The sequence below is a fragment of the Pseudophryne corroboree genome, unplaced genomic scaffold (assembly GCF_028390025.1).
Source record: "Pseudophryne corroboree isolate aPseCor3 unplaced genomic scaffold, aPseCor3.hap2 scaffold_1305, whole genome shotgun sequence".
Classification (NCBI taxonomy): Eukaryota; Metazoa; Chordata; class Amphibia; order Anura; family Myobatrachidae; genus Pseudophryne; species Pseudophryne corroboree.
The window spans coordinates 89021-153522 of record NW_026967931.1 but is presented as its reverse complement, the minus strand read 5'-3'; the positions used below and the strand labels follow the sequence as shown (position 1 = coordinate 153522).

General features: G+C 49.5%; 2 protein-coding genes across 2 annotated transcripts; both read left to right on the top strand.

Annotated features, from left to right (window-relative positions):
• The first annotated feature begins 3849 nt into the window (after positions 1-3849).
• On the top strand, positions 3850-22912 carry LOC134994379 (oocyte zinc finger protein XlCOF29-like). The gene is made up of 4 exons (XM_063950976.1): positions 3850-4107; positions 5815-5893; positions 6013-6110; positions 22811-22912. The coding sequence occupies exons 1-4, from the start codon at positions 3850-3852 to the stop codon at positions 22910-22912; spliced, it is 537 nt and encodes a 178-aa protein (XP_063807046.1).
• A 136-nt stretch (positions 22913-23048) lies between these two features.
• LOC134994381 (zinc finger protein 268-like) lies at positions 23049-27065 on the top strand (the record flags this gene model as incomplete). Its single annotated transcript, XM_063950977.1, has 2 exons — positions 23049-24084; positions 24169-27065. Coding segments are annotated over 2 exons (2061 nt in total), but the record flags the coding sequence as incomplete, so codon positions are not given.
• Positions 27066-64502: the final 37437 nt, after the last annotated feature.

The following is a 64502-nucleotide window of genomic DNA, read 5'->3' as shown; positions in this document are numbered from 1 at the left end:
TGCAACCCATATGCCCAGACCTGTGGGTCTCCTTGTAGCAAGGAAATCACTATGCCCACCCGCTGAATCTCCGACCCAGAAGACTGAGGCCTAAGCCGGAAGTATAGCTTGCAGCTCTCCTTGAAACAAAAGAACTGCGAGCGATCTCCAGAAAAACGATCCGGGAGATTTACTTTCGGCTCCTTAACCCCTGCAGGTGCTGCTGCTGCGGGAGCTCCGCCAGCAGCCTGGGAGGTGTGCATTTTAATGGACAAATCATTAAATTGTCGAGTCAGGACCTGCACCTGATCGACCACCTGTTGCAACGTATTTTGAGGGGTATGCTCCATATTCCCACAAAATTTCAACAGGAGTATTAGGCTGCTGAATATGTTATGCACACCAGTGCCTGCAGGAAAGTACTGGTGTCAGGACTGTTATGCACTCCAGTGCCTGCAGGAATGTACTGGTGTTTGAACTGTTATGCAAAACAAATGGACTCACAGACAGACTGGGGATTATGACATAACGTACACAGAAGGTGATAGGGTAACAAAATACACACAAAGTGAACAGAGAAGCCCAGAGGCTAAGGAACTGGGTATCTCCCTTGTATTAGAACTGCTCAGATGGGAAAAGCAAGATGTTGTGTTTTAATACGTAGAGAACCCGAAATGCTGTTGCTAAGGGCAACAGCAAAACCCTAAAGGGTTACCAACGGGTGTGGCAGTAAACTCCTTGGTCAGAGATGGAATGATAGACACAAGGAGAGTCTCCACAATCCTAATTCTCACTTGCAGTGCACAGGTTCAGCTTACTGCCACTAAACTGACCCCTGACACCTAGCACAGTGAGACAGGATTAGACAGGCAAGTCTTAGAATACAGCTGCAAACTTGCTAAGTTCACAGAGTAGTAACAGAACCCCAGCAAGCTAAACGACTGACTCCAGTCTTACTGCTAGGTCTGGATTGGCAGAGTGTAATACCAAATCCCCAGGCCTATTTGCAGTAAGCAACAAACAAATACAAAGCTACACAGTACTGGCTAACTTTCATGAACTGACTAACCAACAAAGATTCAGCAGCATCTGCTTACCCCGAAAAGAGGCCCCACAAAGCAGGTGCTGTCCACGCCCCACTCAGACCCCACAGACTGTGAGCACAAAAACCAGCACCGGATCCCCTGCCATGCACAGAGCCCACAACCACTGCACAGCAAAAGACCCGAACCGGAGTATCAGCTGCGCTCAGGTTACTCCGCTAGCACTTGTCTCCCGGTTGCCATGACGACGTGGCAGCACAGGGCAGGAGACGCTAACACAGTGTCCTGCCCCCGCGTGTGTATGTAACCGTGTCCTGCCCCTGCGTGTGTATGTAACCGTGTCCTGCCCCCGCGTGTGTATGTAACAGTGTCCTGCCCCCGCGTGTGTATATAACAGTGTCCTGCCCCCGCTTGTGTATATAACAGTGTCCTGCCCCCGCGTGTGTATGTAACAGTGTCCTGCCCCTGCGTGTGTATGTAACAGTGTCCTGCCCCCGCGTGTGTTGCCCCCGTGTGTGTATGTAACAGTGTCCTGCCCCCGCGTGTGTATGTAACAGTGTCCTGCCCCCGCGTGTGTATGTAACAGTGTCCTGCCCCCGCATGTGTATGTAACAGTGTCCTGCCCCTGCGTGTGTATGTAACAGTGTCCTGCCCCCGCGTGTGTATGTATCAGTGTCCTGCCCCCGCGTGTGTATGTAACAGTGTCCTGCCCCCGCGTGTGTATGTAACAGTGTCCTGCCCCCGCGTGTGTATGTAAGTGTCCTGCCCCCGCGTGTGTATATAACAGTGTCCTGCCCTCGCGTGTGTATATAACAATGTCCTGCCCCCGTGTGTGTATATAACAGTGTCCTGCCCCCGCGTGTGTATATAACAGTGTCCTGCCCCCGCGTGTGTATATAACATTGTCCTGCCCCCGTGTGTGTATATATCAGTGTCCTGCCCCCGCGTGTCCTGCCCCCGCGTGTGTATATATCAGTGTCCTGCCCCCGCGTGTTTATATATCCGTGTCCTGCCCCCGTGTGTTTATATAACTGTGTCCTGCCCCCGCGTGTGTATATAACTGTGTCCTGCCCCCGCGTGTGTATATAACTGTGTCCTGCCCCCGCGTGCGTGTGTATATAACTGTGTCCTGCCCCCGCGTGCGTGTGTATATAACTGTGTCCTGCCCCCGCTTGCGTGTGTATATAACTGTGTCCTGCCCCCGCGTGCGTGTGTATATAACTGTGTCCTGCCCCCGCGTGCGTGTGTATATAACTGTGTCCTGCCCCCGCGTGCGTGTGTATATAACTGTGTCCTGCCCCCGCGTGCGTGTGTATATAACTGTGTCCTGCCCCCGCGTGCGTGTGTATATAACTGTGTCCTGCCCCCGCGTGCGTGTGTATATAACTGTGTCCTGCCCCCGCGTGCGTGTGTATATAACTGTGTCCTGCCCCCGCGCGCGTGTGTATATAACTGTGTCCTGCCCCCGCGCGCGTGTGCACAACTGTGTCCTGCCCCCACGCACGTGTGCACATATGTGTCCTGCCCCCACGCGCGTGTGCACAACTGTGTCCTGCCCCCGCGCGCACAAGTGGGTCCTTAGATGGTGCCGGCCTATCTGTATATGAATAGCAGTCTCACTACGGGTTCCGCAGATACCGTAGATGGTGCTGGCCTATCTGTATATGAATAGCAGTCTCACTACGGGTTCCGCAGCAGCGGGACTAAGGGGTGTGTGCACAGCGTTCGTCCCTATATTACACCTAGGGCTGCTCCAAATCCCATTAACATTCCTTGGGCATGTACGGAGTGCTGGGGTGGAATTTCACTTACGACTCATGCGAATTGGATGTCCAGCCGTTACTCCCCCCATATCTTCTGCCTCCTCCGCCTCCTCCTTACTGAGCAACGCTGGCCGCCTCCTGTATCACATCCCCCGTTTCGTTGTACTGCGTAGGACCACCCACCTGATGGGCACGTCTTTCACTGTCCACCACCGCTGCTTATGTATAATGGGACACCCAGTGACCCTAGAGGAGCCGTCACTTTCTGTCGCTAACTAGCGGTACGCTGGTACGCTCGGTCGGTGCAGCACGACTAAATCTCCTGTCTCCATGGTCAGGTCACTCCCCGTTTCTTCTGCTGAGCTGCCCCTGCTCGTAGTCAGGCCGCCGTCACACCACCAGTTCAGGCTCAGGGACTCAGGACCTCACCCGCTACCACCCGTTCTCCGCTCTCTGCACCACACAGCCTCTAAACTCCGTTTACCGGTCAGTCCTTTTTCCAGTTAATGGTCTCTCTCCTCGGACGCTGTATCTTCCTCCACCAGCACGCGAACACCACTTTGTCCTGGCACGGGGGCTTCTAGAAGAATTTTCTCCAGTCCCCTCGTGCCCATCTAGTCCCACTGTCCCGCTGATCCCATAGTACAGGGTGCATTGAAATAGGATCACCCTCAAGGGCATATAACTACCATATAAATTTCATTTATTACACTCATACAAATCATAGCATCATACTAGGGAGCTACACTTATAGCTATAGTAATAATACAGGGACATGACTGGGGAGGTGAGGGGATCTGGGAGTGTCACAGTGACATCACTTATATCTATAGTAATAATACGGGGACATGACTGGGGCGGTGAGGGGATCTGGGAGCGTCACAGTGACATCACTTATATCTATAGTAATACAGGGACATGCCTGGGGAGGTGAGGGGATGCGGGAGCATCACAGTGACATCACTTATATCTATAGTGATAATACAGGTACATGACTGGGGAGGTGAGGGGATCTGGGAGTGTCACTGTGACATCACTTATATCTATAGTGATAATACAGGGACATGACTGGGGAGGTGAGGGGATCTGGCAGTATTTATAGTGATATTGATGCCTTCCCCATTTTGCAGGATTGCACAGTAGTGAAGAAGACATTCAATGAGTGTGAGACACCCAGCAGCCGTCCCTGTTTGTCAGAAGGACTAAGCAGAACCCAGAGCCCCATTACGGTGCCTCCACCTCACTCACTGATACATGAGAGACACAGTGACCAGAAGATCCTGGAACTCACCAACAAGATCATTCAGCTGCTGACTGGAGAGGTGAATGCTGGGAATGGGACATTATACAGTAACACCAGGGCATGTGTCTGGGTGATGACTAGAGAGGTGACTGCCGGGAATGGGGCATTACACAGTAACGCCAGGGCACGTGTCTGGGTGATGACTGGAGAGGTGACTGCTGGGTATGGAACATTATACAGTAACACCAGGGGGTGTGTCTGGGTGATGACTGGAAAGGTAACTGCTGGTAATGGGGCATTATACAGTAACACCAGGGGACGTGTCTGGGCGTTGACTGGAGAGGTGACTGCTGGGAATGGAACATTATACAGTAACACCAAGGGACATGTCTGGTTGATGACTGGAGAGGTGACTTCTTGGAATTGGATATTATACAGTAACACCAGGGGACATGTCTGGGCGTTGACTGGAGACGTGACTGCTGGGAATGGGACATTATACAGTAACATCGGGGAATGTGTCTGGGTGATAACTGGAGAGGTGCCTGTTGGGAATTGCACATTATACAGAAACACCAAGGGATGTGTCTGGGTGATGACTGGAGAGGTGACTGCTGGGAATGGGGCATTATACAGTAACACCAGGGGATGTGTCTGGGTTATGACTGGAGAGGTGACTGCTGGGAATGGGGCATTATACAGTAACACCAGGGGATATGTCTGGGTGATGACTGGAGAGGTGACTGCTGGGAATGGGGCATTATACAGTAACACCAGGGGATGTGTCCGGGTGATGACTGGAGAGGTGACTGCTGGGAATGGGGCATTATACAGTAACACCAGGGGATGTGTCCGGGTGATGACTGGAGAGGTGGCTGCTGGGAATGGGGCATTATACAGTAACACAGGGGATGTGTCTGGGTGATAACTGGAGAGGTGACTGCTGGGAATGGGACATTATACAGTAACACCGGGGGACGTGTCTGGTTGATGATTGGAGAGGTGACTGCTGGGAATGGGACATTATACAGTAACACCGGGGGACGTGTCTGGTTGATGATTGGAGAGGTGACTGCTGGGAATGGGACATTATACAGTAACACCAGGGGATGTGTCTGGGTGATGACTGGAGAGGGGACTGCTGGGAATAGGACATTATACAGTAACACCAGGGGATGTGTCTGGGTGATGACTGGAGAGGTGACTGCCGGGAATGGGACATTATACAGTAACACCAGGGGATGTGTATGGGTGATGGCTGGAGAGGTGACTGCTGGGAATGGGGCATTATACAGTAACACCAGGGGATGTGTCTGGGTGATGACTGGAGAGGTGACTGCTGGGAATGGGGCATTATACAGTATCACCAGGGGATGTGTCTGGGTGATGACTGGAGAGGTCACTGCTGGGAATGGGACATTATACAGTAACACCAGGGGATGTGTCTGGGTGATGGCTGGAGAGGTGACTGCTGGGAATGGGGCATTATACAGTAACACCAGGGGATGTGTCTGGGTGATGGCTGGAGAGGTGACTGCTGGGAATGGGGCATTATACAGTAACACCAGGGGATGTGTCCGGGTGATGACTGGAGAGGTGACTGCTGGGAATGGGACATTATACAGTAACACCAGGGGACGTGTCTGGGTGATGACTGGAGAGGTGACTGCTGGGAATGAGACATTATACAGTAACACCGGGGGACGTGTGTGGGTGATGACTGTATCACTGTGTGTGTCAGGTGTCTATAAGGTGTCAGGTTGTCACTGTCTATGTCTCCATGCAGGAGGGGGAGTATATAGAGGAACGCAGAGGTCAGTACAAGGACGTGATGATGGAGAATCACTGGCCCCTCACATCACTGGGTAAGAGGAGACTGTCATGTATTGTACAGGGGAGAGCAGGTATGGGGGCCCCCTATATACACACATCATCTGATAATCACTTATATACACTGTACTCAGTCACTGTGTGTCTCCTACAGATGGGCCCAGTAACAGAGATACCCCAGAGAGATGTCCCCGTCCTCTGTATTCCCAGGATTGTACAGAGGAGAATCACAGGATCCCACAGGAGGATCAGGTAGGTGGGATTTAGGGTCTCACCCATACACCAAAGTGACTGTAACTACATGATCTGTAGAGGAGCTGTGTCTTATACACTGATATTATATTGTTTCACCTCAGTTTAATCTGACTGTATGCAAATGTCATTAGAGTGTTTGTTTGTTTGTTTGTTTGTTTTTTAGGCACAACGTCTGTCTGATATTAAAACAGAAGGTACAGAGGTAGAAGAAGAGACGTATGTGACTGATATAAAGGCAGAAGATATAGAGGGAGAAGAAGAGACGTATGTGACTGATATAAAGGCAGAAGATATAGAGGGAGAAGAAGAGACGTATGTGACTGATATAAAGGCAGAAGATATAGAGGAAGAAGAAGAGACGTATGTGACTGATATAAAGGCAGAAGATATAGAGGAAGAAGAAGAGACGTATGTGTCTGATATAAAGGCAGAAGATATAGAGGGAGAAGAAGAGACGTATGTGACTGATATAAAGGCAGAAGATATAGAGAGAGAAGAAGAGACGTATGTGACTGATATAAAGGCAGAAGATATAGAGGGAGAAGAAGAGACGTATGTGACTGATATAAAGGCAGAAGATATAGAGGGAGAAGAAGAGACGTATGTGACTGATATAAAGGCAGAAGATATAGCGGGAGAAGAAGAGACGTATGTGACTGATATAAAGGCAGAAGATATAGAGGGAGAAGAAGAGGCGTATGTGACTGATATAAAGGCAGAAGATACAGAGGGAGAAGAAGAGACGTATGTGACTGATATAAAGGTAGAAGATACAGAGGGAGAAGAAGAGACATATGAGACTGATATAAAGGCAGAAGATATAGAGGGAGAAGAAGAGACGTATGTGACTGATATGAAGGCAGAAGATATAGAGGGAGAAGAAGAGACGTATGTGACTGATATAAAGGCAGAAGATATAGAGGGAGAAGAAGAGACATATGTGAATGATATAAAGGCAGAAGATATAGAGGGAGAAGAAGAGACGTATGTGACTGATATACAGGCAGAAGATATAGAGGGAGAAGAAGAGACGTATGTGACTGATATAAAGACAGAAGATACAGAGGTAGAAGAAGAGACGTATGTGACTGTTATAAAGGCAGAAGATATAGAGGGAAAAGAAGAGACGTATGTGACTGATATAAAGGCAGAAGATATAGAGGGAGAAGAAGAGATGTATGTGACTGATATTAAGGCAGAAGATCTAGAGGAAGAAGAAGAGACGTATGTGACTGATACAAAGGCAGAAGATACAGAGGGAGAAGAAGAGACGTATGTGACTGATATAAAGACAGAAGATATAGAGGGAGAAGAAGAGACGTATGTGACTGATATAAAGACAGAAGATATAGAGGGAGAAGAAGAGACGTATGTGAGGGGTGATCAGCAGTGTAAGGAGGAGGAGATCCCTACAGATATCAGCACAGGTGAGTAATAAACACTTTTCTCTGACGTCCTAAGTGGATGCTGGGACTCCGTAAGGACCAAGGGAATAGCGGCTCCGCAGGAGACACGGCACAAAAAGTAAAAGCTTTAAGACTAGCTGGTGTGCACTTGCTCCTCCCCCTATGACCCTCCTCCAAGCCTCAGTTAGAATTTTGTGCCCGGCCGAGAAGGGTGCAATCTTGGTGGCTCTCCTGAGCTGCTTAGAGTAAAAGTTTAGACTTAGGTTTTTTTATTTTCAGTGAGTCCTGCTGGCAACAGGCTCACTGCATCGAGGGACTAAGGGGAGAAGAAGCGAACTCACCTGCGTGCAGAGTGGATTGGGCTTCTTAGGCTACTGGACATTAGCTCCAGAGGGATCGATCACAGGCCCAGCCATGGATGGGTCCCGGAGCCGCGCCGCCGGCCCCCTTACAGAGCCAGAAGACAGAAGAGGTCCAGAAATCAGCGGCAGAAGAAGTCCTATCTTCAGTAAAGGTAGCGCACAGCACTGCAGCTGTGCGTCATTGCTCTCAGCACACTTCACACTCCGGTCACTGAGGGTGCTGGGGGGGGGGGGCGCCCTGAGACGCAATATAAACACTTTTTTTGGCAAAATATACATCACATATAGCTCCTGGGCTATATGGATGTATTTAACTCCTGCCAGTTTTTCTGTAAAAAGCGGGAGAAAAGGCCGCCGAGAAGGGGGCGGAGCCTATCTCCTCAGCACACAAGCGCCATTTTCCCTCACAGCTCCGCTGGAAGGACGTCTCCCTGACTCTCCCCTGCAGTCCTGCACTACAGAAACAGGGTAAAAAAGAGAGGGGGGGGCACTAATTTGGCATATATAAACTACATAGCAGCTATAAGGGAGAAACACTTATATAAGGTTGTCCCTATACATATTATAGCGCTCTGGTGAGTGCTGGCAAACTCTCCCTCTGTCTCCCCAAAGGGCTAGTGGGGTCCTGTCCTCTATCAGAGCATTCCCTGTGTGTGTGCTGTGTGTCGGTACGTGTGTGTCGACATGTATGAGGAGGAAAATGGTGTGGAGGCGGAGCAATTGCCGGTAATAGTGATGTCACCCCTTAGGGAGTCGACACCTGACTGGATGGTCTTATTTAAGGAATTACGTGATAGCGTCAGCACTTTGCAAAAGACTGTTGACGACATGAGACAGCCGGCAAATCAATTAGTGCCTGTTCAGGCGTCTCAAACACCGTCAGGGTCTCTAAAGCGCCCGTTACCTCAGTCGGTCAACACAGACACGGACACTGACTTCAGTGTCGACGGTGAAGAAACAAACGTATTTTCCAGTAGGGCCACACGTTACATGATCACGGCAATGAAGGAGGTTTTGAGTATTTCTGATACTACAAGTACCACAAAAAGGGGTATTATGTAGGGTGTGAAAAAACTACCTGTAGTTTTTCCTGAATCAGATGAATTAAATGAGGTGTGTGATGAAGCGTGGGTTTCCCCCGATAAAAAACTGCTAATTTCTAAAAAATTATTGGCATTATACCCTTTCCCGCCAGAGGTTAGGGCGCGCTGGGAAACGCCCCCTAGGGTAGATAAAGCGCTCACACGCTTATCAAAACAAGTGGCGTTACCGTCTCCTGATACGGCCGCCCTCAAGGAACCAGCTGATAGAAAGCTGGAAAATATCCTGAAAAGTATATACACACATACTGGTGTTATACTGCGACCAGCAATCGCCTCAGCCTGGATGTGCAGTGCTGGGGTGGCTTGGTCGGAGTCCCTGACTGAAAATATTGATACCCTGGACAGGGACAATATATTATTGACTATAGAGCATTTAAAAGATGCATTTCTATATATGCGAGATGCACAGAGGGATATTTGCACTCTGGCATCAAGAGTAAGTGCGCTGTCCATTTCTGCCAGAAGAAGTTTATGGACACGACAATGGTCAGGTGATGCGGATTCCAAACGGCACATGGAAGTATTGCCGTATAAAGGAGAGGAGTTATTTGGGGTCGGTCTATCGGACCTGGTGGCCACGGCAACAGCTGGGAAATCCACCTTTTTACCCCAGGTCACCTCTCAGCAGAAAAAGACACCGTCTTTTCAACCTCAGTCCTTTCGTCCCCATAAGGGCAAGCGGGCAAAAGGCCACTCATATCTGCCCCGGGGTAGAGGAAGGGGGAAAAGACTGCAGCAGGCAGCCTCTTACCAGGAACAGAAGCCCTCCCCCGCTTCTGCCAAATCCTCAGCATGACGCTGGGGCCTTACAAGCGGACTCAGGTACGGTGGGGGGTCGTCTCAAGAGTTTCAGCGCGCAGTGGGCTCACTCGCAAGTGGACCCCTGGATCCTGCAGGTAGTATCTCAGGGGTACAGATTGGAATTCGAGACATCTCCCCCTCGCCGGTTCCTGAAGTCTGCTTTACCAACGTCTCCCTCCGACAGGGAGGCGGTATTGGAAGCCATTCACAAGCTGTATTCCCAGCAGGTGATAATCAAAGTACCCCTCCTACAACAGGGAAAGGGGTATTATTCCACACTGTTTGTGGTACCGAAGCCGGACGGCTCGGTGAGACCTATTCTAAATCTAAAGTTCTTGAAAACTTACATACAAAGGTTCAAATTCAAAATGGAGTCACTCAGAGCAGTGATAGCGAACCTGGAATAAGGGGACTATATGGTGTCTCTGGACATCAAGGATGCTTACCTCCATGTCCCAATTTGCCCTTCTCACCAAGGGTACATCAGGTTCGTGGTACAGAACTGTCACTATCAGTGTCAAACGCTGCCGTTTGGATTGTCCACGGCACCCCGGGTCTTTACCAAGGTAATGGCCGAAATTATGATTCTTCTTCAAAGAAAAGGCGTCTTAATTATCCCTTACTTGGACGATCTCCTGATAAGGGCAAGGTCCAGAGAACAGTTAGAGGTCGGAGTAGCACTATCTCAAGTAGTACTACGACAGCACGGGTGGATTCTAAATATTCCAAAATCGCAGCTGAGTCCGACGACACGTCTGCTGTTCCTAGGGATGATTCTGGACACAGTCCAGAAAAAAGTGTTTCTCCCGGAGGAGAAAGCCAGGGAGTTATCCGAGCTAGTCAGGAACCTCCTAAAACCAGGCCAAGTGTCAGTGCATCAATGCACAAGGGTACTGGGAAAAATGGTGGCTTCTTACGAAGCGATTCCATTCGGCAGATTCCACTCAAGAACTTTTCAGTGGGATCTGCTGGACAAATGATCCGGATCGCATTTTCAGATGCATCAGCGTATAACCCTGTCTCCAAGGACAAGGGTGTCTCTTCTGTGGTGGTTGCAGAGTGTTCATCTTCTAGAGGGCCGCAGATTTGGCATTCAGGACTGGGTCCTGGTGACCACGGATGCCAGCCTTCGAGGCTGGGGAGCAGTCACACAGGGAAGAAATTTCCAGGGAGTGTGGTCAAGCCTAGAGACTTCATTTCACATAAATATACTGGAGCTAAGGGCAATTTACAATGCTCTAAGCCTAGCAAGTCCTCTGCTTCAAGGTCAGCCGGTGTTGATCCAGTCGGACAACATCACGGCAGTCGCCCACATAAACAGACAGGGCGGCACAAGAAGCAGGAGGACAATGGCGGAAGCTGCAAGGATTCTTCGCTGGGCGGAAAATCATGTGATAGCACTGTCAGCAGTAGTCATTCCGGGAGTGGACAACTGGGAAGCAGACTTCCTCAGCAGGCACGACCTCCACCCGGGAGAGTGGGGACTTCATCCGGAAGTCTTCCACATGTTTGTGAACCGTTGGGAAAAACCAAAGGTGGACATGATGGCGTCCCGCCTCAACAAAAAACTAGACAGGTATTGCGCCAGGTCAAGGGACCCTCAGGCAATAGCTGTGGACGCTCTGGTAACACCTTGGGTGTTCCAGTCAGTGTATGTGTTCCCTCCTCTGCCTCTCATACCCAAGGTACTGAGAATTATAAGACGGAGAGGAGTAAGAACTATACTCGTGGCTCTGGATTGACCAAGAAGGACTTGGTACCCGGAACTTCAAGAGATGCTCACAGAGGACCCATGGCCTCTGCCACTAAGAAGGGACCTGCTTCAGCAAGGACCCTGTCTGTTCCAAGACTTACCGCGGCTGCGTTTGACGGCATGGCGATTGAACGCCGGATCCTGAAGGAAAAAGGCATTCCGGAGGAAGTCATCCCTACCCTGATCAAAGCCAGGAAGGAGGTTACCGCACAACATTATCACCGTATTTGGCGAAAATATGTTGCGTGGTGTGAGGCCAGGAGGGCCCCGACGGAGGAATTTCAACTGGGTCGATTCCTGCATTTCCTGCAAACAGGAGTATCTATGGGCCTCAAATTGGGGTCCATTAAGGTTCAAATTTCGTCCCTGTCAATTTTCTTCCAGAAAGAATTGGCTTCAGTTCCTGAAGTCCAGACGTTTGTCAAGGGAGTACTGCATATACAGCCCCCCTTTGTGCCTCCAGTGGCACCGTGGGATCTCAATGTAGTTCTGGGATTCCTCAAATCACATTGGTTTGAACCGCTCAAATCGGTGGATTTAAAATATCTCACATGGAAAGTGACCATGCTGTTGGCCCTGGCCTCGGCCAGGCGAGTGTCAGAATTGGCGGCTTTATCTTACAAAAGCCCATATCTGATTTTCCATTCGGACAGGGCAGAACTGCGGACCCGTCCCCAGTTTCTCCCTAAGGTGGTGTCAGCGTTTCACCTGAACCAACTTATTGTGGTGCCTGCGGCTACTAGGGACTTGGAGGACTCCAAGTTACTGGACGTTGTCAGGGCCCTGAAAATATATGTTTCCAGGATGGCTGGAGTCAGGAAAACTGACTCGCTGTTTATCCTGTATGCACCCAACAAGCTGGGTGCTCCTGCTTCTAAGCAGACGATTGCGCGTTGGATTTGTAGTACAATTCAGCTTGCACATTCTGTGGCAGGCCTGCCACAGCCAAAATCTGTGAATGCCCATTCCACAAGGAAGGTGGGCTCATCTTGGGCGGCTGCCCGAGGGGTCTCGGCTTTACAACTTTGCCGAGCTGCTACTTGGTCAGGGGTAAACACGTTTGCAAAATTCTACAAATTTGATACCCTGGCTGAGGAGGACCTGGAGTTCTCTCATTCGGTGCTGCAGAGTCATCCGCACTCTCCCGCCCGTTTGGGAGCTTTGGTATAATCCCCATGGTCCTGACGGAGTCCCCAGCATCCACTTAGGACGTCAGAGAAAATAAGAATTTACTTACCGATAATTCTATTTCTCGTAGTCCGTAGTGGATGCTGGGCGCCCATCCCAAGTGCGGATTGTCTGCAATACTTGTACATAGTTATTGTTACAAAATTCGGGTTGTTATTGTTGTGAGCCATCTTTTCAGAGGCTCCTCTGTTATCATGCTGTTAACTGGGTTCAGATCACAGGTTGTACAGTGTGATTGGTGTGGCTGGTATGAGTCTTACCCGGGATTCAAAATCCTTCCTTATTGTGTACGCTCGTCCGGGCACAGTATCCTAACTGAGGCTTGGAGGAGGGTCATATGGGGAGGAGCCAGTGCACACCACCTAGTCCTAAAGCTTTTATTTTTGTGCCCTGTCTCCTGCGGAGCCGCTAATCCCCATGGTCCTGACGGAGTCCCCAGCATCCACTACGGACTACGAGAAATAGAATTATCGGTAAGTAAATTCTTATTTTTTCCCTCATCTGAGGAATTAAATGAAGTGTGTGAAGAAGCGTGGGCTTCGCCTTATAAAAAATTGGTAATTTCTAAAAGGTTACTAATGACGTACCCTTTCCCGCCAGAGCATAGGTCACGTTGGAAAACACCCCCTAGGGTGGATAAAGCGCTCACACGCTTGTCAAAAAAGGTGGCACTACCGTCTCCGGATACGGCCGCCCTAAAGGAGCCTGCTGATAGGAAGCAGGAGGCGATCCTGAAGTCTGTATATACACACTCAGGTATTATATTGCGACCAGTGATTGCGTCAGCATGGATGTGCAGTGCTGCAGCTGCATGGTCAGATTCCCTGTCGGAAAATATTGATACCTTAGACAGGGACACTATATTGCTAACCGTAGAGCATATAAAAGACGCAGTCTTATACATGAGAGATGCACAGGGGGATATTTGCCGGCTGGCATCTAAAATAAGTGCAATGTCCATTTCTGCCAGGATGGGTTTATGGACCCAGCAGTGGACAGGTGCAGGGGTGTATCTTCCTATTGGCCAGGATGGCACTCGCCAGGGGCGCCAGACGAGGAGGGGCGCAGTCCAGAGGTGCCACCCGCGGGCAGTAGATAGATTCACTTTTAGAGGCAGCAGCTATCCCCCCACCCGTGTAGTTCCTCACCACCAGGGATGCCCAGTAATGATCACGGCATGCAGCAGCGGCTGCTGGGGGGTGTGGTGCTGGACCCCGGCGCCAATTACAGTGGCTGCTGCTGCTGCATTCTTTGATCATTAATGGGCATCTCTGCTGTTGAGGAACTACACGGGCTTGGGGAGATAGCTGTTGCCTTTAAAAGTGAATCTACCTAAAAGTGCTGCCTTTATTAGTAAAATCACCATGGGGGCATATGTGTGTCTGGCACTGTGGGGGCATATGTGTTTCTGGCACTGTGGGGGCATACGTGTGTCTGACACTGTGGGGGCATACGTGTATCTGGCACTGTGGGGGCATACGTGTATCTGGCACTGTGGGGGCATTTGAGTGTCCAGCCCTGTGGGGGCATTTGAGTGTCCGGCACTGTGGGGGCACACGAGTGTCTGGCATTATAGGTGCATACGAGTGTCTGGCTTGGTGGGGGCATGTGTATCTGGCACTGTGGGGGCATATGTGTATCTGGCACTATACTCAGAGGCATTATGTGTATCTGGCACTGCACTACTGGGGTCATTATGTGTAACTGACACTATACTGGGGGCACATTATGTGCATCTGACAGGTGATGCAGATTCAAAAAGGCACATGGAAGTTTTGCCTTACAAGGGTGAGGAGTTGTTCGGGGATGGTCTCTCTGACCTAGTTTCCACAGCGACAGCTGGGAAATCAGCATTTTTACCCCAGGTTCCCTCACAGCCAAAGAAAGCACCGTATTATCAGGTACAGTCCTTTTGGCCCCATAAGGGCAAGCGGGTTAAGGGCGCGTCCTTTCTGCCCAAAGGCAGAGGTAGGGGGAAAAAGCTGCAACATACAGTTCCCAAGAGCAAAAGTCCTCCCCCGCTTCCGCCATGTCCGCCGCATGACGCTGGGGCTCCACAGGCGGAGCCAGGTGCGGTGGGGGCCCGTCTCAGAAACTTCAGCGATCAGTGGGCTCGCTCACAGGTGGATCCCTGGATCTTTCAAGTAGTATCTCTGGGGTACAAGCTGGAATTCGAGACGTCTCCCCCCCGACGTTTCTTAAAATCTGCCTTACCAACAACTCCCTCAGACAGGGAGGCTGTGTTAGAGGCAATACACAAGCTGTATTCCCAGCAGGTGATAGTCAAGGTGCCCCTCCTTCAACAAGGACGGGGTTACTATTCCACAATGTTTGTGGTACCAAAACCGGACGGTTTGGTGAGACCCATTTTAAATTTGAAATCCTTGAACACATATATAAAAAAATTCAAGTTCAAGATGGAATCGCTCAGGGCGGTTATTGCAAGCCTGGAAGAGGGGGATTACATGGTATCACTGGACATCAAGGATGCTTACCTGCATGTCCCCATTTACCATCCTCACCAGGAGTACCTCAGATTTGTGGTACAGGATTGTCATTACCAATTCCAGACGTTGCCGTTCGGTCGGTCCACGGCACCGAGGGTATTTACCAAGGTAATGGCCGAAATGATGATACTCCTTCGAAAAAAGGGAGTTTTAATTATCCCGTACTTGGACGATCTCCTGATAAGGGCGAGGTCCAGGGAGCAGTTGTTGATCGGGGTAGCACTATCTCAGGAAGTGCTACAACAGCACGGTTGGATTCTCAATATTCCAAAGTCACAGCTGGTACCTACGACACGTCTACTGTTCCTGGGGATGGTTCTGGACACGGACCAGAAAAAAGTGTTTCTCCCGGAGGAGAAAGCCAAGAAGCTGTCATCTCTAGTCAGAGGCCTCCTGAAACCAAGACAGGTGTCGGTGCATCACTGCACGCGAGTCCTGGGAAAGATGGTAGCTTCCTACGAAGCAATTCCATTCGGCAGGTTCCATGCAAGAACTTTTCAGTGGGACCTGTTGGACAAGTGGTCCGGATCGCATCTTCAGATGCATCAGTTGATAACCCTGTCTCCAAGGACCAGGGTGTCTCTGCTGTGGTGGCTGCAGAGTGCTCATCTTCTAGAGGGCCGCAGATTCGGCATACAGGACTGGATCCTGGTGACCACGGATGCCACCCTTCGAGGCTGGGGGGCAGTCACACAGGGAAAAAACTTCCAAGGGCTGTGGTCAAGTCAGGAGACTTCCCTACACATAAATATCCTGGAACTAAGGGCCATCTACAATGCCCTAAGTCAAGCAAGACCCCTGCTTCAGGACCAGCCGGTACTGATTCAGTCAGACAACATCACGGCGGTCGCCCATGTAAACCGACAGGGCGGCACGAGAAGCAGGATGGCGATGGCAGAAGCCACAAGGATTCTCCGTTGGGCGGAAAATCACGTGTTAGCACTGTCAGCAGTGTTCATTCCGGGAGTGGACAACTGGGAAGCAGACTTCCTCAGCAGGCACGACCTCCACCCGGGAGAGTGGGGACTTCATCCAGAAGTCTTCCAAATGATTGTAAATCGTTGGTAAAGGCCACAGGTGGACATGATGGCTTTACCGCCTCAACAAAAAGCTAAAAAGATATTGCGCCAGGTCAAGGGACCCTCAGGCGATAGCTGTGGATGCTCTAGTGACACCGTGGGTGTACCAGTCGGTTTATGTGTTCCCTCCTCTTCCTCTCATACCAAAGGTACTGAGAATAATATGAAGGAGAGGAGTAAGAACTATACTCGTGGTTCCGGATTGGCCAAGAAGAGCTTGGTACCCAGAACTGCAAGAGATGATATCAGAGGACCCTTGGCCTCTGCCGCTCAGACAGGACCTGCTGCAGCAGGGCCCTGTCTGTTCCAAGACTTACCGCGGCTGCATTTGACGGCATGGCGTTTGAACACCGGATCCTAAAGGAAAAAGGGCATTCCGGAGGAAGTCATTCCTACGCTGATTAAAGCTAGGAAGGATGTTACAGTAAAACATTATCACCGCATATGGCGAAAATATGTGGCTTGGTGTGAGGCCAGGAAGGCCCCAACGGAGGAATTTCACCTGGGTCGATTCCTGCACTTCTTACAGTCAGGGGTGACTATGGGCCTAAAATTGGGTTCCATTAAGGTCCAAATTTCGGCTCTGTCGATTTTCTTCCAGAAAGAACTGGCTTCACTGCCTGAAGTTCAGACTTTTGCTAAGGGAGTACTACATATTCAGCCCCCTTTTGTGCCCCCTGTGGCACCTTGGGATCTCAACGTGGTGTTGAGTTTTCTGAAGTCACATAGGTTCGAGCCACTTAAGACCGTGGATTTGAAATATCTCACGTGGAAAGTGGTCATGCTGTTGGCCTTGCCTCGGCCAGGCGTGTGTCAGAATTGGCGGCTTTGTCGTGTAAAAGCCCTTATCTGATTTTCCATATGGATAGGGCAGAATTGAGGACTCGTCCCCAGTTTCTCCCTAAGGTGGTATCTGCGTTTCACATGAACCAACTTATTGTGGTGCCTGCGGCTACTAGGGACTTGGAGGACTCCAAGTTACTGGACGTAGTCAGGGCCTTGAAAATATATGTTTCCAGGACGGCTGGAGTCAGGAAAACTGACTCGCTATTTATCCTGTATGCACCCAACAAGCTGGGTGCTCCTGCTTCGAAGCAGACTATTGCTCGCTGGATATGTAACACAATTCAGCTTGCGCATTCTGCGGCTGGACTGCCGCATCCTAAATCTGTAAAAGCCCATTCCACGAGGAAGGTGGGCTCTTCTTGGGCGGCTGCCCGAGGGGTCTCGGCTTTGCAACTTTGCCGAGCAGCTACTTGGTTGGGGTCAAATACGTTTGCAAGATTCTACAAGTTTGACACCCTGGCTGAGGAGGACCTAGAGTTCGCTCATTCGGTGCTGCAGAGTCATCCGCACTCTCCCGCCCGTTTGGGAGCTTTGGTATAATCCCCATGGTCCTTACGGAGTCCCAGCATCCACTTAGGACGTCAGAGAAAATAAGATTTTACTCACCGGTAAATCTATTTCTCGTAGTCCGTAGTGGATGCTGGGCGCCCATCCCAAGTGCGGATTGTCTGCAATACTTGTATATAGTTATTGTTAAACTAACGGGTTATTGTTGAGAAGCCATCTGTTGAGAGGCTTCGATGTTATCATACTGTTAACTGGGTATAGTATCACGAGTTGTACGGTGTGATTGGTGTGGCTGGTATGAGTCTTACCCGGAATTCAAAATCCTTCCTAAATTGTGTCAGCTCTTCCGGGCACAGTATCCTAACTGGGGTCTGGAGGAGGGTCATAGTGGGAGGAGCCAGTGCACACCAGTTAGTCCTAAAGCTTTCTTTAGTTTGTGCCCAGTCTCCTGCGGAGCCGCTAATCCCCATGGTCCTTACGGAGTCCCAGCATCCACTACGGACTACGAGAAATAGATTTACCGGTGAGTAAAATCTTATTTTTAATACCTACCGGTTACAGACCCAGTCTCTACAGCTACTGCTGGAAAATCGTAATTTTTACCTTATGTTCCCCCAAAACATAAGAAAACGCATCATCAAATGCAGTCCTTTCGGCCCAATAGATACCGAAGAGGAAGATGCTCTGCCTTCCTTGCTGCTAGATGCAGGGAAAGAGGTAAAAGAAACCCAGGCTTCTCTGCCTCCCAAGAACAGAAGTCCTCCCCGGCTTCTGCCAAGTCCACTGCATGATGCTGGGGTTTCCCTGCGGGAGTCCTGGCCGGTTGGGGCACGTCTCAAGCTCTTCAGCCAGGTCTGGGTTTGCTCGGGCCTAGAACCTTGGATTTTAAAAATTGTGTCAGAAGGGTACAAACTAGAATTTTAAGACGTTCCCCCTTGCCGATTTTTAAAATCAGCCTTGCCAGCTTCTCTGACCGGCAGAGAGGTAGTGTGCGACGCAATACAAAAATTGTGTCAGAACCAGGTCATTATCACGGTTCCCCTGCGCAACAGGGACAAGGCTTTTATTCCAGCTTATTCGTGGTTCCGAAGCCGGACGGCTCGGTCAGACCGATCCTCAACCTTAAAGACCTAAATTTCTTTCTGCAGAAATTCAAATTCAAGATGGAGTCTCTCAGAGCAGTGATCTCCAGTCTGGAGTAAGGGGACTTTATGGTCTCCTTAGACATAAAGGATGCCTACCTACATGTTCCCATTTATCCTCCTCATCAGGTCTTCCTGCGCTTTGCGGTTCAGGATTGTCATTACCAATTTCAGACGTTGCCGTTTGGGCTGTCCATGGCTCCGAGGATTTTCACCGAAGTGATGGCGGAGATGATGATTCTTCTTCGCATGCAAGGTGTCATGATTATCTCATACTTGGACGATCTCCTGATGAAAGCCAGATGCAGGGACAAGTTGTTACAGAACATTGCACTGTCCCTGAAGGTGTTGCAACAACATGGCTGGCTCCTCAACCTGCTGAAATCTCAGTTGATCCCTACGACCCGCCTGTCGTTTCTGGGGATGAATCTGGACACAGAACTACAGAGAGTTTTTCTTCCGGAAGAAAAAGCTCGGGAACAAATCTTAAAACCAACCAGAGTGTCAATACATCAATGCACTCGCTTGCTGGGAAAGATGGTGGCGCCCTACGAGGCCATTCAGTTTGGCAGATTCCATGCAAGAGTATTCCAGTGGGACCTGTTGGACAAGTGGTCCGGTTCCCACCTACACATGCAACGGACGATAGTCCTGTCCTCAAAGACAAGAATATCACTGCTGTGGTGGCTGCACAGTTCTCACCTCATCGAGGGACGCAGGTTCGGTATTCAGGATTGGATTCTAGTGACCACGGATGCAAGTCCCCGGGGTTGGGGTGCAAGGAAGATGGTCAAGTCAGGAGACTTGTCTCCACATAAACGTTCTGGAATTAAGGGCGATTTACAACGGCCTTCTACAAACGGAACGCCTTCTTCAAAGTCGACCCGTCCTCATCCAGTCGGAGAATGTAACAGCAGTAACTTACATCAACAGCCAGGGCGGAACAAAAAGCAGAGCAGCAATGGCAGAAGCCACAAGGATTCTCCGCTGGGTGGAGAAACATCTAAGCGCTCTGTCAGCTATCTTTATTCCAGGAGTGGACAACTGGAAAGCAGACTTCCTCAGCAGACACGATCTCCATCCAGGAGAGTGGGGACTTCATCCAGAAGTCTTCACAGAAGTGACAAGTCGCTGGGGTACTCCCCAAGTAGAGATGATGGCGTCTCGTCTCAACAAGAAACTCCAAAATTAGGGACCCTCAAGCCATAGCGGTGGACGTTCTGGTGACACCGTGGGTGTTTCAGTCGGTATGTGTTCCCTCCACTTCCTCTCATTCCGAGAGTGTTAAAAATTATAAGAAGAAGAAAGGTTCCGACGATCCTCATTGTTCCAGATTGGCCAAGGAGGGCTTGGTATCCCGATCTTCAGGATTTACGCATAGGAAATCCCTGGCTGCTTCCTCTACGAGAGGACCTGTTACAGCAGGGGCCGTGTCAGTATCAAGATTTACTGCGGCTACGTTTGATGGCATGACGGTTGAACGCCAGATTCTAGCCCAGAAGGGTATTCCCAGTGAAGTCATTCCCACTCTTATTCAGGCTAGAAAGGATGTTACTGCAAAACACTATCACCACATTTGGAGGAAATATATTTCCTGGTGCGAGTCCAAGAAGGCTCCTGCGGATATTTTTTAACTTGGACGTTTTCTCCACTTTTTACAAGCTGGAGTGGATGCGGGCCTTAAATTAGGATCCATTAAAGTACAGATTTCTGCATTGTCAGTTTTCTTTCAGAAACAATTGGCCTCACTTCCTGAGGTGCAAACGTTTGCAAAAGGGGTGTTACACATCCAACCTCCTTTTGTGCCTCCTGTGGCACCTTGGGACCTTAACGTGATGTTACAGTTCCTTCAATCTCACTGGTTTGAACCTTTTTCAAAAGGTGGATTTGAAATTCCTCACTTGGAAAGTGGTAATTTTATTGGCCTTGGCATCTGCACGGCGGGTGTCCGAATTGGCGGCCTAGTCTCACAAGAGCCCTTATTTGATCTTCCATGAAGATAGAGCAGAGTTGAGAACTCGTCAACAGTTTCTGCCGAAGGTGGTTTCTTCTTTTCATATAAACCAACCTAATGTCCGTCTCCCTCGGCACAGTTCCTATAACTGAGGTCTGGAGGAGGGGCATAGAGGGAGGAGCCAGTTCACGCCCTTATTAAAGTCTTAAAGTGTCCATTTCTCCTGCGGATCCTGTCTATACCCCATGGTTCTATTGAGGACCCCAGCATCCTCTACGGACTCAGAGAAAAGGTTTTACCGGCAGGTATTAAAATCCTATTATTTATTAGTGCGCAAGCAGGACAGCATTTTCTCTTCTTTGGTGTTTTATTATTACAACCATGTCACCTCTAGTAATCCCACACGAGCGTCCATGTCTCCTCCAGTAATCCCACACGAGCGTCCATGTCACCTCTAGTAGTACCACATGAGCGTCCATGTCACCTCTAGTAATCCCACACGAGCGTCCATGTCACCTCTAGTAATCCCACATGAGCGTCCATGTCACCTCTAGTAATCCCACACGAGCGTCCATGTCACCTCTAGTAATCCCACACGAGCGTCCATGTCTCCTCCAGTAATCCCACACGAGCGTCCATGTCACCTCTAGTAATCCCACATGAGCGTCCATGTCACCTCTAGTAATCCCACACGAGCGTCCATGTCACCTCTAGTAATCCCACACGAGCGTCCATGTCTCCTCCTGTAATCCCACACGAGCGTCCATGTCTCCTCCAGTAATCCCACACGAGCGTCCATGTCACCTCTAGTAATCCCACATGAGCGTCCATGTAACCTCTAGTAATCCCACATGAGCGTCCATGTCTCCTCCAGTAATCCCACATGATTGTCCGTGTCACCTCTTGTAATCCCACATGAGCGTCCATGTCACCTCTAGTAATCCCCCATGAGCATCAGTGTCACCTCCAGTAATCCCACATGAGCGTCCATGTCACCTCTAGTAATCCCACATGAGCATCAGTGTCACCTCTAGTAATCCCACATGAGCGTCCATGTCACCTCTAGGAATCCCACATGAGCGTCCATGTCGCCTCTAGTAATCCCACACGAGCATCAGTGTCACCTCTAGTAATCCCACATGAGCGTCCATGTCGCCTCTAGTAATCCCACATGAGCGTTCAGTGTTGATCAAGCTCCAGTCTAAGCATCCTATCTTTTTTTTTTTTATACACATAAAAGCAATGATTACAGGTAAAACATGTCAGTTATAGAATTATATATTGTATCCTGTAACACCCTGGGTCTTGTCTACTCATTTTATATTTCCATAATGTATTTTATTTCCAGCAGATGGACACACAAGCAGAAATATCTCAGAAGGACATCTAATGGTATCCCCGGATTGTGACATAAAAGTTAATGACAGTAGACAGGATTCTCCAGGAGATAACCCCATTACCCCAATTATACATCCAGCTCTATCAGCTGATCCCCCTGATCCTGGGGAATGTTCTCCTGATCACTCTGATATTGGTGCATCTGTTACAGCTCTGACAGTAGATACAGAGTTTCCCTGTTCTGTAGATGCCAAATGTTTTACACAGAACACAAAGCTTATTACCCATCATCCAGCTAAGGCAGGTGAGAGGCCACTGATATGTTCTGAATGTGGGAAATGTTTTGCATGCAACTCAAATCTTGCTACACATCAGAGAAGTCACTCAGGTGAGAAGCTGTTTTCCTGTTCTGAGTGTGGGAAATGTTTTGCATTTAAATCAGTTCTTGTTACACATCAGAGAAGTCACACAGGTGAGAAGCCGTTTTCCTGTTCTGAGTGTAGGAAATGTTTTCCACGGAAATCAGCTCTTGTTGCACATCAGAGAAGTCACTCAGGTGAGAAGCCGTTTTCCTGTTCTGAGTGTGGGAAATGTTTCGCATTTAAATCAGTTCTTGTTACACATCAGAGAAGTCACTCAGGTGAGAAGCTGTTTTCCTGTTCTGAGTGTGGGAAATGTTTCGCATTTAAATCAGTTCTTGTTAGACATCAGAGAAGTCACACAGGTGAGAAGCCGTATTCCTGTTCTGAGTGTGGGAAATGTTTTGCATTCAAATCACATTTTGATATTCATCAAAAAAACTCACACAGATGAGAAGCCGTATTCCTGTTCTGAGTGTAGGAAATGTTTTGCACGGAAATCAGATCTTGTTGCACATCAGAGAAGTCACTCAGGTGAGAAGCCGTTTTCCTGTTCTGAGTGTGGGAAATGTTTTGCATTCAAATCACATTTTGTTATTCATCAGCATACTCACACAGGTGAGAAGCCATTTCCATGTTCTGAGTGTGGGAAATGTTTTGCACGGAAATCAGATCTTGTTAAACATCAGAGAAGTCACACAGGTGAGAAGCCGTATTCCTGTTCTGAGTGTGGGAAATGTTTTACACAGAAATCAGCTCTTGTTACACATCAGAGTAGTCACACAGGTGAGAAGCCATTTTCCTGTTCTGAGTGTAGGAAATGTTTTCCACGGAAATCAGCTCTTGTTGCACATCAGAGAAGTCACTCAGGTGAGAAGCCGTTTTCCTGTTCTGAGTGTGGGAAATGTTTCGCATTTAAATCAGATCTTGTTACACATCAGAGAAGTCACACAGGTGAGAAGTCGTTTTCCTGTTCTGAGTGTGGGAAATGTTTTACACAGAAATCAGCTCTTGTTACACATCAGAGTAGTCACACAGGTGAGAAGCCATTTTCCTGTTCTGAGTGTAGGAAATGTTTTCCACGGAAATCAGCTCTTGTTGCACATCAGAGAAGTCACTCAGGTGAGAAGCCGTTTTCCTGTTCTGAGTGTGGGAAATGTTTCGCATTTAAATCAGTTCTTGTTACACATCAGAGAAGTCACTCAGGTGAGAAGCCGTTTTCCTGTTCTGAGTGTGGGAAATGTTTTGCATTTAAATCAGTTCTTGTTAGACATCAGAGAAGTCACACAGGTGAGAAGCCGTATTCCTGTTCTGAGTGTGGGAAATGTTTTACACAGAAATCAGCTCTTGTTACACATCAGAGTAGTCACACAGGTGAGAAGCCATTTTCCTGTTCTGAGTGTAGGAAATGTTTTCCACGGAAATCAGCTCTTGTTGCACATCAGAGAAGTCACTCAGGTGAGAAGCCGTTTTCCTGTTCTGAGTGTGGGAAATGTTTTGCATTTAAATCAGATCTTGTTACACATCAGAGAAGTCACACAGGTGAGAAGCCGTTTTCCTGTTCTGAGTGTGGGAAATGTTTTACACAGAAATCAGCTCTTGTTACACATCAGAGTAGTCACACAGGTGAGAAGCCATTTTCCTGTCCTGAGTGTAGGAAATGTTTTCCACGGAAATCAGCTCTTTTTGCACATCAGAGAAATCACTCAGGTGAGAAGCCGTTTTCCTGTTCTGAGTGTGGGAAATGTTTCGCATTTAAATCAGTTCTTGTTACACATCAGAGAAGTCACTCAGGTGAGAAGCCGTTTTCCTGTTCTGAGTGTGGGAAATGTTTCGCATTTAAATCAGTTCTTGTTAGACATCAGAGAAGTCACACAGGTGAGAAGCCGTATTCCTGTTCTGAGTGTGGGAAATGTTTTGCATTCAAATCACATTTTGATATTCATCAGCATACTCACACAGATGAGAAGCCGTATTCCTGTTCTGAGTGTAGGAAATGTTTTGCACGGAAATCAGATCTTGTTACACATCAGAGAAGTCACACAGGTGAGAAGCCGTTTTCCTGTTCTGAGTGTGGGAAATGTTTTGCATTCAAATCACATTTTGTTATTCATCAGCATACTCACACAGGTGAGAAGCCATTTCCATGTTCTGAGTGTGGGAAATGTTTTGCACGGAAATCAGATCTTGTTAAACATCATAGAAGTCACACAGGTGAGAAGCCGTATTCCTGTTCTGAGTGTGGGAAATGTTTTACACAGAAATCAGTTCTTGTTACACATCAGAGTAGTCACACAGGTGAGAAGCCATTTTCCTGTTCTGAGTGTAGGAAATGTTTTCCACGGAAATCAGCTCTTGTTGCACATCAGAGAAGTCACACAGGTGAGAGGCCATTTTCATGTTATGAGTGTGGGAAATGTTTTACACATAAATCAGCTCTTGTTAGACATCAGAGAAGTCACACAGGTGAGAAGCCATACTTCTGTTCTGAGTGTGGGAAATGTTTTGCACGGAAATCAATTCTTGTTAGACATCAGAGAAGTCACACAGGTGAGAAGCCGTATTCCTGTTCTGTGTGTGGGAAATGTTTTGCATATAAATCAAATCTTGTTACACATCAGAGGAGTCACACAGGTGAAAAGCCATTTTCATGCTGTGAGAGAAATAAATCCGCTCTTGTTGAACATATTAGACATTACCCAAATACGGAACCATTTACATCTTCTGGAGTATAATTATCACTGTCATGCAATGTTCCTCAAGGATCAACCTTATCTCCTATGCTTTATGCAATATACATGCTACCACTGGGTGATATAATCAGACGTCATGGCCTGGTCTACCACTGCTATGCAGATGACCTGCTTTTTGCTCCATGTACTGAGAACCTAATACCAATCCTAAATGGTTGTCTAGCTGAGCGCCATGGGTGGATGATGCCAGTTGGCTGTGACTCAGTCTTTGTGAAACATAATAGAAGCTCACCAACAAAGGACAAGACTTTACCAACCATCTGGATTTATGCTTTGGTGTACAGAATTGAAAATACTAAACATGTGCTGAATCTTTGTGTTGTCCTGGTATGTAGCTGACACAGACATCAGGTATCTGCCACATACAAATCCTCATTCTTCCATCTGTGGACCATAGCCAGAATCAAGCACTTGATTCCCTCAGAAGTTCATAGACTACTGCAATGCCATCTACCTGGGTCTCCCAGCAAAAGAATTACAGAGCTTGCAGCTAGTACAGAATGCAGCAGCCAAGCTGTTACCTAACCAGCCCGTTCCTGCCACATAACACCCATTCTCTACTCCCTTCACCGGCTGCCTGTAAGATGACAAATCTATTTAATTATTGGCTAACTGACCTTCCCAGCCCAACATTACATGGTCCAAGGTACTAGAAGCCGCTTCTGCCTCCTTACTGCCCTGCTTGCTGGCTTCTACAGATGAAGGACTGTTACCAGCAGTACCAAGAATCTCCTGTCATTCATTTATGGGTTGAACTTTTAGTTTTGCAGCCCTGACCATGGAACTCACTGCCTTGCACAGTCCAAGAGGCCTGCACTCTAGAGACCTTCACAAGCAGACTGATGACTGTTACTCACGCTTTTCATTAATGTACCTCTATTTCTCATACGTCCTAGAGGATGCTGGGGATTCCAAAAGGACCATGGGGTATAGACGCATCCGCAGGAGCTTGGGCACACTGTAAAGACTTAAACTGGGTGTGAACTGGCTCCTCCCTCTATGCCCCTCCTCCAGACCTCAGTTAGACTTTGTGCCCAGGAGTGATGGGTCATACACTAGGGGAGCTCTACTGAGTTTCTCTGAAAGACTATATGTTAGGTTTTTTATTTTCAGGGAGACCTGCTGGCTACAGGCTCCCTGCAGCGTGGGACTGAGGGGAGAGAAGCAGGACCTACTTCTGTGAGTTTCAAGGCTCTGCTTCTCGGCTACTGGACACCATTAGCTCCAGAGGGTTCGATCACTTGGTGCGCCTAGATGCTTGTTCCCGGAGCCACGCCGTCCATCCCCTCACAGAAGCCAGAAGAAAGAAGTCGGGTGAGTATTGGAAGAAAAGAAGACTTCAGACGGCAGAAGACTTCAGTAATGGAAGTACAGTGGTAGTGCTGCTCTTCATGCTCCCACACACCAACGGCACTCACAGGGTGCAGGGCGCTGGGGGGGGGAGCGCCCTGGGCGCATGTTACTGGTCTGCTTAATGTGAACAACTGGCAAAAAAAAAAAAGCATTTAGGTTGCCGAGGCACCGTGGTTCATCCCCCGCCAGTATACTTTAATTATTTCCCCGCCACCGCTTATACGGGTGCAGGGCACGCGGGGGGGAGCGCCCTGGGCCGCAAGTCAGTTTTAACAGTTCTTACTCTCGCTGCCGGGGGCTCCATATACAGACCCCGTCGGCCGCCATGGGGTACAGAGCGCCGGGAGGTGGTGGCGCCCGGGGCAGCATAGATAGTTAGAGCTCCCGGGCGCCGCACACGGGGACCCACCTGAGAGCGGCAGGTGCGTGATGCGCCGGAACTCCCGCTTCCCGAACGTTATCTGGGGTGCACGGCGCGCAGGGGAGCGCCCTGAGCAGCATGGTGCTGAGTATATATATATATATATATATATATATATACCCTATATTTAGTACTCGGCCTATTTGGTTTTCAGATCCAGGGGGGCTATAGCGCGCCGAGAGGGGCGGAGCTTAGCCTCACACACTGAGTCAGCGCCATTTTCCCCTGCTGTCCCCGCCAAGAACAAACAGTGGGGAATGCAATGTTTGGACTGTGTTGCCCTCCCAGAGGTGTAATCTCCCTGTGTATAGGGTCCCCCGGCTCAATATAGGGTTATATATATATATATATATATATATATATTATTATTTTTTTGTCGAGCGGGCTTAAGTGCGCCGGGAAGGGGCGGAGCTTAGACCTCACAGAGGGGTCAGCGCCATTTTCCAAAGTTCCCCACCGGGACTTGCTGTATACTAAGAAGGAAGGGGGACACAGAGTGTTTTAATGCTGTATAGGTGTCATACAGCATTAGGATTGATAATGGACGCAGAATCCTTGTTGTAATACATAAATACACTGTTTTATTTACCCACTATTGGTTAGTCGACGTGTGTCGACAGGTGTGAGGGCTTTGTCAAAGGCGCCTGTGGGGATAACTGTCGGTTTCGCCGACGCTTGCCGGTACTTGATTCAAACAACGAAGTATTGACAGGTTACTTTTGTGTGCTTAAAAAAATAAATAAACACACTAGGGGAGACACGGCGGTCGGTCGATGCCCTGTCGGCATCAACGGTAATGCCTGGCTAAAAGAATTAACAAGCTGTTATTGCCTGGTGCCTGTATTGGTATTTATATATTTTGTTTATATATAAGTAGGGGGAGTGTTATTACAATTGTAGAGGTATGCTTCCCTCAGTCCCCTTGGGGTTTCCAAGATTGTGATTATTCTGCCGCTTACTATTCCGGGCTGTCGACATTTCCTCAGTTTCTGTCGGCCGTAAAGTTCCTGGTAGATCCACATCGGGGGCACGTCAGTACATGGTCATACACATTCACAACACATTACTGTCACTAGGGACCTGACGGTCTGGGCAATCCACTTGCTTATAGGTTATGTCTATATGTATTTATGTGTAGATATGACTTTATATATGCATGATTACGATATATGTGTTATATTGTGTATTACATGATCTATATACATGAACGCTGAAATAATGGTATTCTCATGGGCTGGTCGCTCTGTTGATTAAGCTCTAGATTGGCCGGGACGAGTTGGTTTCGATGCTCTCAAGGAGTCCGAATATTAATCTCTTCACAACGCGGAGAGAAATCTATGACAGTCAACTCCTGGTCGACGCAGAGCCCGGTCGCAAAGGATCATACACAGGCAGCTAAGTGAAATTTTATTTCTATACTTTGACCTTATTTGCAATGTATGCACTTGAGGGAGTGTGGTAGTCGGGTAAGCATCCGATAGAATTATCCTGCCCAGAGTGGGTAGGGCTTGCCTATGTTTATTTTTCCTTATAACATTACAGCAGTATGCCACGTGACAGTAGGTGGTGTGACCGGAAAAATGCGGAGGAGGTCTCCGGGAGATGCTGGTGGGAGGTATACAGCTGTTTGGTGTGGCCTCTCTTCAGTTAATCTCGGCGGTATCCGCTGATAAGGCTAAATTCGTGAGTTAACCTCCTTCACAACGGTGGATGACGCATTAGTAGATAAAGTCAACCTTTCTGTCAAACTTGACAGTTGTTAACGCCCCCTTGCCCTAGGACCCGCCCCCTTTTAATATTAAATGATAGTGTTTTATATCGCTTAATATAAAATTAATATAAATTTATAGTGTTCGATATTAAAACGTATTAAAAATTGTCGCGTAACACCAGTCGCAGAGTGTCGCGCAACACCAGTCGCAGTATGTCACGCAACGCGGCGCGTCAAATCAGGCGGATGAAAGATGCATATTACACAGTGTTAAAACCAGGTAGTTTTAGCGGTATTGATAAATATTATGGGTCGGTTAAAAATAAATTTAAAAGATCCGACGTAAGAAAGTGGTTACAAGAACAAGACGCCTACACGCTGCACAAGCCAGCAAGAAAAAACTATAAAAGGAACATGATTTGTGTATCGGGTATAAACCAACAGTGGCAATGCGATTTGGTCTCGCTGATAGATTTGTCAAAATACAACGATGGCGTTAAATACATATTAACAATCATCGATATATTCAGTAAGAGGGTTTGGGGTGAAAGTCTGACCGCTAAGAATGCAGCAACAGTCGCTAATGCTTTTGAAAAAATATTCCAGCGCGGTGATGTGCCGATGAAGCTACAAACCGATAATGGTAAAGAGTTTCTAAACAGACGCCTAAAAAAGGTGTTAGAAAAATCCGGTATAAAACATTTCACGACCAATAACGATGTGAAAGCGGCTGTTATAGAGCGTTTCAATAGGACTTTAAAAACACGCATGTGGCGCTATTTCACGGCAAAGAATACCTACAGATATATAGACGTTTTACAAGACTTCATACGCAGCTATAATAACACATACCATAGAACGATTAAGTGCGCTCCAAACGATGTGAATGACTCTAACGCGTTGAGTGTCTTCAAAACGACCTACGGTGATTACTTTAGAAGTAAGAAAGCCCCAGTTTGTTTAGGAATCGGTGACCACGTCCGTATTTCTAAATATAAGGACATATTTCAGAAAGGTTACGAACAGAGCTTTTCTGAGGAGATTTTTGTTGTACATAGTGTGAACACTAAAGGGATTAAACCGCTTTATAAGTTGGCAGATCTGTACGGTGAAGTTATAACAGGTAGTTTTTACCCCGAAGAGCTTCAAAGCATACCAAAAAACTATAACAGAGTTTACAAAGTGGAAAAGATTTTAAAAAATAAGATGGTCAGAGGCCGTAAATACGCGTTAGTCAAGTGGCGCGGTTACCCCGCAAAATTTAACAGTTGGGTCGCAGCATCGGTGATAAAAGACATATAAAGATCATCAGTATCTAACAAGACGAGCGATGGATGACAAATCGTTCTACATAACCTTACCCAGCAACGCATCGGCTGTTACCTTCCCGCAAAATAAGATTTCTAACTATACGACAAAGTTGGCTAAACCGATAGACTTAAATGGCGAATGGGAAGTGGCACTTACTGAGATACAATACCCGCATACGTGGAATACATTGGATTTACAAGATTGTAGACTGCAATTATCATGGGATGGAACGGCGGACCAGCCGGTGGCGAGAGTCGCGAGTTTGTGCATTAAACCCGGTTTTTATGAAACAATCGAGGCGTTACTGAACGTAATCAACGCTGAAATTGTACAACTGAAACTGGACGTTGGATTAAGACTAACGTATGATCCATTTGCACGCGTTGTAACATGTGACAGCAAACTGTTGTATCAAATCCACGCCGGTTCTAAGCTGACATGGATACTGGGTTTACAGCCTAAAACTAATATTTCTAAACCATGCGCCGACATCAAAGGCGGCCAATATACGATGTACGTGTACACAGACATTATCGAACACCAACGGGTCGGGGATAGTTATGTACCGCTACTTCGCACTGTTGAAATGAAGGGTTATAACAATGAGGTTGTCACAATACGATACGAGAAACCCGATTACGTACCATTGTGCAAAACACATTTTGACACGATAGCCATAGAGATAAAGAACGACCAAAACGAGAACATGGCATTTAAGTTTGGGAAAGCGATCGTGAAGCTACACTTCAGGCGCCGCAAAACTGAATTTTATTAACTAAGCAGAATGGTCGCTGTTAAAAATTATGGCGATCCGGGGCTCTATGCGCAATATTATAAATCTCAAGCCGGTAATGGATTACCAGGTTTTCACGGCAGCGCATACATGTACGGCTGCGGTTTAGGCGGTATTTTTCGAAGTCTTTTCAGAAAAGCTGTTCCTCTTTTCCGGAGAGGTTTAGAGTTGGCTAAACCGCATATGAAGACAGCGGTTCGTAATATAGCGAATGGTTGGCCTGAATTTATGCGGGCAATGTCTGAATTGAATATTCCATCAACCGTCATAGCCAATGCGGGGAATAGAATGTGTTTAGAACGATTAAAAGCTGAGATGCAGGATGACTCTGATGGCGCTGTGACATCGCCCATGTCGTTACAAACCCTTAACAAAGGGCGAATAAATGTTTTAAGTCCCCCAGGTTTAACAACACCGCACGGTTACTTACTGCCTAGGAAAAGATCCGTAAATCTATTTCAGGATTCACAGTGGCTGAAACTATAACATATAACTAATTTATATTATTTTTATACACTGTATTTTGTGTTGGTATTTTGCGCCACAATGTTTAACTTATGTCAATAATATTTTATGTAATGTTTTAAATTCATCTTTACCGTGTTATATATATATATATATATATACATATATCAATAAAATATGCTTATGCTTTATAAAACAACGTTTTGTTCTTTGTTTCTATTGCTGTAAACGGAAGAAATTTCAAGCACACGATATAAAGTTTAATAAACAACGTTGTTTATTAGAAAAACATCATAGATATGATACGTTGTACATAAAACGTATCAAACAGAATGTTGATTACAAGTTACACAAACAATACAGCGTTGTGCGTGAAACGTTTTATGTACAACGTGTCAAGTTATGACACGTTGTACATAAAACGTTTCACGCACAACGCTGGTTACAAGTTACACAATTCTGTATATATCTATATGCATAATGACTCAGACAATGGCTTCTTGGGAGTCGTCTTACAAAATTTGAAACAAAACAATCATTACGTTTTGTGTCATCACTAAAACGGGTCAGTACATCCACATATTTGTATTTTTTACACATGTAAAATATAAAGTATATGCAATATTGACCGCAAACGGTACTGTTAAAATTTTGCAACTGCATATTTTGGTGATAAACACTTTTTGAATTCAAGTTTAAAAAATGTATTATTGCCTTTGGGAATAGGGGGCTGTCAGGGGCTAACCCGTAAGAATCAAAAAAGTAACATTCACGCTTTTCGTTAAAATAAGCGGCCAACCAGTGCTCACCCGGTTGCCCGCTGCTATGCGTATTGATTACAAACGCGCAGGGATATTGCGACAGTTTACTGACCGGCAACATATCGCACGGATACGTTCCTTTAAAAATATGCCTTGTGCTTTGCACGGCGTACAGAATACAGTTTATCTGTAATGTGTTCATTTTTTCAGCAGCGTAGTGTTAGTTTATTTCATTTATAGATAATCGTACAGCACATCGCGCCTTTGATTAATCTCGATGATGTTATCAAATAGAGCGTATATTATCACATTGACTGTCCGGTCCAACGCGGCTGCAAAGCGGAATTCGGCACGCAGATTGCCTGTTCTTATCAGGGAAAGGTGTTCTCCACACTCCTGTTCTGGTGAAAGGTCAAAAGCAAATAGCGTGTAGCCCCTGAGGTACTCTTCGCGGTCAATCAGTATACCATTGTCAGATTTCTGCTTATTTGTGATCTGTATGAGTGACATATACTCTCTTACAGCATTACCGTTTTCAAAGTCGGGTTGAAATGGCTTGGCGGGATGCGGCGTTCCATCCAGATAAAGGGACGCAAAACTTACATTTTTATGTTCAAAGCACAGGGGGTTCCGGTTATGGATTCCTGAAAATGATTCGTTATCCACGAAACCTGCTATAACTGTTTTCGGCACTTGTCCTAAAAATAAATTTTCTAGATTAAATACTCTACTGCCTGTTGGTACGCTGTAGATTTTCATCCCAACGCGGTCAATCGCGTATTTCGCGTTACCGTTTAACAGAGCCTGCGCGTGCCCAATCCGCACGGCCGGTGAGACCTGAACTCTTTTCACGAACAGGGATGCAGCTGTGATCTGTATTTTAAAGGCGTCCGCCTCAGACGACATTAAGCAGAATGCGTCTTTGTTTCTGGTTAGTTTAATCTTCAGATCAACGGCGTTTAAAATTAGTTTATTAGTTTTAGGCGTCTGTTTAGAAACTCTTTACCATTATCGGTTTGTAGCTTCATCGGCACATCACCGCGCTGGAATATTTTTTCAAAAGCATTAGCGACTGTTGCTGCATTCTTAGCGGTCAGACTTTCACCCCAAACCCTCTTACTGAATATATCGATGATTGTTAATATGTATTTAACGCCATCGTTGTATTTTGACAAATCTATCAGCGAGACCAAATCGCATTGCCACTGTTGGTTTATACCCGATACACAAATCATGTTCCTTTTATAGTTTTTTCTTGCTGGCTTGTGCAGCGTGTAGGCGTCTTGTTCTTGTAACCACTTTCTTACGTCGGATCTTTTAAATTTATTTTTAACCGACCCATAATATTTATCAATACCGCTAAAACTACCTGGTTTTAACACTGTGTAATATGCATCTTTCATCCGCCTGATTTGACGCGCCGCGTTGCGTGACATACTGCGACTGGTGTTGCGCGACACTCTGCGACTGGTGTTACGCGACAATTTTTAATACGTTTTAATATCGAACACTATAAATTTATATTAATTTTATATTAAGCGATATAAAACACTATCATTTAATATTAAAAGGGGGCGGGTCCTAGGGCAAGGGGGCGTTAACAACTGTCAAGTTTGACAGAAAGGTTGACTTTATCTACTCGCATTCTTTTGTGGGATGCAGTCTATAACCGGTTCGAGACCGTTCTTTTTCTTTTTCCTTTTCTGTGTAGACAGTGGAAGGTGAAAAGGTAAGTGTTCTGCAGCCTTGTTAGGTTCGCAGAAGTGGACGTAGTTTCTGTTTCCACTACATACACCACTTGTCGCTGAGTCTATCTGGCTGGTCCCCACTTCGGTGACCACTTGTCCACTAATTTTCAGTTAGTCTAGGAATAGACTACGACATGTGAGTTATTTATAGAAGCCAAAGGGGAACATTCTGAGTTACGGTTGTTTCCCCTTACTGTTTTTTCTAATAGATTTTGCCACTCCCCTATGGAAGGGGAGGTAACACGCAACGCCTTACAGAGGTGCGTCACGTTCAGGACATTGTCTGGTTGTCCCTGTAAAAAGGTGCATATCCTTGTTTATCTCTGACGGTTCTTCGGCGCAGAAATGGGCCTGTTGTTCCCAACGACGCAGATGTCAGAAGTGGTTTTCAGAGTGGAAACTGACCGGTTATGGTTTGGTGTTTTCCTGTGGAAAGAGGTCTGAGGTTCCAGAGTTGGATCGACTTTGAGGTGACACCTCATCAATAGGTTCCATTAAGAAGATGCTGCAAGAGAGTTTTTTTTTCGGAGAGCAGGTCTAATACCAGAGTGATTTTCATGGGACCAGTTGGAAATGTGGTCCGGGTCTCACCTGCGCATCCACCGGAATATAATCAAAACGGCCAGGACATCGCTCCTGTGGTGTCTGCTCGATTTTTTCCTTCTAGAGGAATAAAGGTTAGGGATCCAGGTTTAGATCTTGGTGTCCGTGCATATAAATCTCCGAAGCTGAGGAGCAGTCCTTTGCAAGGGACGTATTTCCAGGGGATGAGGTCAGGTTTGGAAACTTGTCTGCTGTAAGTTTTGGAATTAAGAGCTATTTTAGACGAACGTATTCTTCATGCTCTGCCGTGTTAATTCTGCCAGAAGCCTTGTCAGAAATGGCGTAAGTAAGCCGCTAGGGCGGAACAAAAAAAAAAAAAACACGAAAATGGCAGAAGATGCGCTGTTTGCAGTTGAGGGGGAAGTCTGGTAAACGCTATGTTAGTAGTCTTCATTCCGGAGGTAAACGACGGAGACATAGATTTCCTTTGCGGACATGATATTCAGCCGGGAAAAATACTGTCATTATTGAGAAGCTTTCCCAGACGTGCCAAGTCTTTGTGGAGTGTCGCAATTTGGACATGTTGGTGTTTCGCCTCAACGTGAGACCTCGAGGAGAGGGTTCCAGGTTAAGAGACACTCGGGATATAGCAGCGGACATCCCTGTGACACCGTGGGTGTTTTTAGTCGGTCGAGGTGGCCTCTTCGCTTTCACATTTCTGGCAGTGGTAAGCGTAAGATGATCGATGATCCTCTGAACTCCGGTCTAACCAGAGAGGGTTGGCTATCCAGTTTTCATGGTTTACTCATAGAAAATGACTGCCCTCTTCCTTTACGTGAGGTAATGTTACAACAGGATCAGGGCGTGTATCAGGACTTACCGCGGCTGCGTCTAATGGCGGGGCGGTTGAAGGTCGTATCCTAAGCTGAATGGGTGTTCCCAGTGAAGTCGTTTCTTCAATTCTTCCGGCTTGGAAAGAACTCACGGCACAGCGTTACAACCGTTGTTGGAGTAATTATGTGTCTCGGTGTGTATCCAGGAAGGCTCCTATGGAGGACTTTCAGCTAGGTCGTGCTTATCCATACGTTACAAGCCGATGTGAAGGCAAGACTATTACGTTTTTTTGCGGAAATTTTTCTCGTTTGGAAAGTGGTCAGGTTTTTGACTTCGACGTCCGCAAGGCGGGTGTCGGAAGTGGTGGTCTTGTCCCACAAGAGCCTTGTTTGATCTTTCAGGTGGATAGAGAGGAATTGAGTACTCGGTTGATAGTTCTACCAAGAGGGGTTTCGCAGAAATCAGGCTTTTGTTGATGCCGGGGGTTACTTAGGCATTAGCTAGTTCAAACCCCCTTGCTCTAGCCAGGGTTTTGAGTATGCAAGTCATCTATTTGGCTTAGTTTGGAGTAACAGAGACCCTGTTTATGTGGTATGTTCCCAGCTTACTTTGGGAGACTGCGTTATGCAGTTTGTTACATGCTGAATCTGTGATGCGGTCTGGCATGTTTGTTCTACGGCTGCTTTGCCGTCACTGAAGTCGGTGGAGGTTCCTTCTTTTGGGAAGATGGGATTTTCTTGGGCGAATGCCCGAGGAGTCTCGGCGGTTTAACTTTGCTGAGCGGATTCTTGGTCGGGGTCAAAAGTTTTTGCCATGCTTTACAAGTTTGATACCCGGATTGTTGAGGACCTTATGTTTGCTCATTCGGTGCTGCAGAGTCGTCCACACTCTCCCGCCCGTTTTGGAGCTTTGTTATAAACCCCATGGTCCTTTTGGAATCCCCAGCATCCTCTAGGACGTATGAGAAAATAGGATTTTGGTACCTACCGGTAAATCCTTTTCTCTTAGTCCGTGGAGGATGCTGGGCGCCCGTCCCAGTGCGTACTGTGTCTACAGTTATTGCTTTTTGGTTACACCCTGGCGGTGTGTCTTTTCTATCTGGTGGTTGCTACCGTTGTTCATGACATAGCATGCAGGGTCCTATTTCTGTTTCTGTGGACACATGGGTTGTGTTACATATTCTCTCAGCATGTGGCTGGGTTTTGTTCATGCCGTTGACTGGTATTCTACTGAATGCCACGTTCTACAGTGTGTTTGAGGTCTGAGCTGGTATGACACTCACTGTGTTTATAACAATAAATTCTTTCCTCGAAATTGTCCATCTCTCCTGGGCACAGTTTTCTAACTGAGGTCTAGAGGAGGGGCATAGAGGGAGGAGCCAGTTCACACCCAGTTTAAGTCTTTACAGTGTGCCCAAGCTCCTGCGGATCCGTCTATACCCCATGGTCCTTTTGGAATCCCCAGCATCCTCTACAGACTAAGAGAAAAGGATTTACCGGTAGGTACCAAAATCCTATTTTACTTCCTAAATAATACATCCCACATGCTTAGGTCTTTTTGCTGCTGTTTTATTTTGTATCTTGTGCTTTGTGTAAATGTGAATGTGTAATGCCAGTTTCCACAATCTGTATTGCTGCACGACAGTATGGCGGCCATTGGAACGTGTTTTCACTTCTAGTTTGCCTAACTTGTTGCAGACACTCATCTTGATAAGGAGTGTCGAGTGTTTTCTGATACAAGATCCTGTCCATATATACCCTGTACATTACCATGTGCATTAGAGTCACCCAGGTTCCATCTGCGGTGGTTTGTTGTATGTTACATCTATATGGTGCGGATACTCCCCTGTATTTCATAATAAAAGCTTTTGTTTGCATCTAATTATTGCATCAAATCTTTTATTTTTATTCTGTTTTATATTCCCGTCTGAGTAATTACGCCATAATTCAATGTATACAGAAAAAATGGGTAAACTTATCTGGCGCTACTGTTGTCCGGATTTCCTTTGCCACTAATTCTCCGGATTGTGTGGTTGTTCAAATCATATCCACCCAAAAGCAAAAATGGAATTGGATATAGTGATGTACAGTTTGTTTTAATATATAACACTGTTTGTTTAAATAAAAATATGCGTAATGAAATGTCACAATAAAAAATCACATAAAAGCTTCACACATAACAACAAATGACAAGTATCAGCCTTATTGTCTGTGATATGAATGAAATTACCAGAGGCGGCGAACTGACAAAGCAGTTCAGTCACAGTATGTGTAATGTGAGTCCCGGGCTCCCACCGATATTATACGCACGCCGGATCAGCTTATCTGGATCTCATTGGTCACAGTTAGGTCCAGCTTTCCAAACTGTCAATGTCCCTGCATCCAACGCGTTTCCACCCCTGCACTGGGGTCTTTTTCAAGGAGTTCCAGGATCAAAAAGACCCCAGTGCAGGGGTGGAAACGCGTTGGATTTCCGATATTCTTCCTCAAGCAGGTAAGGCATGACATTGCTCTCTTACTCGCATGAGATGAAAATCCTGGGGCGCACCAGTATGCTCTTACCAACTTGCACATTCCCTCCTTGCCCAGATGAGTCAGCCCGTGAGCTGCTTCAGCTAAACATGGAAGATATGCTCTGGGGGCCACTGGTTTACCATGTCCATCCGTCCAGAGTCCTGAGGACTCCTGGCCATATCCTTTTGCCCTCCAAACTGCTTTTTCCTGTGTGGAACACAAATTTTGCATTTCACACAATTTCTGTGTGTTGACGGTATTAAATACCATCAGCTGTGTGGTGTGTGTCTGTATGGGGGTACCAGCTGCTAATTTTGCAGCTTCGTCTGCTCGGCTGTTACCAAGTGATACCGGGTCTTGGCTATATGTATGTGCTTTACACTTGATAACAGCCACTCTGTCGGGTTCCTGTATCGCTGTTAGAAGCCTTTTGATGTGAGCTGCATGCGCTATCGGTGTACCAGCTGCCGTCATGAAATTTCTGAGGCGCCATAGTGCTACGAAATTATGGACTACCCCGAAGGCGTATCTAGAATCGGTGTAGATATTGGCTGACTTGCCCTTAGCCAATTCACATGCTCTGGTTAGGGCAACCAGTTCAGCAACCTGGGCTGAGTGAGGTGGGCCTAGCGATTCTGCTTCTATGGTGCCTTGGTCATCTACGACTGCGTATCCAGTACACAAGTCTCCCGAGTCCGTCTGTCTGTGACAACTACCGTCAGTGTAGAAAGTAAAATCTACATCTTCCAGTGGGTTGTCACTGATGTCAGGCCTTGCCGTGAAATTTTGGGTCAAATATTCCATACAATCATGCGTGTCATCCCCTGTATTAAATCCTCCTTCACTATTACTCTCATCCTCCACCCTTTGTGCCTGTCCAGGCACACCTGGGAGATACGTTGCAGGATTTAATGCGCTGCATCTCTTTATGGTGATGTTTACGGGGGTCATTAATGCCAATTCCCATCTAGTAAACCGCGCTGATGAGAAGTGTCTAGTTTGAGCCGAATTTAGCAAGGCTGACACTGCATGCGGTGTATGGATTGTGAGGTTGTGTCCTAGCACTACATCTTTGCTTTTCGTTACTAGCAATGCTATCGCAGCAACACTTCGCAAGCATGTGGGGAGGGATCGCGCTACCGTATCTAGCTGAGCGCTGTAGTATGCTACTGGCCTGCTGGCATCACCGTGCTTTTGGGTTAGGACGCCTGCCGCGCAACCAGCACTTTCTGTTCCGTACAGCTCAAAGGGTTTCCCATAGTCTGGCATACCTAATGCTGGTGCCTGCGTTAGGCACTGTTTAAGTCTCTCAAATGCCATCTCAGATTCGTCTGTATGCGAAATCCGATCAGGTTTGTTTGATGAGACCATCTCCTGCAAAGGTAATGCTAGAATGGAAAAACCTGGGATCCAGTTACGGCAATACCCACACATTCCTAAAAACATTCTGATCTGTTGCTGGGTTTGTGGCAGAGTCATGTCTCGAATTGCTTGAATTCTATCAACGGTCAGGTGTCTCAGTCCTTGTGTCAGACAGTGTCCCAAATATTTTACTTTAGTCTGGCATAATTGCAACTTGTCTTTGGAAACTTTGTGTCCTGTGTCTGAAAGATGAAACAGGAGCTGTTTCGTATCCTTTAGGGATGCTTCCAGTGAATCTGAACACAGTAGTAAATCATCCACATACTGTATCAATATTGATCCACTCTCTGGTTGGAAAGACTGTAAACAATCATGCAAAGCCTGTGAAAAGATATTTGGACTGTCTATGAAACCTTGTGGTAATCGAGTCCATGTGTATTGGACTCCTCTGTATGTGAACGCAAACAAGTATTGGCTGTCAGGGTGCAGAGGTACAGAGAAGAAGGCGAAGCAGAGGTCAATTACAGTGAAAAATTTCGCAGTGGGAGGGATCTGCATAAGGATGACAGCTGGATTTGGCACTACGGGGAACTGACTCTCAACTATTTTCTTAATCCCCCTTAGATCCTGCACTAGCCTGTAACCCCTCCCCCCACTCTTTTTAACAGGGAAGATGGGACTATTGGCAGTGCTGGATGTTCTTACCAGGATGCCCTGTTGTAGCAAGCGCTCTATTACGGGGTATACTCCTAATTCCACCTCTGGCTTCAGAGGGTATTGTGGGATTTTTGGAGCTATCCTACCATCTTTTACTTGCACAACTACTGGAGCTACATTTGCCATTAATCCAGTGTCTTGTCCATCTTTAGTCCAAAGTGACTCTGGTATTTGGGATGTCATTTCTTCTACCTGGGATGGACTCCTATTTATCATAACGGTATGTGACATTCATTTTGAGGGGGAGTCTAGCATGTCTCGTACTTCCTGAGCGTGATTCTCAGGTATATCTAAGAATACACCTTCAGGAGTACAATATATGACGCACCCCATTTTACACAATAAATCTCTTCCCAGGAGATTAGTCGGTGCCGATGCAGCCAGCAAAAAGGAATGCTTGGTATGCAAAGGCCCTATTGTAATCTCTGCTGGTTTGCTAACAGGGTAGTGCTGTACTACTCCCGTTACTCCCATGGCTGGAATTGTTTTACCAGTGGTTCTCATGCCCACTGTCGAATGTATCACTGATTTGGCCGCCCCCGTATCTACAAGGAAATTGAATGATTTACCAGCTACATCAATTGTGACCTCGGGTTCACTTCCAAGACTCGCAATCAATTTCACTGGCTGCAGATTACAGGTGTGGCCACACCCCTATTGGGTATGGTGACCTCCCTGAATCGCGCTGGCAGCAATTACTTGTGGTGGGGGTAGATGGGAACTATCAGAGATTTGCCAGTCTCTTCTTGGGGGATACCTTTTTGTTTCCCCTGCATGTGGCTCATAGCTCTGCCTCTGCGGTCCTTGATCCCAATGTCTCGTATCAGGTCGTTGTCTAGGGGATTGATATGAATTTTGTATTTGTCTTGTTTTACAATCACGTGACATGTGTCCCTCTCTGTGACAACTATAACATTTTATACCTCTTGACTTACCCACAGGGGTCACAGTTCTGGGCTGAGGTGGCCTGGTAGTAAGGGCCTGTATGCTCACAGCCATTAATTTATCACTCTGTGACTCCCTGTGTCTGATGATATTCCGATCATGCCCAGCAGCAGCCTCTCCCAATGCATCCACCGACATACCTCTCCAATCAGGCCTAGTGGTTTGTATTCTATTCCTTAAAACCTCTTTAAGACCGTCCATTAATACTGAAACAGCTACTTCCCTGTGGTGTACATTAGTTTTAATGTCATCTATACCAGTGTACCTAGCCATATCCTGCAGAGCCCGGTGAAAATACTCTGGTGTGGATTCACCTTCTTTTTGTTTTATTGTAAAGATTTTATTCCACTTTACTACTGCCGGAAAATATACTCCTAACTGTAAGTTGATTCTCTTTACATTATCCTGATTATACTCGTCTGTTAGTGGTACTTCCTCATCTAATTTGCAATCAGTGATAAACTTTAACGAATCAACATTGGGGGGTAAGCATGCCCTCAAAACTGTCCTCCAATCTTTGTTATTTGGCTCTGCAGAATTTCCTAGCTCTCTAATATACTTTTGACATGCAGCTAAGTCTTTCCTAGGATCAGGGAATTCAGACATCATTGACCTTAATTCCGTTCGGGAAAAGGGACAGTGCATGGTGATGTTCCTGATAGGAGTTGCTCCTGAAGTGTCAGTTTTCCCATTTGGCACTGCTATTACCCTAACGGGATTAAGTCCAACAGCATCATTCTGAGTAGTTCTGAAACATTTGGTGAAATGGTTTCAGCATAGTGTATGGTGCCGTACTTACCAGTCGATACGACCTCACCTGTCCCTCCGCTAGGGGCCTTTGATGCTAATCTTACGGGTTGGCTCGTGCCTACTGCTGTTTCTGATATGGTGGCTGCTAGGGAGAGTGCTGATATTGTTGTGGGCTCATCCTCTTGGTCACAATCCTGGGGAAAGTTCAAAACAGGGTACAACTTGCACGGATTAGTTTCAGCATTAATTATTTTGGTTACATTATCTTTAACTTCTACACATTTAACATCACCCTGAGTGCCATTCTCTGCAACCAATTTCTCTCCAGGTATGTATGGTGGTGGGGGTGCAGTGGCTATCAGTTTCCTGATAGGGTTAGATCCAGCGGCTTGCGCCAACCCCCTTTGTATTTCACCTTCCTGTTGCCACAATGTTAAATAATCATAATGTCTAATACGCCTTTTTGAAGATTTAATCAGGCAAACTCTTCTCTTTAAATTCTGTAACACTTCTGGGTTAAAAGTACCTACCCGGGGAAACTTGTCCCCGTCATGCACAGTCATCCTTTCCCATTCATTGCACAATGTCTCTGTGTGATGACCATATTTCTCACACATGATATACCTTGCCGACCCGATTGGTCGGTTTACCAAATCAACCTGAACCTCTGTTGATCGCCCCTTACCTGAACAACTGGCCCCCATCTTTGCAGGTGCTGCTTTCACTACCTCTGACTTCAAATCAGGGTCTTCGGCAACTTCTTACAAAAACCAAGATGTCCGGGGTAAGGCTGCGGTGGGGGTTTTGCAACGAGGTCCGCCCACTTAACTCCGCCCATGCTGGCCAAAACGGCGACCAAAGTTCCCAGAGGTTCCGTACCCAACCTAGGGCACCTAAGTACGTCTACTTGCTCGGGCGTGTGGGAGTGTCTTACCCTCCCCAGCAAGTATCAGTCGCTGGAATGTCCCTGAGTGATCAGGCTACTTCCCTTAAAATAAAAAAAATTACACAAATCACGTTAACAATGTGCAAGTAGCGTTCTTCTGAATTCAAGACACGCTAATGCACACAATCACATGCGGTAAAATCGTATCTGCACACAAGCAACTAATCTTATGTGCGGAACGATCAACGGAATTGAACATTTTGGCTGCAAATTCCTTCAGCAATGAGCTTCTTTGGCCTATATGGGTCTCGCACCAACCCTCTTCGGTTGTGCTCTGTACTTCTAGTCTGCTGTACCTGAACCTCCTGGTCCTTGACCTCCTGGTCTGTTATGTACAGCAGACTCTACTGCTCATTAATATGTCGAAATTAACAAGGGACGCCTCCCAAGCCACCCCACGCTATCACTCTTGCTGGTGTACCTCTTTCTACTGGCCTACGGTTCCCACTTCCGTAATAAAAGAGAAATCTTATATATACACACTCTTACATTCGAACACTCTTATTTCTGTACAGAATTCCTTTCATTCGGTATTAGCCTAACCCAGAAGAATTGCAATAGAGAAGGTTTTTTTCTTTTAACTTTAAACTTTTGGATTTGAGATAGATTTGTGTTATTATCGCGTTACTTCCTTATCGCCTACTAAACAATACTATCGTGCGGCTTGTATTTGGGTGTATCCGTACGCTCCAGTGCGTAATATACGCTCCGTGCGTCGACCCTTGTTGCGTACGCCCTGCCCTTGTAAGGACACGTGTACACAGACCAAGTACGTCCACAGTAACACACTACACGTTTATCAATGTGAATGATCTTTAACAGTAATCATTCACTGAACACCACCCAAATCTCCCTTGTATTTCTAGGCGAGACTGTGTGCGTGCCTTTTACAATTATTCCCTTAAATATTACTTTTTATCTTTTAACTATTAATAACAACAAATGTCTCAGCACGTTATCACTAGTATGTGGCAATCAGGAGAATGAGGCACGGACAAATAATACTAAACAAGAAATACAGGTGTGTGTGTGCTTATGCATACGTACGTAAAACAGAAACTAAACAGGTTTTAAAAGACAATAACGTACTGTTCCTACCTTCCGTTCCGGATTCCCTCAGCACTCCTTACTAAGTGAAGCAGACGCTTATCTGGTCAGCACTACGAGGGATAAAACCTCCCGCCCTTTGCTGACCGATAATGTCTGCTGAAATTACCTAGTGCAGATATGTGAAGAGCGGACGAGCCCTCAATTGATAAAGCTTATATATTTATCCTATTTAAAACACTCTAAAAGGTTAAATGAACACAGTACGCAATTGGCGTATGGAATACCGTAAGAGTACGCACTTAGCGTAACAAACACTTAGCCGTGGACGAGATGCACGAGCGGCACATTCGCTCACGGCTTAAAGCGTAAAGGCAAGCACGCTAAAGGCTGCTGACTAACGTAATGATACGCTATCAGCGTAGCGGACGCTCGAGACCACGAGGAGATCACAAGCGGCGCTGACGCTCACAGAGTTAAACCTTTATAACTATACCATAAATAATGTACTTATACTGTAAACCTTTGTGCAGTGATAAGGTGTAAATGCAACACAGTGTAACGTGCAGTGATAAGGTGTAAATGCAACACAGTGTAACCTTATTAGTTTCAAAGCTGTATGAGCGTATGTGACGCTCAGAGAACACTTTAGCAATATAATAAACACTCAAATACCGGTCTAAGGTTCTAACACCTTTAAGGGAGAGAATGAACGTTCAATTGCAAAAGAATACACAATACAAGTTATACACTACCAAACTAACATAAAATACCTAACCGAATTACTACACATAAGATACAATAGCGGCACAATTACATTTAAGGGGAGGGAGAGAGAGAATGGCTTACAACATTAATAAGAGACAAAATGGTTGCAGAGAACTTACGCACAAGGGGAAACAATCGCATGCGCCTTCCTGGATTATCCAGCTCCCGATTATCAGTGATGAGAACCGTTGAGAAGAGTAGAGTGGAGCTGGCCCAGGTCGGCTTGTCTTTATATACACTACACACAATACAGTACAATGGTCCCTACATTCTGATTGTTCATTGGACACAGGAATTTGTCTCCGCATTATAACAAAAGGTCATAGGTTGGTTCATACAGGTGGGCTGTGACTATTTCAAACTGCTCAGGTGGGAGGGAAACTCAGGTTTCCCGCCGCATGGGTAATAAACTGCAAATATAGTAAATGTCCATAAACTTCTTATAGTCATAACTATACGCACGAGTGAGTAATCCGTTTCAAACCAACACCGGAATATTGCTAATTATATTCTCTTCCGATGGATACTAAACACCATTGTGTAACCCCTGTCTGACCCTTCGTATCAAACAAAGAGGGATCTCTTTGTCTCCGAACATGCTACATTAACTAAACTTTCAGATTCTATCAAAGGGACCATAATCTACAAAATACATTATATGACTAAAATATGTAACGATTGAGTCGCACGCTAGACCCACACAAACTCTACCGTAAATGCGCATATCATGCGCCTGCGGGTGCATGCGACTGCGAGTATACGCACGCACGGGAGAGCGCATGTACGCGCAGCGGGCACTCGCATGAGGTGCATATATGGCAATGTGCAGCGTGATATTTTTCTGACTTTGACAGCCGCAATGACAAATTGGTAGTAACTTGTCATATAGATTCACATGTGTGTTTATACATTCCTTTTTTTGCACCTCTAGTTCCCTATGTGACATAGATAAGTGGTTTTTGGACATGAATATTTGAGACAGTTCATCTAATATCTGGTCTCCTATATGCACTGTCTTGTCAGCCACACATTGTTGCAGAATGGTGGATGCAAATTGTATCAAACTACATAAACACTGTTACAGCAGTCTTGAACAGTAGACTGGTGCAAAGGGTGACCTAATGTTACAAAACTTTGAAACTATTTATTTGGCTCTTTTCTCCTTTTACTTCCTGGAATCAACATGGGAATTATTTGGTAAGGTACATATAGATGATCTCTATAAATATATGAACTCCTCTTTTAGAGGATTATTTGGACTATAATATTATAGAAAGTATCATTTAAGGGAGATTATCGGTAGCTAAATTGCACTGATTAATTCTAACAACATTTCACTTAGGCTTATTTAATTAATTATACTTGTCTTGCCTATCATAATAATCAATGTATGTAAATACCAAATTTTGGCCCAGTAACATAATAATTACTGGACGTTGATACCATCTTTGAGGTTCTAGTCTTATAGGCAATTCTTTCTTATTAATTCTTGCACTTTCAGGCTATCAGATTAAACATTATGCCTGTTTATGGTTCTCATTTTTAATTATATAAATACAAGTTAATATGTTTTAAATATAGAACAATTATTTCAAAAGAGTGCGCCACACACTAAGCCCCTTTTTTAGTGATAGGCCCACTAGTGGCTAACACTAATAATCTCTAGAAAAAAAATGTCAGAGGGGGAGACAGGGTGGGTGGCGCTAGTGCTGTAGCGGGGGCTGCCAGAGGCACTGTCTATGGGTAATACTGTCCCCAAGCAGCGCTGAGGTGGAAGAGGGGGGGGGGGGGCACAGGGTGGCGAGCAGTAGTGGGGAAGACAGGGTGGGTGGCAGGGGCAGACAGGGCGGTTGGCAGTAGTGAGGAGAAGACAGGGTGGATGGCAGAAGTGGGGGGAGACAAGGTGGTGGCTGTAGGGGGAGGAGACAGGGCAGGTGGCAGTAGTGGGGGGGAGACAGGGCGGATGGCCGCAGTACTGTACCAGGGGCTGCTGGAGGCAGTAAAGAGGTGTATGTGTTCCACACAGAACCAGTTGATAATTAGACTTAATGATGATTATGCTTCCTTATTTCTAATTAATCCCTTGTATGTGTTACTGTTATTTGCTGTGTCAGCCTTTATGTGTGTTCTGTGTAATAATCCTGAAAGTAGTGCTGCTACCAATCTCATACCATTTAGTAACTTGGAAAAGATGAGATATGAGGTGCACTCTGGAAGCTTATAGGGGGTTACTCAGAGATGAACGCAGATGTGACATCACGCAGCCTCTGGAAAATGGTTCCAGCCCGCCTGTATTCACCTCTCAGGGATGCGGCCACAATGTGTGTCTGCACGGCTTCTACACGTGCATTTTGCCAACACCAGCAAACTGCCTTCGGGTCACTATTAAAGATATGAAATAAAGTTGTTTAAAAACAAAAGATTTCCATTGAGTCTTTTTATGTGTCTGTGTATTGTCTTATTTCCAGATAATTGTCGCTATGGTGACAGAAAATTTTTCCTGTTACTGTGTCATTTGTAGTGTTACTTTTGTGTCCACATAATATCAGTGTTACTGTGTATAAATATCCCGTCTGGTGTATAAAGGTGAGTACACACGCTGCCATTGTGACTGTGCAATTTCCCTTGAACTGGCCGGAGCCCAGAACCACCAATAGTGACTGTAAGTACCTGTGATTGTGGCTATGTCTGATTGTGACAGCTCATTGGAATAGTGGGATGATATTACAGGGGGGGGGGGTGTCATGGCTGGGTTAGGGTGTGCACCCGGACTAGTACTGGACACTGCATCTGGTCTTGAGCACTGTGGACAGAACTGGGTTGGCTTAAGAATTGGTCTGATTCATGCATGGCAGTCAGGCAGTATGTACTGTGATGGTAGGTGACCGCCTGTGGGTACTGTAACACTGATGGGAGCCACCAGTGCAATGTGTAGCCAGGTATCACCTATAGAGAGAGTCACGTGAGGACTGGTGAGTAACGGAATGCTGGGAGGAACAGCAATGCAGGAGAGGCTCGGGTCACTGGCTGGAACCAGTGTGGTAGCTGTGAGGACTGGTGAGTAACGGAGTGCTGGGAGGAACAGCAATGCAGAGAGGCTCAGGTCACTGGCTGGAACCAGTGTGGTAGCTGTGAGGACTGGTGAGTAACGGAATGCTGGGAGGAACAGCAATGCAGAGAGGCTCGGGTCACTGGCTGGAACCAGTGTGGTAGCTGTGAGGACTGGTAAGTAACGGAATGCTGGGAGGAACAGCAATGCAGGAGAGGCGCAGGTCACTGGCTGGAACCAGTGTGGTAGCTGTGAGGACTGGTGAGTAACGGAATGCTGGGAGGAACAGCAATGCAGGAGAGGCGCAGGTCACTGGCTGGAACCAGTGTGGTAGCTGTGAGGACTGGTGAGTAACGGAATGCTGGGAGGAACAGCAATGCAGGAGAGGCGCAGGTCACTGGCTGGAACCAGTGTGGTAGCTGTGAGGACTGGTGAGTAACGGAATGCTGGGAGGAACAGCAATGCAGGAGAGGCTCCGGTCACTGGCTGGAACCAGTGTGGTAGCTGTGAGGACTGGTGAGTGACGGAATGCTGGGAGGAACAGCAATGCAGGAGAGGCTCGGGTCACTGGCTGGAACCAGTGTGGTAGCTGTGAGGACTGGTGAGTGACGGAATGCTGGGAGGAACAGCAATGCAGGAGAGGCTCGGGTCACTGGCTGGAACCAGTGTGGTAGCTGTGAGGACTGGTGAGTGACGGAATGCTGGGAGGAACAGCAATGCAGGAGAGGCTCGGGTCACTGGCTGGAACCAGTGTGGTAGCTGTGAGGACTGGTGAGTAACGGAGTGCTGGGAGGAACAGCAATGCAGAGAGGCTCAGGTCACTGGCTGGAACCAGTGTGGTAGCTGTGAGGACTGGTGAGTAACGGAATGCTGGGAGGAACAGCAATGCAGAGAGGCTCGGGTCACTGGCTGGAACCAGTGTGGTAGCTGTGAGGACTGGTGAGTAACGGAATGCTGGGAGGAACAGCAATGCAGGAGAGGCGCAGGTCACTGGCTGGAACCAGTGTGGTAGCTGTGAGGACTGGTGAGTAACGGAATGCTGGGAGGAACAGCAATGCAGGAGAGGCGCAGGTCACTGGCTGGAACCAGTGTGGTAGCTGTGAGGACTGGTGAGTAACGGAATGCTGGGAGGAACAGCAATGCAGGAGAGGCGCAGGTCACTGGCTGGAACCAGTGTGGTAGCTGTGAGGACTGGTGAGTAACGGAATGCTGGGAGGAACAGCAATGCAGGAGAGGCTCCGGTCACTGGCTGGAACCAGTGTGGTAGCTGTGAGGACTGGTGAGTGACGGAATGCTGGGAGGAACAGCAATGCAGGAGAGGCTCGGGTCACTGGCTGGAACCAGTGTGGTAGCTGTGAGGACTGGTGAGTGACGGAATGCTGGGAGGAACAGCAATGCAGGAGAGGCTCGGGTCACTGGCTGGAACCAGTGTGGTAGCTGTGAGGACTGGTGAGTAATGGAGTGCTGGGAGGAACAGCAATGCAGAGAGGCTCGGGTCACTGGCTGGAACCAGTGTGGTAGCTGTGAGGACTGGTGAGTAACGGAATGCTGGGAGGAACAGCAATGCAGGAGAGGCGCAGGTCACTGGCTGGAACCAGTGTGGTAGCTGTGAGGACTGGTGAGTAACGGAATGCTGGGAGGAACAGCAATGCAGGAGAGGCGCAGGTCACTGGCTGGAACCAGTGTGGTAGCTGTGAGGACTGGTGAGTAACGGAATGCTGGGAGGAACAGCAATGCAGGAGAGGCTCGGTTCACTGGCTGGAACCAGTGTGGTAGCTGTGAGGACTGGTGAGTAACGGAATGCTGGGAGGAACAGCAATGCAGGAGAGGCTCAGGTCACTGGCTGGAATCAGTGTGGTAGCTGTGAGGACTGGTGAGTGACGGAATGCTGGGAGGAACAGCAATGCAGGAGAGGCTCAGGTCACTGGCTGGAACCAGTGTGGTAGCTGTGAGGACTGGTGAGTGACGGAGTGCTGGGAGGAACAGCAATGCAGAGAGGCTCGGGTCACTGGCTGGAACCAGTGTGGTAGCTGTGAGGACTGGTGAGTGACGGAATGCTGGGAGGAACAGCAATGCAGGAGAGGCTCAGGTCACTGGCTGGAACCAGTGTGGTAGCTGTGAGGACTGGTGAGTGACGGAATGCTGGGAGGAACAGCAATGCAGGAGAGGCTCAGGTCACTGGCTGGAACCAGTGTGGTAGCTGTGAGGACTGGTGAGTGACGGAATGCTGGGAGGAACAGCAATGCAGGAGAGGCTCAGGTCACTGGCTGGAATCAGTGTGGTAGCTGTGAGGACTGGTGAGGAATGGAGTGCTGGGAGGAACAGCAATGCAGGAGAGGCTCGGGTCACTGGCTGGAACCAGTGTGGTAGCTGTGAGGACTGGTGAGTGACGGAATGCTGGAGGAACAGCAATGCAGGAGAGGCTCGGGTCACTGGCTGGAACCAGTGTGGTAGCTGTGAGGACTGGTGAGTGACGGAATGCTGGGAGGAACAGCAATGCAGGAGAGGCTCAGGTCACTGGCTGGAACCAGTGTGGTAGCTGTGAGGACTGGTGAGTGACGGAGTGCTGGGAGGAACAGCAATGCTGGAGAGGCTCAGGTCACTGGCTGGAACCAGTGTGGTAGCTGTGAGGACTGGTGAGTGACGGAATGCTGGGAGGAACAGCAATGCAGGAGAGGCTCGGGTCACTGGCTGGAACCAGTGTGGTAGCTGTGAGGACTGGTTAGTGACGGAATGCTGGGAGGAACAGCAATGCAGGAGAGGCTCGGGTCACTGGCTGGAACCAGTGTGGTAGCTGTGAGGACTGGTGAGTAACGGAATGCTGGGAGGAACAGCAATGCAGGAGAGGCGCAGGTCACTGGCTGGAACCAGTGTGGTAGCTGTGAGGACTGGTGAGTAACGGAATGCTGGGAGGAACAGCAATGCAGGAGAGGCTCGGGTCACTGGCTGGAACCAGTGTGGTAGCTGTGAGGACTGGTGAGTGACGGAATGCTGGGAGGAACAGCAATACAGGAGAGGCTCGGTTCACTGGCTGGAACCAGTGTGGTAGCTGTGAGGACTGGTGAGTAACGGAATGCTGGGAGGAACAGCAATGCAGGAGAGGCTCAGGTCACTGGCTGGAATCAGTGTGGTAGCTGTGAGGACTGGTGAGTAACGGAATACTGGGAGGAACAGCAATGCAGGAGAGGCTCGGGTCACTGGCTGGAACCAGTGTGGTAGCTGTGAGGACTGGTGAGTAACGGAATGCTGGGAGGAACAGCAATGCAGGAGAGGCTCGGGTCACTGGCTGGAACCAGTGTGGTAGCTGTGAGGACTGGTGAGTGATGGAATGCTGGGAGGAACAGCAATGCAGGAGAGGCTCGGGTCACTGGCTGGAACCAGTGTGGTAGCTGTGAGGACTGGTGAGTAACGGAATGCTGGGAGGAACAGCAATGCAGGAGAGGCTCAGGTCACTGGCTGGAATCAGTGTGGTAGCTGTGAGGACTGGTGAGTAACGGAATACTGGGAGGAACAGCAATGCAGGAGAGGCTCGGGTCACTGGCTGGAACCAGTGTGGTAGCTGTGAGGACTGGTGAGTGACGGAATGCTGGGAGGAACAGCAAAGCAGGAGAGGCTCGGGTCACTGGCTGGAATCAGTGTTGTAGCTGTGAGGACTGGTGAGTGACGGAGTGCTGGGAGGAACAGCAATGCAGGAGAGTCTCAGGTCACTGGCTGGAACCATTGTGGTAGCTGTGAGGACTGGTGAGTGTCGGAATGCTGGGAGAAACAGCAATGCAGGAGAGGCTCGGGTCACTGGCTGGAACCAGTGTGGTAGCTGTGAGGACTGGTGAGTGACGGAATGCTGGGAGGAACAGCAATGCAGGAGAGGCTCAGGTCACTGGCTGGAACCAGTGTGGTAGCTGTGAGGACTGGTGAGTGACGGAGTGCTGGGAGGAACAGCAATGCAGGAGAGGCTCGGGTCACTGGCTGGAATCAGTGTGGTAGCTGTGAGGACTGGTGAGTAATGGAGTGCTGGGAGGAACAGCAATGCAGGAGAGGCTTGGGTCACTGGCTGGAATCAGTATTGTAGCTGTGAGGACTGGTGAGTGACGGAATGCTGGGAGGAACAGCAATGCAGGAGAGGCTAGGGTCACTGGCTGGAATCAGTGTTGTAGCTGTGAGGACTGGTGAGTGACGGAATGCTGGGAGGAACAGCAATGCAGGAGAGGCTCGGGTCACTGGCTGGAACCAGTGTGGTAGCTGTGAGGACTGGTGAGTGACGGAGTGCTGGGAGGAACAGCAATGCAGGAGAGGCTCAGGTCACTGGCTGGAACCAGTGTGGTAGCTGTGAGGACTGGTGAGTGACGGAGTGCTGGGAGGAGGAACAGCAATGCAGGAGAGGCTCGGGTCACTGGCTGGAACCAGTGTGGTAGCTGTGAGGACTGGTGAGTAACGGAATGCTGGGAGGAACAGCAATGCAGGAGAGGCGCAGGTCACTGGCTGGAACCAGTGTGGTAGCTGTGAGGACTGGTGAGTAACGGAATGCTGGGAGGAACAGCAATGCAGGAGAGGCTCCGGTCACTGGCTGGAACCAGTGTGGTAGCTGTGAGGACTGGTGAGTGACGGAATGCTGGGAGGAACAGCAATGCAGGAGAGGCTCGGGTCACTGGCTGGAACCAGTGTGGTAGCTGTGAGGACTGGTGAGTGACGGAATGCTGGGAGGAACAGCAATGCAGGAGAGGCTCGGGTCACTGGCTGGAACCAGTGTGGTAGCTGTGAGGACTGGTGAGTGACGGAATGCTGGGAGGAACAGCAATGCAGGAGAGGCTCGGGTCACTGGCTGGAACCAGTGTGGTAGCTGTGAGGACTGGTGAGTAACGGAGTGCTGGGAGGAACAGCAATGCAGAGAGGCTCAGGTCACTGGCTGGAACCAGTGTGGTAGCTGTGAGGACTGGTGAGTAACGGAATGCTGGGAGGAACAGCAATGCAGAGAGGCTCGGGTCACTGGCTGGAACCAGTGTGGTAGCTGTGAGGACTGGTGAGTAACGGAATGCTGGGAGGAACAGCAATGCAGGAGAGGCGCAGGTCACTGGCTGGAACCAGTGTGGTAGCTGTGAGGACTGGTGAGTAACGGAATGCTGGGAGGAACAGCAATGCAGGAGAGGCGCAGGTCACTGGCTGGAACCAGTGTGGTAGCTGTGAGGACTGGTGAGTAACGGAATGCTGGGAGGAACAGCAATGCAGGAGAGGCGCAGGTCACTGGCTGGAACCAGTGTGGTAGCTGTGAGGACTGGTGAGTAACGGAATGCTGGGAGGAACAGCAATGCAGGAGAGGCTCCGGTCACTGGCTGGAACCAGTGTGGTAGCTGTGAGGACTGGTGAGTGACGGAATGCTGGGAGGAACAGCAATGCAGGAGAGGCTCGGGTCACTGGCTGGAACCAGTGTGGTAGCTGTGAGGACTGGTGAGTGACGGAATGCTGGGAGGAACAGCAATGCAGGAGAGGCTCGGGTCACTGGCTGGAACCAGTGTGGTAGCTGTGAGGACTGGTGAGTAATGGAGTGCTGGGAGGAACAGCAATGCAGAGAGGCTCGGGTCACTGGCTGGAACCAGTGTGGTAGCTGTGAGGACTGGTGAGTAACGGAATGCTGGGAGGAACAGCAATGCAGGAGAGGCGCAGGTCACTGGCTGGAACCAGTGTGGTAGCTGTGAGGACTGGTGAGTAACGGAATGCTGGGAGGAACAGCAATGCAGGAGAGGCGCAGGTCACTGGCTGGAACCAGTGTGGTAGCTGTGAGGACTGGTGAGTAACGGAATGCTGGGAGGAACAGCAATGCAGGAGAGGCTCGGTTCACTGGCTGGAACCAGTGTGGTAGCTGTGAGGACTGGTGAGTAACGGAATGCTGGGAGGAACAGCAATGCAGGAGAGGCTCAGGTCACTGGCTGGAATCAGTGTGGTAGCTGTGAGGACTGGTGAGTGACGGAATGCTGGGAGGAACAGCAATGCAGGAGAGGCTCAGGTCACTGGCTGGAACCAGTGTGGTAGCTGTGAGGACTGGTGAGTGACGGAGTGCTGGGAGGAACAGCAATGCAGAGAGGCTCGGGTCACTGGCTGGAACCAGTGTGGTAGCTGTGAGGACTGGTGAGTGACGGAATGCTGGGAGGAACAGCAATGCAGGAGAGGCTCAGGTCACTGGCTGGAACCAGTGTGGTAGCTGTGAGGACTGGTGAGTGACGGAATGCTGGGAGGAACAGCAATGCAGGAGAGGCTCAGGTCACTGGCTGGAACCAGTGTGGTAGCTGTGAGGACTGGTGAGTGACGGAATGCTGGGAGGAACAGCAATGCAGGAGAGGCTCAGGTCACTGGCTGGAATCAGTGTGGTAGCTGTGAGGACTGGTGAGGAATGGAGTGCTGGGAGGAACAGCAATGCAGGAGAGGCTCGGGTCACTGGCTGGAACCAGTGTGGTAGCTGTGAGGACTGGTGAGTGACGGAATGCTGGAGGAACAGCAATGCAGGAGAGGCTCGGGTCACTGGCTGGAACCAGTGTGGTAGCTGTGAGGACTGGTGAGTGACGGAATGCTGGGAGGAACAGCAATGCAGGAGAGGCTCAGGTCACTGGCTGGAACCAGTGTGGTAGCTGTGAGGACTGGTGAGTGACGGAGTGCTGGGAGGAACAGCAATGCTGGAGAGGCTCAGGTCACTGGCTGGAACCAGTGTGGTAGCTGTGAGGACTGGTGAGTGACGGAATGCTGGGAGGAACAGCAATGCAGGAGAGGCTCGGGTCACTGGCTGGAACCAGTGTGGTAGCTGTGAGGACTGGTTAGTGACGGAATGCTGGGAGGAACAGCAATGCAGGAGAGGCTCGGGTCACTGGCTGGAACCAGTGTGGTAGCTGTGAGGACTGGTGAGTAACGGAATGCTGGGAGGAACAGCAATGCAGGAGAGGCGCAGGTCACTGGCTGGAACCAGTGTGGTAGCTGTGAGGACTGGTGAGTAACGGAATGCTGGGAGGAACAGCAATGCAGGAGAGGCTCGGGTCACTGGCTGGAACCAGTGTGGTAGCTGTGAGGACTGGTGAGTGACGGAATGCTGGGAGGAACAGCAATACAGGAGAGGCTCGGTTCACTGGCTGGAACCAGTGTGGTAGCTGTGAGGACTGGTGAGTAACGGAATGCTGGGAGGAACAGCAATGCAGGAGAGGCTCAGGTCACTGGCTGGAATCAGTGTGGTAGCTGTGAGGACTGGTGAGTAACGGAATACTGGGAGGAACAGCAATGCAGGAGAGGCTCGGGTCACTGGCTGGAACCAGTGTGGTAGCTGTGAGGACTGGTGAGTAACGGAATGCTGGGAGGAACAGCAATGCAGGAGAGGCTCGGGTCACTGGCTGGAACCAGTGTGGTAGCTGTGAGGACTGGTGAGTGATGGAATGCTGGGAGGAACAGCAATGCAGGAGAGGCTCGGGTCACTGGCTGGAACCAGTGTGGTAGCTGTGAGGACTGGTGAGTAACGGAATGCTGGGAGGAACAGCAATGCAGGAGAGGCTCAGGTCACTGGCTGGAATCAGTGTGGTAGCTGTGAGGACTGGTGAGTAACGGAATACTGGGAGGAACAGCAATGCAGGAGAGGCTCGGGTCACTGGCTGGAACCAGTGTGGTAGCTGTGAGGACTGGTGAGTGACGGAATGCTGGGAGGAACAGCAAAGCAGGAGAGGCTCGGGTCACTGGCTGGAATCAGTGTTGTAGCTGTGAGGACTGGTGAGTGACGGAGTGCTGGGAGGAACAGCAATGCAGGAGAGTCTCAGGTCACTGGCTGGAACCATTGTGGTAGCTGTGAGGACTGGTGAGTGTCGGAATGCTGGGAGAAACAGCAATGCAGGAGAGGCTCGGGTCACTGGCTGGAACCAGTGTGGTAGCTGTGAGGACTGGTGAGTGACGGAGTGCTGGGAGGAACAGCAATGCAGGAGAGGCTCGGGTCACTGGCTGGAATCAGTGTGGTAGCTGTGAGGACTGGTGAGTAATGGAGTGCTGGGAGGAACAGCAATGCAGGAGAGGCTTGGGTCACTGGCTGGAATCAGTATTGTAGCTGTGAGGACTGGTGAGTGACGGAATGCTGGGAGGAACAGCAATGCAGGAGAGGCTAGGGTCACTGGCTGGAATCAGTGTTGTAGCTGTGAGGACTGGTGAGTGACGGAATGCTGGGAGGAACAGCAATGCAGGAGAGGCTCGGGTCACTGGATGGAACCAGTTTGGTAGCTGTGAGGACTGGTGAGTGACGGAGTGCTGGGAGGAACAGCAATGCAGGAGAGGCTCAGGTCACTGGCTGGAACCAGTGTGGTAGCTGTGAGGACTGGTGAGTGACGGAGTGCTGGGAGGAGGAACAGCAATGCAGGAGAGGCTCGGGTCACTGGCTGGAACCAGTGTGGTAGCTGTGAGGACTGGTGAGTAACGGAATGCTGGGAGGAACAGCAATGCAGGAGAGGCTCGGGTCACTGGCTGGAACCAGTGTGGTAGCTGTGAGGACTGGTGAGTGACGGAGTGCTGGGAGGAAGAGCAATGCAGAGAGGCTCGGGTCACTGGCTGGAACCAGTGTGGTAGCTGTGAGGACTGGTGAGTAATGGAGTGCTGGGAGGAACAGCAATGCAGAGAGGCTCAGGTCACTGGCTGGAACCAGTGTGGTAGCTGTGAGGACTGGTGAGTGACGGAGTGCTGGGAGGAACAGCAATGCAGGAGAGGCTCATGTCACTGACTGGAACCAGTGTGGTAGCTGTGAGGACTGGTTAGTGACGGAATGCTGGGAGGAACAGTAATGCAGAGAGGCACGGGTCACTGGCTGGAACCAGTGTTGTAGCTGTGAGGACTGGTGAGTAACGGAATGCTGGGAGGAACAGCAATGCAGGAGAGGCTCGGGTCACTGGCTGGAATCAGTGTGGTAGCTGTGAGGACTGGTGAGTGACGGAATGCTGGGAGGTACAGCAATGCAGGAGAGGCTCGGGTCACTGGCTGGAACCAGTGTGGTAGCTGTGAGGACTGGTGAGTAACGGAGTGCTGGGAGGAACAGCAATGCAGGAGAGGCTCAGGTCACTGGCTGGAACCAGTGTGGTAGCTGTGAGGACTGGTGAGTAACGGAGTGCTGGGAGGAACAGCAATGCAGGAGAGGCTCGGGTCACTGGCTGGAACCAGTGTGGTAGCTGTGAGGACTGGTAACGGAATGCTGGGAGGAACAGCAATGCAGGAGAGGCTCGGGTCACTGGCTGGAACCAGTGTGGTAGCTGTGAGGACTGGTAACGGAATGCTGGGAGGAACAGCAATGCAGGAGAGGCTCAGGTCACTGGCTGGAACCAGTGTGGTAGCTGTGAGGACCGGTGAGTTTCGGAATGCTGGGAGGAACAGCAATGCAGGAGAGGCTCGGGTCACTGGCTGGAACCAGTGTAGCTGTGAGGACTGGTGAGTAATGGAGTGCTGGGAGGAACAGCAATGCAGGAGAGGTTCGGGTCACTGGCTGGAATCAGTGTGGTAGCTGTGAGGACTGGTGAGTAACGGAGTGCTGGGAGGAACAGCAATGCAGGAGAGGCTCAGGTCACTGGCTGGAATCAGTGTGGTAGCTGTGAGGACTGGTGAGTGACGGAATGCTGGGAGGTACAGCAATGCAGGAGAGGCTCGGGTCACTGGCTGGAACCAGTGTGGTAGCTGTGAGGACTGGTGAGTAACGGAGTGCTGGGAGGAACAGCAATGCAGGAGAGGCTCGGGTCACTGGCTGGAACCAGTGTGGTAGCTGTGAGGACTGGTAACGGAATGCTGGGAGGAACAGCAATGCAGGAGAGGCTCGGGTCACTGGCTGGAACCAGTGTGGTAGCTGTGAGGACTGGTAACGGAATGCTGGGAGGAACAGCAATGCAGGAGAGGCTCAGGTCACTGGCTGGAACCATTGTGGTAGCTGTGAGGACCGGTGAGTTTCGGAATGCTGGGAGGAACAGCAATGCAGGAGAGGCTCGGGTCACTGGCTGGAACCAGTGTAGCTGTGAGGACTGGTGAGTAATGGAGTGCTGGGAGGAACAGCAATGCAGGAGAGGTTCGGGTCACTGGCTGGAATCAGTGTGGTAGCTGTGAGGACTGGTGAGTAACGGAGTGCTGGGAGGAACAGCAATGCAGGAGAGGCTCAGGTCACTGGCTGGAATCGGTGTGGTAGCTGTGAGGACTGGTGAGTAATGGAGTGCTGGGAGGAACAGCAATGCAGGAGAGGCTCAGGTCACTGGCTGGAACCAGTGTGGTAGCTGTGAGGACTGGTGAGTAACGGAATGCTGGGAGGAACAGCAATGCAGGAGAGGCTCGGGTCACTGGCTGGAACCAGTGTGGTAGCTGTGAGGACTGGTGAGTAACGGAGTGCTGGGAGGAACAGCAATGCAGGAGAGGCTCGGGTCACTGGCTGGAACCAGTGTGGTAGCTGTGAGGACTGGTGAGTAACGGAATGCTGGGAGGAACAGCAATGCAGGAGAGGCTCGGGTCACTGGCTGGAACCAGTGTGGTAGCTGTGAGGACTGGTGAGTGTCGGAATGCTGGGAGGAACAGCAATGCAGGAGAGGCTCGGGTCACTGGCTGGAACCAGTGTGGTAGCTGTGAGGACTGGTGAGTAATGGAGTGCTGGGAGGAACAGCAATGCAGAGAGGCTCGGGTCACTGGCTGGAATCAGTGTGGTAGCTGTGAGGACTGGTGAGTGACGGAGTGCTGGGAGGAGGAACAGCAATGCAGGAGAGGCTCGGGTCACTGGCTGGAACCAGTGTGGTAGCTGTGAGGACTGGTGAGTAACGGAATGCTGGGAGGAACAGCAATGCAGGAGAGGCTCGGGTCACTGGCTGGAACCAGTGTGGTAGCTGTGAGGACTGGTGAGTAACGGAATGCTGGGAGGAACAGCAATGCAGGAGAGGCTCAGGTCACTGGCTGGAACCAGTGTGGTAGCTGTGAGGACTAATGAGTAACGGAATGCTGGGAGGAACAGCAATGCAGGAGAGGCTCAGGTCACTGGCTGGAATCAGTGTGGTAGCTGTGAGGACTGGTGAGTAACGGCATGCTGGGAGGAACAGGAATGCAGGAGAGGCTTGTGTCACTGGCTGGAACCAGTGTGGTAGCTGTGAGGACTGGTGAGTAACGGAATGCTGGGAGGAACAGCAATGCAGGAGAGGCTCAGGTCACTGGCTGGAACCAGTGTGGTAGCTGTGAGGACTGGTGAGTAACGGAGTGCTGGGAGGAACAGCAATGCAGGAGAGGCTCGGGTCACTGGCTGGAACCAGTGTGGTAGCTGTGAGGACTGGTGAGTGACGGAATGCTGGGAGGAACAGCAATGCAGGAGAGGCTCATGTCACTGGCTGGAATCAGTGTTGTAGCTGTGAGGACTGGTGAGTGACGGAATGCTGGGAGGAACAGCAATGCAGGCGAGGCTCGGGTCACTGGCTGGAATCAGTGTGGTAGCTGTGAGGACTGGTGAGTAACGGAGTGCTGGGAGGAACAGCAATGCAGGAGAGGCTCAGGTCACTGGCTGGAACCAGTGTGGTAGCTGTGAGGACTGGTGAGTGTCGGAATGCTGGGAGGAACAGCAATGCAGAGAGGCTCGGGTCACTGGCTGGAATCAGTGTTGTAGCTGTGAGGACTGGTGAGTGACGGAATGCTGGGAGGAACAGCAATGCAGGAGAGGCTCGGGTCACTGGCTGGAATCAGTGTTGTAGCTGTGAGGACTGGTGAGTAATGGAGTGCTGGGAGGAACAGCAATGCAGGAGAGGCTCGGGTCACTGGCTGGAATCAGTGTTGTAGCTGTGAGGACTGGTGAGTGACGGAATGCTGGGAGGAACAGCAATGCAGAGAGGCTCGGGTCACTGGCTGGAACCAGTGTGGTAGCTGTGAGGACTGGTGAGTAACGGAATGCTGGGAGGAACAGCAATGCAGGAGAGGCTCGGGTCACTGGCTGGAACCAGTGTGGTAGCTGTGAGGACTGGTGAGTAATGGAGTGCTGGGAGGAACAGCAATGCAGGAGAGGCTCGGGTCACTGGCTGGAACCAGTGTGGTAGCTGTGAGGACTGGTGAGTAACGGAATGCTGGGAGGAACAGTAATGCAGGAGAGGCTCGGGTCACTGGCTGGAACCAGTGTGGTAGCTGTGAGGACTGGTGAGTGACGGAGTGCTGGGAGGAAGAGCAATGCAGAGAGGCTCGGGTCACTGGCTGGAACCAGTGTGGTAGCTGTGAGGACTGGTGAGTAACGGAATGCTGGGAGGAACAGCAATGCAGGAGAGGCTCGGGTCACTGGCTGGAATCAGTGTGGTAGCTGTGAGGACTGGTGAGTAACGGAGTGCTGGGAGGAACAGCAATGCAGGAGAGGCTCGGGTCACTGGCTGGAACCAGTGTGGTAGCTGTGAGGACTGGTGAGTGTCGGAATGCTGGGAGGAACAGCAATGCAGAGAGGCTCGGGTCACTGGCTGGAATCAGTGTTGTAGCTGTGAGGACTGGTGAGTGACGGAATGCTGGGAGGAACAGCAATGCAGGAGAGGCTCGGGTCACTGGCTGGAATCAGTGTTGTAGCTGTGAGGACTGGTGAGTAATGGAGTGCTGGGAGGAACAGCAATGCAGGAGAGGCTCGGGTCACTGGCTGGAATCAGTGTTGTAGCTGTGAGGACCGGTGAGTGACGGAATGCTGGGAGGAACAGCAATGCAGAGATGCTCGGGTCACTGGCTGGAACCAGTGTGGTAGCTGTGAGGACTGGTGAGTAACGGAATGCTGGGAGGAACAGCAATGCAGGAGAGGCTCGGGTCACTGGCTGGAATCAGTGTTGTAGCTGTGAGGACTGGTGAGTAATGGAGTGCTGGGAGGAACAGCAATGCAGGAGAGGCTCGGGTCACTGGCTGGAACCAGTGTGGTAGCTGTGAGGACTGGTGAGTAACGGAATGCTGGGAGGAACAGCAATGCAGGAGAGGCTCGGGTCACTGGCTGGAACCAGTGTGGTAGCTGTGAGGACTGGTGAGTGACGGAATGCTGGGAGGAACAGCAATGCAGGAGAGGCTCGGGTCACTGGCTGGAACCAGTGTGGTAGCTGTGAGGACTGGTGAGTAATGGAGTGCTGGGAGGAACAGCAATGCAGAGAGGCTCGGGTCACTGGCTGGAACCAGTGTGGTAGCTGTGAGGACTGGTGAGTAACGGAATGCTGGGAGGAACAGCAATGCAGGAGAGGCGCAGGTCACTGGCTGGAACCAGTGTGGTAGCTGTGAGGACTGGTGAGTAACGGAATGCTGGGAGGAACAGCAATGCAGGAGAGGCGCAGGTCACTGGCTGGAACCAGTGTGGTAGCTGTGAGGACTGGTGAGTAACGGAATGCTGGGAGGAACAGCAATGCAGGAGAGGCTCGGTTCACTGGCTGGAACCAGTGTGGTAGCTGTGAGGACTGGTGAGTAACGGAATGCTGGGAGGAACAGCAATGCAGGAGAGGCTCAGGTCACTGGCTGGAATCAGTGTGGTAGCTGTGAGGACTGGTGAGTGACGGAATGCTGGGAGGAACAGCAATGCAGGAGAGGCTCAGGTCACTGGCTGGAACCAGTGTGGTAGCTGTGAGGACTGGTGAGTGACGGAGTGCTGGGAGGAACAGCAATGCAGAGAGGCTCGGGTCACTGGCTGGAACCAGTGTGGTAGCTGTGAGGACTGGTGAGTGACGGAATGCTGGGAGGAACAGCAATGCAGGAGAGGCTCAGGTCACTGGCTGGAACCAGTGTGGTAGCTGTGAGGACTGGTGAGTGACGGAATGCTGGGAGGAACAGCAATGCAGGAGAGGCTCAGGTCACTGGCTGGAACCAGTGTGGTAGCTGTGAGGACTGGTGAGTGACGGAATGCTGGGAGGAACAGCAATGCAGGAGAGGCTCAGGTCACTGGCTGGAATCAGTGTGGTAGCTGTGAGGACTGGTGAGGAATGGAGTGCTGGGAGGAACAGCAATGCAGGAGAGGCTCGGGTCACTGGCTGGAACCAGTGTGGTAGCTGTGAGGACTGGTGAGTGACGGAATGCTGGAGGAACAGCAATGCAGGAGAGGCTCGGGTCACTGGCTGGAACCAGTGTGGTAGCTGTGAGGACTGGTGAGTGACGGAATGCTGGGAGGAACAGCAATGCAGGAGAGGCTCAGGTCACTGGCTGGAACCAGTGTGGTAGCTGTGAGGACTGGTGAGTGACGGAGTGCTGGGAGGAACAGCAATGCTGGAGAGGCTCAGGTCACTGGCTGGAACCAGTGTGGTAGCTGTGAGGACTGGTGAGTGACGGAATGCTGGGAGGAACAGCAATGCAGGAGAGGCTCGGGTCACTGGCTGGAACCAGTGTGGTAGCTGTGAGGACTGGTTAGTGACGGAATGCTGGGAGGAACAGCAATGCAGGAGAGGCTCGGGTCACTGGCTGGAACCAGTGTGGTAGCTGTGAGGACTGGTGAGTAACGGAATGCTGGGAGGAACAGCAATGCAGGAGAGGCGCAGGTCACTGGCTGGAACCAGTGTGGTAGCTGTGAGGACTGGTGAGTAACGGAATGCTGGGAGGAACAGCAATGCAGGAGAGGCTCGGGTCACTGGCTGGAACCAGTGTGGTAGCTGTGAGGACTGGTGAGTGACGGAATGCTGGGAGGAACAGCAATACAGGAGAGGCTCGGTTCACTGGCTGGAACCAGTGTGGTAGCTGTGAGGACTGGTGAGTAACGGAATGCTGGGAGGAACAGCAATGCAGGAGAGGCTCAGGTCACTGGCTGGAATCAGTGTGGTAGCTGTGAGGACTGGTGAGTAACGGAATACTGGGAGGAACAGCAATGCAGGAGAGGCTCGGGTCACTGGCTGGAACCAGTGTGGTAGCTGTGAGGACTGGTGAGTAACGGAATGCTGGGAGGAACAGCAATGCAGGAGAGGCTCGGGTCACTGGCTGGAACCAGTGTGGTAGCTGTGAGGACTGGTGAGTGACGGAATGCTGGGAGGAACAGCAATGCAGGAGAGGCTCAGGTCACTGGCTGGAACCAGTGTGGTAGCTGTGAGGACTGGTGAGTAACGGAATGCTGGGAGGAACAGCAATGCAGGAGAGGCTCAGGTCACTGGCTGGAATCAGTGTGGTAGCTGTGAGGACTGGTGAGTAACGGAATACTGGGAGGAACAGCAATGCAGGAGAGGCTCGGGTCACTGGCTGGAACCAGTGTGGTAGCTGTGAGGACTGGTGAGTGACGGAATGCTGGGAGGAACAGCAAAGCAGGAGAGGCTCGGGTCACTGGCTGGAATCAGTGTTGTAGCTGTGAGGACTGGTGAGTGACGGAGTGCTGGGAGGAACAGCAATGCAGGAGAGTCTCAGGTCACTGGCTGGAACCATTGTGGTAGCTGTGAGGACTGGTGAGTGTCGGAATGCTGGGAGAAACAGCAATGCAGGAGAGGCTCGGGTCACTGGCTGGAACCAGTGTGGTAGCTGTGAGGACTGGTGAGTGACGGAATGCTGGGAGGAACAGCAATGCAGGAGAGGCTCAGGTCACTGGCTGGAACCAGTGTGGTAGCTGTGAGGACTGGTGAGTGACGGAGTGCTGGGAGGAACAGCAATGCAGGAGAGGCTCGGGTCACTGGCTGGAATCAGTGTGGTAGCTGTGAGGACTGGTGAGTAATGGAGTGCTGGGAGGAACAGCAATGCAGGAGAGGCTTGGGTCACTGGCTGGAATCAGTATTGTAGCTGTGAGGACTGGTGAGTGACGGAATGCTGGGAGGAACAGCAATGCAGGAGAGGCTAGGGTCACTGGCTGGAATCAGTGTTGTAGCTGTGAGGACTGGTGAGTGACGGAATGCTGGGAGGAACAGCAATGCAGGAGAGGCTCGGGTCACTGGCTGGAACCAGTGGTAGCTGTGAGGACTGGTGAGTGACGGAGTGCTGGGAGGAACAGCAATGCAGGAGAGGCTCAGGTCACTGGCTGGAACCAGTGTGGTAGCTGTGAGGACTGGTGAGTGACGGAGTGCTGGGAGGAGGAACAGCAATGCAGGAGAGGCTCGGGTCACTGGCTGGAACCAGTGTGGTAGCTGTGAGGACTGGTGAGTAACGGAATGCTGGGAGGAACAGCAATGCAGGAGAGGCTCGGGTCACTGGCTGGAACCAGTGTGGTAGCTGTGAGGACTGGTGAGTGACGGAGTGCTGGGAGGAAGAGCAATGCAGAGAGGCTCGGGTTACTGGCTGGAACCAGTGTGGTAGCTGTGAGGACTGGTGAGTAATGGAGTGCTGGGAGGAACAGCAATGCAGAGAGGCTCAGGTCACTGGCTGGAACCAGTGTGGTAGCTGTGAGGACTGGTGAGTGACGGAGTGCTGGGAGGAACAGCAATGCAGGAGAGGCTCATGTCACTGACTGGAACCAGTGTGGTAGCTGTGAGGACTGGTTAGTGACGGAATGCTGGGAGGAACAGTAATGCAGAGAGGCACGGGTCACTGGCTGGAACCAGTGTTGTAGCTGTGAGGACTGGTGAGTAACGGAATGCTGGGAGGAACAGCAATGCAGGAGAGGCTCGGGTCACTGGCTGGAATCAGTGTGGTAGCTGTGAGGACTGGTGAGTGACGGAATGCTGGGAGGTACAGCAATGCAGGAGAGGCTCGGGTCACTGGCTGGAACCAGTGTGGTAGCTGTGAGGACTGGTGAGTGACGGAATGCTGGGAGGAACAGCAATGCAGGAGAGGCTCAGGTCACTGGCTGGAACCAGTGTGGTAGCTGTGAGGACTGGTGAGTAACGGAATGCTGGGAGGAACAGCAATGCAGGAGAGGCTCAGGTCACTGGCTGGAATCAGTGTGGTAGCTGTGAGGACTGGTGAGTAACGGAATACTGGGAGGAACAGCAATGCAGGAGAGGCTCGGGTCACTGGCTGGAACCAGTGTGGTAGCTGTGAGGACTGGTGAGTGACGGAATGCTGGGAGGAACAGCAAAGCAGGAGAGGCTCGGGTCACTGGCTGGAATCAGTGTTGTAGCTGTGAGGACTGGTGAGTGACGGAGTGCTGGGAGGAACAGCAATGCAGGAGAGTCTCAGGTCACTGGCTGGAACCATTGTGGTAGCTGTGAGGACTGGTGAGTGTCGGAATGCTGGGAGAAACAGCAATGCAGGAGAGGCTCGGGTCACTGGCTGGAACCAGTGTGGTAGCTGTGAGGACTGGTGAGTGACGGAATGCTGGGAGGAACAGCAATGCAGGAGAGGCTCAGGTCACTGGCTGGAACCAGTGTGGTAGCTGTGAGGACTGGTGAGTGACGGAGTGCTGGGAGGAACAGCA

Bases quoted from the DNA above. Each gene is read 5' to 3' on its own strand.
- LOC134994379 (XM_063950976.1), top strand. From the start codon at position 3,850: ATGACTGGGGAGGTGAGGGGATCTGGCAGTATTTATAGTGATATTGAT. The intron at 4,108-5,814 runs GTGAATGCTGGG...GTCTCCATGCAG, and splicing joins TTCAGCTGCTGACTGGAGAG to GAGGGGGAGTATATAGAGGA. The intron at 6,111-22,810 runs GTAGGTGGGATT...GTTAGACATCAG, and splicing joins GGATCCCACAGGAGGATCAG to AGAAGTCACACAGGTGAGAA.